Source organism: Erpetoichthys calabaricus, chromosome 14 (genome assembly GCF_900747795.2).
Source record: "Erpetoichthys calabaricus chromosome 14, fErpCal1.3, whole genome shotgun sequence".
NCBI classification, from domain to species: domain Eukaryota; kingdom Metazoa; phylum Chordata; class Cladistia; order Polypteriformes; family Polypteridae; genus Erpetoichthys; species Erpetoichthys calabaricus.
Window position 1 is genome coordinate 92490148 of NC_041407.2, and position 71032 is coordinate 92561179.

The 71032-nt window shown below is 43.0% G+C and overlaps 5 protein-coding genes across 7 annotated transcripts in view; 1 reads left to right on the forward strand and 4 right to left on the reverse strand.

Moving 5' to 3' along the window:
* Positions 1-14599: 14599 nt before the first annotated feature.
* Positions 14600-27983, forward strand: pgap3 (post-GPI attachment to proteins phospholipase 3). Its single transcript, XM_028818982.2, has 8 exons — positions 14600-15004; positions 23187-23284; positions 23371-23523; positions 23858-23920; positions 24013-24074; positions 26287-26423; positions 26539-26743; positions 26830-27983. Exons 1-8 carry the CDS (start codon positions 14797-14799, stop codon positions 26891-26893), a joined length of 990 nt encoding a protein of 329 aa, XP_028674815.1. The 5' UTR covers positions 14600-14796; the 3' UTR covers positions 26894-27983.
* A 10330-nt stretch (positions 27984-38313) lies between these two features.
* Positions 38314-39776, reverse strand: LOC114665009 (phenylethanolamine N-methyltransferase). Its single transcript, XM_028819363.2, has 3 exons — positions 39286-39776; positions 39001-39208; positions 38314-38799 (listed from the first exon to the last, which is right to left on the reverse strand). The coding sequence occupies exons 1-3, from the start codon at positions 39455-39457 to the stop codon at positions 38364-38366; spliced, it is 816 nt and encodes a 271-aa protein (XP_028675196.2). The 5' UTR covers positions 39458-39776; the 3' UTR covers positions 38314-38363.
* Positions 39777-49888: 10112 nt separating this feature from the next.
* Positions 49889-53730, reverse strand: tcap (titin-cap (telethonin)). Its single transcript, XM_028819354.2, has 2 exons — positions 53514-53730; positions 49889-50977 (listed from the first exon to the last, which is right to left on the reverse strand). The coding sequence occupies exons 1-2, from the start codon at positions 53669-53671 to the stop codon at positions 50608-50610; spliced, it is 528 nt and encodes a 175-aa protein (XP_028675187.1). The 5' UTR covers positions 53672-53730; the 3' UTR covers positions 49889-50607.
* Positions 53731-55396: 1666 nt separating this feature from the next.
* mreg (melanoregulin) lies at positions 55397-65426 on the reverse strand. Its single transcript, XM_028818455.2, has 5 exons — positions 64946-65426; positions 57156-57315; positions 56814-56904; positions 56568-56731; positions 55397-55782 (listed from the first exon to the last, which is right to left on the reverse strand). The coding sequence occupies exons 1-5, from the start codon at positions 65140-65142 to the stop codon at positions 55555-55557; spliced, it is 840 nt and encodes a 279-aa protein (XP_028674288.1). The 5' UTR covers positions 65143-65426; the 3' UTR covers positions 55397-55554.
* Positions 65427-70224: 4798 nt separating this feature from the next.
* Positions 70225-71032, reverse strand: part of stard3 (StAR-related lipid transfer (START) domain containing 3) — a 12977-nt gene continuing 12169 nt past the window's right edge. For all 3 annotated transcript variants that reach the window (XM_028818748.2, XM_028818749.2, XM_028818750.2), the window contains exon 17: positions 70225-71032. This exon is cut by the window's right edge and continues 400 nt beyond it. The gene's annotated coding sequence lies outside the window, so the exon portion shown is untranslated.

Consider the following 71032-nt stretch of genomic DNA (forward strand, 5'->3'; position numbering starts at 1 on the left):
GCCCATGGCTCCGATGATAGTTAAAAAATGGCAAAATGGCAAGGGAAGCATGTGAAATGCTTGAGGAGGTATGGTGTCATAAAGTCCCAAAAATCCATCAATTAACAGTATAGATGACAGTGTAGGTCAAGGGGCTTAGACATCCTGAACCTGGCCCTGTGTTCCATACATGCTCTTTGAAGGGAAATGCCTGTAGATACTGATGTGGTGCATGTTGGGTTTTAAGACTAAATCACTTCTATAGTTATTCCTGCTTAGAGAATCCTTGCATTTAGGGTCCTTCAAAGGGCAACCTAAATGAAGACTACTGATTTGGGGACAACTTAAGATTGCTCCCACCATGCACAGAATCCCACTTGGTCCGAAATCAACAAACTAGGAGAGAACCTGTGACAACAGGGGCTTGTGATGAGATGTCACCTGCAAGGAAAATACCATAATAAGAAGCAGGGTAGTGGTTTAGAATAACATGTCACAGTGAAGTGGGATTAGCAGAATGAGAATGTGACAGGTAGGTCTAAATAAGGGGTAAATACCAGATGAAAGAGAAGACTTAAACAGAGAAGAAAGAGTTACCACATGATAGGAATTGAATTAAAAGAAGAGAGGTGAGAATTTTTGCTCGCATGGTCACTCTTTAACACATGCTGCTTCAAAGCTGTATTTCTCGTTTAGGTTGGGTTAGGACTGAAAAGTGATGGACTTGTACACTGTTAGTGCAGAACATTTGTCTTTGCACATGACACTGCTTTTGAAGTGCCAACAAATCTGTGAAAGTAGCATTCAGTTGCCAAAACAATGTGTGGATCATCAGGCTCAATTCATGTCTACCTCCCTACTCTCCCATTTTCCACGATAACAAACTTAATTGGTGCTTCTTCTTGACCACGCTTCCCTTCTGACGTGCTCTATTTTTCATTTTTACACCTTGCTAAATAATCAGTGATGCGTCGTAAACCTGAAGACCCGCACTCACCAGAGAGTTGGTGTCCTTGGTGCTGGTACATCTAATGGCACACTGTTTGAAGCAGCAGTCATTGGACTGGGAACCCGTGCAGTGCAGGCAGCCTACAGCACAGTGCAGGTGAATGACGGAAAAGAGGGATCAAGAGCACATCTTCCATATCAGACTGGGAGAGAGCTAGGCTGAGATCACCACCAGGAAAAGGAGTGAGAACAAAAGAAAAGTAAAGGGTTGCACTGTTGCACTTACCTACAAGAGCAACTTGAATCATATCCAGACTATATGTCTACATATAGATCTTGGAGTAATCTGATGTACAAAGGGACAAGTACACAGATTTGCAGGCCACCTCTGCCCAAGCAATTTGTCAATAAGAACCCTGAAGTTATTTTTATTTTTAACTTCTTTTAGTCTTGTCACATTACATAACATGAAGAGAATAAATAATGACAAATATACACCGGAGCACAGACAGGAAAACATAGACTCAAATACAGAAGGACAGACCCCGATACAATACAGTAGTTCGATCAGCAGACTTAATGATATGGCAATACTGCTTGGCTTTAGCCCATGAGAAATTCATACTATTTCTCTGTAAGCCCTCAATTTCTCACACTGCACCTGAATATTGGACAAAAACTTACTGCTTTTATCCAGTGTGACATTCCCTGTGATTGTATCTAGGTAGCGGAGGTGAGCATTCTCAGAGATTTTCTCAGTTTTCAGTAGAATTTCTAAGGAATTTCTCAAGACAGACAGACAGACTAGAACACAGTTGTTTAGACCCAGGTTCAACACAAACATTGTGATACTATCTTTTACAGGTGCACTCGTTAGAAAAGGCCAGCAGTCCTCCATTCCATTACCATATACAGTAAATTCACAAATAATGGGAGTTCATCCGATAAAAAAAATCATGCTGTGTCTGCAAGAAGCTCAAATTCCAGTATTCATGAAGATATGTGATCTACAGAATGCCTTGGATTGCATTGGAACATCTCACAGCCCATGTAAAACACCTTCAAGATGATGTGTGCTGGTTGGAAGGCGTGGTTAGCTTCATATTAGTACCAGAACACACTGGGAGATGAGAAGGAGGAAAAGAAAATATACAGGGATACCTTGGAATCCGACTTAATCCATTCCAGAACCCTGTTCGAGTTCCAAATTGTTTAAGTTCCAAGACAATTTTTTCCCTTTAAAATAATAGAAACTGGATTAATCCGTTTCTGGGTCCCACAAACTCAAATTTTCAAAATGATTTTAACAGTAAATACACTGGATTTTAAGGTAAAATATTAACAAATAATAATAATTGAATAAAATGTAAATTAATACAATTAAAAAAATAAAAACCTGTATTTACCTTAAAAAGAATGATGATGGCGCATGTAGAAGCAGGAGGAGGAGGAGGAGAGAGATTATTGCTTGGAAGGCTTTCCTCTTACTCTTATTTTCCTCACTACACTTTTTAGGACCCATGGCGAATACACTAAGTTATTATATAAAAAAATAACACAAAACAGGCACAAAAGTATACAATTAGCAGTGAATATAGCAACGAAAATCACACAAGATGCTTTCACTACAGCTTCCGACAACGAACTGAACGACAAGGTGTATGGGTGGCGCGAGCGCTGGGGAAGCATAAGCACAAACACACACGAGCAATGTGCTGGGCATTCATATTCCAAAGCAGCGTTCGGATTCCGGGGCAAAATTTGCTAGAATTTTTCATTCAGATCCCAAGTTTTTCGAGTTCTGGGGCATTCAGATTCTGGGGGCAATACTGTATTATGAAAGAGGTGCATATGATATCATTTATCTTGATTTTCAGAAGGATTTTGATGAAGTCCCACATGAGAGTTTGGTGATCACATTAAACCAACTCGGAATCCAGGGCAGTGGGTGCAAAATTGGCTCAAATACAGGAAGCAAAGGGTTATGATGAGAGAAACATTTCTAGAATTAGGTGATGGATCAGTGCTGAGGCCACAGGTCTTTGAATTATATGTAAATCATCTGGATAGGAATATAAATAAGAAGCTGGTTATATCTGTAGCTGAAACTTAACAAAGTGAAAGGTCAGAAAATGTAGAATCAGCTTAATTGTTACTGAGGAATCTGCAGAGCATTCAAGCTTAAGCAAATTTAATGCAGATGAAATTTAACGTAAGTAAATGTAAAGTATTACACATAGGAAGTATAAAGTTAAATTTGAATACACAATCAGAGGCATGAAATTTGAAAGTACCACTTATAAGAAGAACGTGGGAGTCATAGTGGATTCATCACTATCTACATCCAGACAATGGACACAAGTGATCAAATTGGGTAAATTAGAATGTTAAGTTATAGAGCATGATGTGTGGAGTACAAGTCAAAGGAGGTTATCCTGAAAATAAGTAATGGTGATACCTTACCTGGAGTACTGTGTACAGTTTTTGATCTCCATATTAGAAAAAACATGTAGCAGCGCAAGAAATTTCAGAGAAGTGTGACTAGTCAAGTCAAGCAGCTTAACAGTTATACCATCCATACACAGCCCTGTAGCATACAGTGGCATGAAATAATAGATACATGGATAGATAGTCTATAGTGACATAATATTAAAGTAAAAATAAAATAAATTGGATAACATGTTTAAAGTGACACATTATGAAAAAAGGTTATACAGTGAGCAGTGAGATATGGGATGTAGTGTATAGCTAATAATAGCTTCGCTCGCCCACCCCCGGGTTTCGTTTACCAGATACAATTAAATGAGATTGTTATTTTCATGGGAATTGTTACATATGCATTATTTTTTACTTTAAAACTTTTGTAAAAACAATACTTGTCCTTTATTTCCGGCCCCGGGCGTGGTTACATCTCTTTCTCACCGGACGTATAACGCTGCTCACGTTGCGAAGGGGGTGCGGCTTAACGCACGCTAAGGAGATGCCTTCAGATCATCTGCTGTCTTTCTGCTGCTTGTCTTGCTGCCTGATCATTTCAAAGCCTGTATAGCAGCTGTCCTTTTGCCACTTCGCGTCTCTGCCACTCGCATTGTGAAGGGAGGGGACAGGAATGGGAGGGTTAGGGTGGCTGAACACACGCTAAGGAGAAGCGGTCGGATCATCTGCTGGCTTTCTACTGCTGGTGAGCTGCGTGTTTTGCTTGTTGCTTGTCGTTGTTTTAAGAGCTGGGAGCAAGTTAAAGTGTCTCTCAACTTCAAATTGTCTTCCGAGAAGATCAAGTCTCATTTCCCTAGTCTCCCTCACCAAGATTTTTTTTTTATAATAGAGAGATAGCTTATAAGCAGAGAAGGAACATCATCAGGCTCAGAACTCAACCACCCCCTGCCCCGATTGGGAAGAGTTAAAGAGTCTAAAAGCTTTGGGGACAAAAGATCTTTTGTATCTGTCCATATTGCAGTTCTGTGATAGCAGCCTACCACTAAACAAACTCCTCTGCTTAATTATGGTGATGTTTAGTGTGTTATATTTATTGTCCATAATAGATAACAGCTTCCATAGCGTCCTCCTCTCTGCCACTGTCATTAGAGAGTCCACAAGAGTAGAGAGTATACACAAACACTGGAAAAGTCCAAGTCAAGTAAAGGACTATGCTATAAATAAATGTGTAGATTACAGTAAAGAAAGAAAGAAAGAAAGAAAGAAAGAAAGAAAGAAAGAAAGAAAGAAAGAAAGAAAGAAAACAGTAGTAACAATGTTACAATTGTACTGCATATTAATAACTACTAGGAGCACATCTGAATGTAATGGGGCAGCACAGAGGTCAGAGTCTGGACAGACAAGGGGTAGAAGCTATTGCCAAACCTGACAGAACTGGTTTGGATGCTACAGAACCTTTTGCCCGAGGGAGGTGGGACAAAGAAACAGTGGGAAGGGTGGGAGCAGCCCTGCACAATGTTGTAGGCTTTGTGGATACAACACTTAATAAAGATGTCTTTAATGAAGGGCAAAGAAATCCCAATTATATTTTCTGCTGTGCATTATCTGTTGTAGGACCTTGAAGACAGAGACACTGCAGTTCACAAACCAGTTGGTGATTAAGCTGTTCACTCTTGATTGTACCCCAGTAGAATATGGTGAGAATGGGGGTAGGTAGTCTTGCCTTCCTCAGCCACTAAAAGGAAGTGGAGACGTTGCTGTGCCTTCTTGGCTCTCGAGTTGGCATTAATTGATCAAGTGAGGTCAGTTGCCAGGTGCACACCAAGGAATTTGGTGCTCTTGATCAATTCCACCGCAGAGTATACTGTGGATATACAGTGGGGTGTGGGCAACATGGACCTTCCTGAATTTCACAATCATCTATTTGTCATGTCCACTTTAACAGACAGGTTGTTACAGTTACACCTTTCTGCCAATCGTTGTGTCTCTGTTCTGTAACATTGCTAATGTGACCTGCTACTACTGCTTTGTCAGAAAACTTAATGATGGTTTTAGAGCTGTTTGAAGCCGTATAGTACAGACTAGGCTGAACTTTTACAGTTTAAGCAAATAAAGGTTAAAATATAACATTACTGAGATGTTAAAAATTATTAAATCAATTAATACAGTGGATTCCAACTGTTACTTTAAAATAAACTTTTCAACAAGAACACAGAGACACAAACGGAAATTTGCTAAGGGAAAATTTTGCATAAATGTTGTAAAATTTTTCTTCACACAAAGAGCTACAGACACATGGAATAAATTAACAAGTAGTGGGTTAGAGAGTAAGACTTTCAAGTCTCAACTTGAAGTTATTTTAGAGAATCTAGGTGGAACATTTGTTCTATAAAGTAAATTGAGTTCTACTAAGAAAAGTCAGCCCAGCTTTCCACTACTTTTCTATTCTACATTCACTTCACTTGTGACCTCTCACCATAGAAGAAATGCATGGTCACTGTTGATTTGATACTTGGTCAGTGCAAAAAGCAATTTTAAATATGTTCTTGTTTTTTCATGAAAATAAAAGGCAAACTAAACATAGTAAGCAAGTATTGCATTTATTAAATACAATTTGACCCCGCAAATACCACTTCTGGCTGACAGGGTTATTGTGAGGTGAAAGGTCAAGATTATATGACAACTCGACTAATCAGGTATGTTTTACTACAAATTTTCCCACTGGGAGCTATCAGTTCAAAGGTCATTCATGTAAAAGCTACTCCAAGAAACTATTATTTGCTGTCTATCCCATAGTATGTGAACAGAGTACTGTATTACTGCTACAGAGTTCAAGACAACTCAGCAGCCCCGATCCCACATTTTACCTAATGTCAGCCCAGTTACAACAGGTTGAAGGCCTAACAGGGGGAGGGGGAGGTTTTAATTTAAATAAAGAAACGCTATCAATTTGTCATTCCTTGTTGTGCAGCATTTGAGGGTCCTTAGGACATTTTTGATATTCCTGTATATTTTGTTGTTAACACATTTCCTTTAGTTTGAGAAACTGAGCAGCTTTCACAGCATACATTCTCAGAATACCCACTTTCACATCTGTATGTTTTGGAATAAGCTTCCAGCTAAATAAATGCATTTTAAAATATAAATGGCAGCTTAGAAAATGTAAAATGCTCCACGTTATCCTTCTAGTGCAACAGCCACAATGATGAGCCATGCAGATTGTTGGGACCGCTTTTTCGTAATGATTTTTTTTAAGTCCATCACCTCATATTAATTAGTATGGAGATGCTGTTTCTGCCTCTCATCCACTCATTTTGCTTTTTAGCATTTTTGTTTTCTCAGATGTAGCTCTGAACTTCAATACATATTTAAAAATAAAGACTGTACTTTTTATTGTTATTTTAGCCACCTCTCAGCTCTGAAGTCAACATTCCAGGAGGGCTTCCCTAAGCTTCTACAACACTGAAAATGTTCAACACCAGATGCCAGTGCCATGAGCCTGAAATCATGACCTTGAGGTCCATGCTTCAGGCCCACTAGGAATAGAGCCTGTGATTCTGCTGTGTTTGACAAGGTTCTCTGTTACAACATGTGGTTTAAGCCAACAAGAAATTAAAAAGTGCGGAGCATGTGAGCAGCTGGGAATACTGAGACTCAGACAGGCCAGGACCCTCAGCAAGGAAAAGTCTGTCATTGCGTATTCATTTAATTTGTTTTTGTCTGCATTACAAAGCCATCTCCATTTACTCAAAGGCATTCTCACAAACAGATATGGCATTGAGGTTTTCAGTGCTCAAAGAGGTTTGTTAATAGTCATATGAGCCCACTGTCCTGCAACATTGTTATAAGATACCAGTATACATCGGGTTGGGCCGCATTCTGTCCTTTACAGTCTGCTCTCCAACAATGTATTAATGTAAATGAGATCAGCCTGCTGTGCTATAAACTACATAGTCCTAAAAATAAAACAGGATATTCTCAAACTTATGGAATCCATTTCAACTGGGAGGTTGAGCAGAGTGTTGGAACTAGAACAGTCCTCAACAGCATTGGGTACAAGGCAGGAAACAGCCACAGAGATGGTGCCAGGCCATCAAAAAACCCTCCCAACACCATCACATTCACACTCAAACTCACACATGAAGGTTATAATAAGCAGTGGTATGAGGAGTCTGTAGTGTCTTTGATCACAATGACCACACTCAAATGCCATCTGGGACACTGTCTACAGTACAGTCAAAACAATCTATGATAGTGTTCCAAAGGTGTGATGAGTCCCATCATGACAATGGGTTCATATTCTTATAAATGGGCTACACTTGTACGACATCAGTGTAAACAGGATCACCACCCAGTCTTATACTATCTACATTTAAACATTGTGTTGACGTAAGCAGCATTTCTAAATTGACCCAGCATGAGTGTGCTCATAAGTGGGTCTTGCGGTGGGCTGGCACCCTGCTCAGGTCTGCTTCCTGCCGGAATGGGATCCAGTCTCCTGTGACCCCAAATTGAATGAATTAGGCCTGAAAATGTTATTTTATATTATGTTACAATCCTCTTACTGCCCTGCTGTAATAGTACTTTGAATGGACCTTTGGTTTGGTATGAACCCTCCACACCCTCTTTACAATGGAGAATACCTCATGGGTGTCCCCAAATCAGCTGACTTTAGGGGTATAATAGAACACTTTGTTTAATTCTATTTTTTTTTTTTTGCTTTCTATTAAATATCATTGATTTTTTTTTTTTTTGTAAGGACATATCAATGAATTTTGGCTGTTCATTTTGGGTAAGATAACTTTCCTAAAATGTTTCCTTTCATGGATTAGCAGAGGCAGGCAAGCACCATTTAATATTTTGCTATAGCTGTTGCGTATTTTGAAGTCTCACTGACTGCACTCAACTGTTTCAATAAAGACCCTGTGGCACACTGTGAGTTCCTTACGAAGTGAGTGCCACAGTTGAAGTCTTGCTCTCTCCTTAAACACACACACACACACACACACACACACACACACACACACACACACACACACACACACAAACACACTCACTCACTGTTCTTCTCTCTAATCCCCAGCTGACCGTGCAGCACACAATGAGTGATAAACTTAACTGCACTCAGTGCCACGTTTTCGGGATGACTGTACATTGTATCCTAGCAACACTGGGAGCAGTGGGCCGGTAGGCCCGGCTGGCAGAAACAAGCATGATGACCATTTTCTTTAACTATGGTTCACAGCAGAATTTCTATGAGGATACTCCTCTCTAGTAATTTCATTCACCCAATGCAAACCAACTGACATGTGTCCAGCTCACATTTTAGAAAACATCAAGCAGACGACCTGCTACCCCCACAAGTCTCTGAGTGGGACACAGCTCTGACGCCAATTGCATTCCAGCACAAGGCCACTGAATCGAGTGCCAAAAGTTTTGTCTTTGCACACAGCTCCAAGATATGTCAGCGGGAATCCCGCAATGAGAACACATCAGAAAGAAAACAAAAATGGAGCAGCATTCTTTCTTTCTTGCTATCAAAACAACACGTACTCCTTGTGGGGCCTTGGCACAGAAATCAAAGCATCTGCCTCTGTAGATTGGAGCCACGCCTTCCTAGTAAACTCTGTACCTTGCCCACAGTCTGCCTCTTTCTACGCACTTGAATAGCATTTGACACAGGCCAAGAGCATTCATAAATGCCACCATCCAATTACAACGAGAAGCACAGGCACCACTTGGACTTGAAATCCACATCACGTCTGTATGCCAGTGAGCACCATTGTGGCACATTAAACTGTTACCTGAAATGCCATTTTGCCCTTACCACCTGCATCTGGTGGGGGGGGAGAGGCTTCTATTCAAGGAAAGAAAAAAAACAGGAAATTTAATTTACGAATAAATTAATTAATGCAAATAATTCACTAATTGTCCATCTGTCCACCACTGAAGCCACGTGCAGTAATCCAGTTCAGAGTCACTGGTGGTTATGATGGAAGTTAAGAACCCATTCTGAATGGGATGCCAGTCTACTGCAATGCACTCTCACTTATATGCGGACAGTGTATAATGTCCAGTTAACTTAATATGTATCGTTTGACATATGTGTAAAAAAATACTGGCAGTCCAGAAGGAAATCACATATAGGCATACAGGCATGAGAAGAACATGCAAACTCTGTGCAGGGAATTGATAAGTAAAGAATTGGATCCCAGGGCACTGGAACATGAGCTGGCAGAATTATCCATCCATCCATCCTCTTCCGCTTACCCGAGGTCGGGTCGCGGGGGCAGCACTTCCTTCTCCCGACCGCCAAGGTCCCCGCCTTCGGCCACCACCCAACTCACACTGCACCCGACCTCCTTGGCCCCTCTCATAGGTGGTGAGCCCATGGGAAGGGGGACCCACGTTGCCTCTTCGGGCTGTGCCCGGCCGAGCACCATGGGTGCAGGCCTGGCCACCAGGCGCTCGCCATTGAGCCCCACCTCCAGGCCTGGCTCCAGAGGGGGGCCCCGGTGACCCGCGTCCGGGCAAGGGAAAACGCCGTCCAAAGTTTTCATTCATCATAGGAGGTTTGAACCGCTCTTCGTCTCATCCCTCACCTAGGACCAGTTTTCCTTGGGTGACCCTACCAGGGGCATAAAGCCCCGGACAACAGAGCTCCTAGGATCATTGGGACACGCAAACCCTTCCACCACGATAAGGTGGTGGTTAAAGGAGGGGGCCGGCAGAATTAACTGTTGTGTAAACCCAGAAGTAAATAACAGTATAACTGATTTATATTCATTTCTTGTTTTGGTGATGACTTCATTTGCTGCAGTGCATTTTTATAGAAAAGATCCCCTCACTGCCCTTTACAGCTAAAGTGCAAATCAAATTATTATCAGCAGCCATGTGATTTACTTGGACACACTATCCGAAAAAAGATTACATTTCATAAAGTGTCTTTCTATGCTAAACCACACAAAATCTTTCACAGATGTAACAACGGTTTACTTTTTCCGAGTTAATCCTCACTCAGTATCACACAGTGATCAGCGACAACCATTAAATTGGTTGTTTTCTGGCAGGGGCTGTTAGGTTCAGATCTGGAAGGCTGCAGTGGCCACAACTTTTTGTTCAACCCAATTTATAAATTAGAAGCCAGTTATGGGTGCTGAATGAAATATTACATTGGCCTTGTGAAATAGTCTGGCACTCTATCCAGGTCTGGTTCTTGCCTTGCACCCAATACCATCAGGATAGGTTTAGGCCCTTTGCTCCATGGGTCAATTTAGGGGGGATATCAGAATGTTATATTGTGTTATAAATCAAGACAAGTATTTTCTGTATTTGCCATTCTAATAATACTGGTTAAAGATCAATTTTTTGTAATGGCCTGGCATGTCAGTCAAGATGGGATTCTATCTTGAACATCCATATTACACCAAATAAACTTTACTTTAAATGATTTCTTTTTATAATGACACTATCCTGTAATATTTCATAAATAAAGAACTGTTTGCAGCTGTTTTCATATTTGTACATATGGAGTCATATCAGGTTAATCGATTTACTCAAGGCCATACAGGATATCAGTGATGAAGACTAAATCAACAACCATGTATTTTATAAGTCAGTCTCTTAGACACAAGGCCACATTTCATGTCTAGAAGCAGATAGGCAGGAAACAAAAAATTGACAGGAGAAAAGACAATCATTTATCATGTCTGTAGTATAAACATGCAACTAACTATGAACTGGAATTTCCCAGTACCTTGAAAACTACCATGAATTTTATGTACCCATGGACACTGATGTCTGTGTTGACTGAGGCTCATCATGGAGACTAAACAACTGATAATATCTTATAATAATACTTATTCTGATCTGTTAAACAAATTGTATAGTTGTAATAGATAGATAGATAGATAGATAGATAGATAGATAGATAGATAGATAGATAGATAGATAGATAGATAGATAGATAGACGTATTTAAAGGCATTGTACTATAGATAGTACTTATGGACCCCAAAAGGAAATTCACATGCTCTGGCTAAACATTAAAACATACAAAAAAATGAATAAATAAATTATTACAAAAGTGCAAGACTCAGAACTATACACACAATATAATAATCTAAAATAAAAATTTCTGTTATAATAATTGGCTTGGGTAAATATAGGCAAAATTGGGTCACTGCTTTTTGCAGATGATGTTGTCCTGTTTGCTTCATCAGGCCGTGATCTTCAGCTCTCTCTGGATCGGTTCGCAGCCGAGTGTGAAGCGGCTGGGATGAGAATCAGCACCTCCAAATCCGAGACCATGGTCCTCAGCCGGAAAAGGGTGGAGTGCCCTCTCAGGGTTGGTAGCGAGATCCTGCCCCAAGTGGAGGAGTTCAAGTATCTCGGGGTCTTGTTCACGAGTGAGGGAAGAATGGAGCGTGAGATCGACAGGCGGATCGGTGCGGCATCCGCAGTAATGCGGGCATTGCATCGGTCTGTCGTGGTGAAAAAGGAGCTGAGCCGCAAGGCGAAGCTCTCAATTTACCAGTCGATCTATGTTCCTACCCTCACCTATGGTCATGAGCTATGGGTAGTGACCGAAAGAACGAGATCGCGAATACAAGCGGCTGAAATGAGTTTCCTCCGCAGGGTGTCTGGGCTTTCCCTTAAAGATAGGGTGAGAAGCTCAGTCATCCGGGAGGGGCTCAGAGTAGAGCCGCTGCTCCTCCGCATCGAGAGGAGTCAGATGAGGTGGCTCGGGCATCTGATCAGGATGCCTCCTGGACGCCTCCCTGGTGAGGTGTTCCGGGCACGTCCAACCGGGAGGAGGCCCCGGGGAAGACCCAGGACACGCTGGAGGGACTATGCCTCTCGACTGGCCTGGGAACGCCTTGGGATTCTCCCGGAAGAGCTAGAAGAAGTGGCCGGGGAGAGGGAAGTCTGGGCATCTCTGCTCAAGCTGCTGCCCCCGCGACCCGACCTCGGATAAGCGGGAGACAATGGATGGATGGATGGAAATATAGGCAAAATGGAAGGAGGGTTATAAAGTCTGAAATAAAACTTCCCAGTTAAGATGGTGATTAAATGCTCTCATGGAAAACATGTCATGTAAAGGGTTGATGAGTTAGTCAAGACAGTCTCTATTTTACTTCCATCTTTATTTCTGCCATAGCACGAACTGAGGCCCCAGTCAATGCAACTGGTCATCCCATTCGGGTTATTCAAGCATTTAACATCTCCATGAGCTGGAGTTACCCACACAGCAGACCACAGAGTAGAATGGCATACTGGTCACAATAGAATGTTAGATCATCCCCATTAGCTTGTCATTCTCATAAATCACCTGAGTGTCCTTAGAAAGAAGAACCTGCTCTTGGCGTTTTTGAAGAGCATGTTTGTGTTGTCCACTCAGATCAGTATACTAATGAGATGGTCTATTAGGTATTATAATTCAGCCCCACATCTAAGTACCGTATTAGGATGGCTGATTTCAGAGGCTTCCAAGAACTCCCTTTTGTCTTTATAACGCTCACTTCCATGTACTTGCCACTGCATCACATGACAACGTCCTCTACCATCACCTTCTATTGTCAATGCAGTATACAATGGAGGATTTGCCTCCATTGAACTCCTGTAGATGATATAAGTTAGATTTGTACTTAAAATTGGTGGTGTAGAGAGTGGAAAACAAAAAGAGACAGGACTGTTTGCTATAGGGTTTCCTCTGTTGTTGACCACAATCTCCAAACACTGTCATGGAGCCTCTTAAACTTGTCTCCTGTTTGTTTTTATAGTCAATAACCAACAATACTGTTGAGGGGATCTTTTCACACCACCCTTTAGTATTTATTTAAGGGGCCCTCCAGCTCTAATTTTAGTGCATTTCTCTTTTCTGTAATAGTCTGAACTTAAGACAGAGTCACTTCTATAATGCAACTGGCTGTCTTGGCATTTAACATCTCCTGAGCTGGTGTTACCCCTCCAGCAGACCATGGACTAGAACAGCACACATTTCCTGCTATAGACTATTAGAACATCCTCACCCCGTTCTCACTCTTATATATTAGCTGAGCGTCCTCAGTAAGAATAATCTGCTCTCAGCTTTTTTTAAAATTATGTTTGTGTTGTCCACTCAATTCAGTCTATTATTGAGATGGACACCTACATATTTATAAGTTAGCACCACCACCATTTATTATGATGGCTGATCTCAGAGGCTCCCGAAAACTACTTTTCATCTTTATAATTCTCAGTGCCAAGTGCTTGGCCCTACATTGTGTAACAATGTGCTCTACCAACACCTTCCATTGTCAAACGTCAGGCCCCATTTCAGTCTGTTCACATCAAATTGATTTTTAAAACGACATGCAAGGCCTCATATGCTATTTTCTGCTCTTCCAATTAAAGAGGAACAGTGTAATAGACAAATATTAGCAGGTTTTCATGATTACTTGGTAGATAAACGAGAACATCAGTGGAATATAAAGCAGAGCTCCTCCATTTCCTTATTTCTAATCTTTTCTCATTTATGAGTTGTTTTCATGTATCTTATGTTTGTATTAAGAGGATTAAAGTGGTGCAAATACATAGTTCAGCTCATAAATGTGTGTTAAAGTTCTACATTTTATATCTGCTGGGTTTCTTGGGATGTAAAGTTAAAGTGTTTATCTATCTTCGATACATCAAGCATTATTTACCTGGCAAGGTTAGTGAAATGATGAACCTTCAAGTCCTTCCCGGATGCATCACGCGAATCCCCCTTCTGGTCTTTCATTATTTAACTTGGGCAGTTCAATTGACAAATATTTTGAATGAATTATAATATCTCTGAATATGTGGATTGTGGACAATAAGGACAATTTGCCCCGCAGCAGAATACGGAGGCTCTGAAGCATCAGGGCAGTGAAAGTACCCTACTTTCTCGTCATCCGCGCATATGACATCGGCACCCTCCATTGAGGTTTATAAGAGTCAGCAGCAGAACATTATTTTTCTTCGCCTCAAACGTTCCTGAAACACTCTTAGTCCTTCTTATTCCATATGTTTTGTTAGAACTTCCCACGTATGCAGTTTTTCTCTTACAGGAGCACATTTCCCAACCGCACAGCGTAGAGTCAACCCACACAGAGGCCGCCAATACACGCGAGTTTGAAAGGGCGCCTGAACTGCGCGCGTAGGCAGCTCCGCGAGATTGCAGCGCCCCCTAATGGGCGAAATACACTACGACAGATCGCGCGCCAACTAGGAACTGAGTCTCGGCGCTGCCATCCAGGGGAAAGCTTTCATTGACACATAGGAAGTGTAGTCGCTGCTACTGCCGCCTCCTCACCAGCTCTTCGGATTCTGCGACCAGGCAGGCGGCTGGACTTCAATGTAGTGCCCTGGACGGCGCGCCTCATGGGCTGATCGCCCATAACGTGCCTTTTTTTCCCCGTGCCCCCGTAGGATGGAGCTAGTGCTTCTTCGCGGGAGGGCGGCCCCCGCCCTGCTGTCCACTCTCCTGGCCAGCTTTCTGTTAGTCCCGGTCTCAGCGTCCCAGGGCGACAAGGAGCCTTTCTATCGGGACTGTTTTAAACACTGCATGCGGACCAACTGTTCCGGGACACGTTTGGTGGGCTTTCAGAGCGCGCAGCCTCTGTACATGTCATTGACAGGTGAGCTGTGTTTGGCCTTTTGAATGTCGTGGGCAGGTAAACGCCACAAGTGGTTTATGGGTTAATAAAAGGTGAGGTGTGTTGGCATGACATGGGCAGGTAAGCACCGATCTGGGGTTTTGTTCGATAAGAGACATGTTGTGCGTGTGTTGTCCCCACCAGGCTAAATTCTGTAGGCTTCCACCTTTGTATGTATGAATGTTGTGATACAGAGAGTTTCCGGGTTGGCATTTTAGCATGTTCTGTATGATGGTGTCGTCAGAATGGCATGTAGATTGTGCCAATCAATGTTCTCTCAGAATACTGTATTGATCTGTATTATACAGGTCAGGAATGTCAAACTAAAGCTTGGGTGGGCCACTGTGGCTGAAGGTTTTCATTCCATTTTATTTATTAATTAGTAGCTAGTTACATTTACATTTACTTGCTTGGCAGACACTTTTTGCCAAAGTGACATACAGAACAAGTCATTGTGTAAACATCAGTGTGGGGGACTGTTTGGGAACAAGTGTTATTAGACAAGGGTACAAAATTGATCACCACACGTGGAGAGCTGTGAACAAACCTAACAGCTAATATCAGTCATACAGAAATTCACTAAACAAGAGAGATGTCAAAACCTGCTTAAACACATTAAAGAAGTCAGAATTTCAAATGAGAGTTGGGCAGCTCATTTTGCCAGCTAGGCACTATATATGAAAAGAGTCTGGATTGAGGTTTGATGTCATGCAGAGGTGGCATCACCAAAAGCCATTCACTAGAAGACCTGAGTGACCGAGAGACGAAGGACCTCACATGTTCCTCCATATATACAGATGCTGACCCATTGCTTACTCTGCAAGCAAGCATCAATGATTTGAAGTTACTATGTGTCACAATAGGGAGCCAATGTAGTGATCTGAAAAGAGGAGAGACATGTGCTGGACTTGGCTGCTTGAACACTAGATGTACCTATATATTTTGAATCATCTGCAGCAGCTTGGTGACACATAACAGGTACTCCTGCCAACAGAGAGTAGTCTAGACATGACGAGACCAAAGCAAGGACCAGGAGGTGTGCTGCATACTCTGTCAGATACGATCTGATCTTGCGAATGTTAGATAAAGCAGTGGTTCTCAACCTTTTTGCCATTGGGACCCAGTTTTATATATTTTTTGTTCAGTGATGACCCTTTATTAGCAGTAATTTTAATAAGAATTAGCCCACATTTTGAATAGCACAAATTAACAAATCGCAGTGAATTCATATTCAGCATTTAAATACAGTGTACATAAGAGATGAAATATGCATAGTACTCACCCAAAATTAACTTGAAACACAAATGTCTAATACTGAATCAAATTTAGTGCCCTTTTGTCTTTTTAATTGGGAACCTGGGCTTGTCTGATTTTTCACAAATTTGTCAAAATCAGGGGTAACCAAAAAGAGTTCAGAGAGAAAGATATTTTAGTTTACAGGCGGCTGACCAGTTTTGAATTTCGGTGCACTAGGCAGGACGAGCTGTGCTGCCATTGTGTGACTTTTCTCAGATTTAGCAGTTTGATGTGTAATGAGACGATACCTCAAACAAACAGGCTTGAATGTTTCTTTTTCTTTGAATGCCTCAAGTTTTTTATTTTTTCATTTAAAAAATTTGAACAATTTACTTCTCTAAGTAGCATGCTTTGTGTTCAAATGTCCTGTCTGATTCAGGTTTTTCGGGTGAATGTTGTGAGGTTGATGTGGATTTGGAACAGTCTGGAGTAGGTGATGCTTCTGGACATTTGAGGAACTTGTCCATGTTTGTTGGCTTCCCAATGAAGCACATGTGCAGTGTGTAACAGTTTGTCAACTGCTTGTTACTGAATTTATGTCAGTCGTTTGAGTTCCTGACTATGCAGGAGCAAAATGTCATTTTGACTGAGTGCAAAACTGAACTCTTCAATCAGTAGCCCCCTAAAACATTAAAGCTATGGCCGATTTAATTTTTTTTTAAATTTAAGATGGTGATAATAATAATAATAATAATACATTTTATTTATATAGTGCCTTTCCCATACTCAAGGCACTTCACAGAGTTTAATATAGAACGGCAGGGTATACAGTATATAGCATTGTACAAACCAGATAAATAAATAAAGAAGATTAAGACAATAAATTCAGAGAAAAAAAGCCTAACAGACAACATAATTGATGGTCTAGCACACACACACAGGTTACATGAGAATCTTGACATGAAGGTAAACTGAGAGAAGGGTAATAAAGTCAAGTAGAGCTAAAAGCCTTCCTGAATAGATGAGTTTTGAGTTGTTTTTTAAAAGAATTCATGGAGTCATCAGACCTGATTGATTTTGGTAGGTCATTCCAAAGTCTGGGCGCTATAATGCTGAAGGCCCTGTCACCCATGGAGTGTAGATTAGTGTGGGGCACAACAAGATTGCCAGAATTGGAGGACCTTAGTGGGCGGACAGGCACATAGTGATGGAGAAGGTCACTGATGTAGTTTGGCGCAAGGTCGTTTAAGGCTTTGTAGGTTATTAGTAGGATTTTATATTCGATTCTGTGGGTGCTTGACCCACATTTGAATCTGCAAGACCCAGACACAGTTGGAACTTGGTCAGTGAAGGACATCCGGTCATTGATCACCACCCAAACATACATACACACTCGGTGGATGTTAGTGATAATGAGCTGAGCTGAAAAGAGTTGAGATGCTGAATTGTCAGGTGAGCTTGCATAACAAGAAGGTCTGTCTTTGCCAGGTTGAGCTGGAGATGGTGCTACAGGTTAAAAAATCAGTCAGGCATGCAGAGATTCTAGCTGTTACCATGTGGTCCTCTGGAGGGAATGCCAAGTACAGCTGCATATCATATAGGCTCTGTTGTTGGCATGGAGCTGGACAGTTTGACATATGTGGCAGAGCGACGGGCGCTAAGCAGGCTCCTATCAATTACGGAGAATCCACTGCATCCACTAAACAGTGTCATCTCCAGACAGAAGAGCAGCTTCAGCGACAGACTGCTGTCACTGTCCTGTTCCACTGACAGACTGAGAAGATCATTCCTCCACCAAACTATGCGACTCTTCAATTCCACCCTGTCTGTTTTTACCTGCATTATTATCAGTCTTTAATTTAATATTGTTTTTTGTATCAGTATGCTGTTGCTGGAGTTTGTGAATTTCCCCTTGGGATTAATAAAGTATCTATCTATCTATATCTTCAGCATAGCAGTAATAAGAGAAACCATGTCACAGGATGATAGGGCCAGGTGAAGATAAGAGGTGTACATAGAAAGAAGAGGAGGGGGCCCAGCACCAGTCTTTGGTACTTGCTTGGTGTATACTTGACTAAGATCTGCCTTAAAAGTAGAACTCAAACCAGCTGAATGCAGTCTTGGTAACGCCAAGGTCAGAGAGTGTGTCAAGGAGGATATGTTGGTTGAATGTGAGAGGTAGAGAGGAGAGATCTATCTAGCATGATGAAGACAAGATGACATGTTGGTAGCTCTAGCCTGCCATAATGTGGCTACCACTGTAAGCATAGCTGTCTTGGTGGAATGGCTTTTCTTGAAGCCTGACTGGTTGGGATCAAGCAGTCTGTTGTTAATGCTTCTATTTGAATAACCTTCTTTTGCTTTAGTTTCAATTCCTTCTTAAGATTTTGAACCTGTAATGTTAAACACACTTACATTTATGATCATTCCGCACTATGCACTAATTACAATTATAGTGTAGTAGAAAGAGGAGAAATATAAACACACTAGCCGACGCCCGCCGTAGCATACGATAGTGTAAGAATAGGAACGGAAAACAGTGAGAAAGGAATTCAGAAATCAAGAAGAAATAAATACTTCTTGAAAGACGCAGTGTGCACGTAGAATATTCCGGCCAAGTAGGATTACATGTGAAAATGATAAATAAATCAGACTTTCCGAATTTACGTACTATGGCCATGGCATCCTGGTAGTTTTGTTGCATTTATCTTGGACTTCCTGGAACTGTGGACGGTAATATGATCATTTTGCCTACACTTACGTTGTTATTTTCAGCATTTGCTTGTCTGTATTCAAGCATTGTGTTGTTCCACGTGCAGATCTTTTTGATGTAATCTGAGAAAGTTGAGACGTGCGCCCTCTGTTTTAACATACGCATCTACGACGTACTATTGGAATAGTTTGCCGCTGAAGTGCAAAATACTAAATGTATTCCTCATTGCTAATCTGTACACGTAAAACTGGCATTGAATAAGCCTTATTCGCTTGACGGTTCTTTTATCAGGAACATGTTGTAAATCTTTGTGCCAGCCAATGTCTCCATAAGGGAATAAAAGTGGGTAAACCATAGGATTGCAATTCATATTGAGCGTGGAAATCTGTTTAGAGGAGTTGCGTATGGGATAGGTGCAAATGTCCCTTTCGGCAGGCGTTTCGCCTTCTTCTCCGACGAAAATTGCTGCAATGTCGGGGCATTGTATCATCGTAAACACTGCTGTTGGATTGGACTGAGCGATTTCATGCATGTGTTTGTATGATTTAGCGAAGGGGTTGATGGTTCTGAGCATGGAATCTAGCTGGAGAAGTACATTTTCGCTGCATGCAGAGTTTGCTTTATTTTGTAAGCGTACTTCAGTAGCTTGCGCTGTGTCAAAAACATACAACAGTCCATATCCTGGAGAGGTAGAAGTGTTAGCGTATAGTGGAGAGATTTGGTGATAAATTTGCTTGTGTATTTTAAACAGTATGGTCTGTGGGCAGGAGGTTGAGTTATCTGTGCACCCATGGAAGCAAACGCAAGAGAGGAGTTGTATTCTCGAATGTGTTCACGATAATGTTTAGCTTCTGATGTTTGCTGTGTAAGAAGCTGTTGTAAAGACACAGGTGGCTCCCGCAAAGGTGGTAAAGCTACTTTACCGTTGTGGCAGCACCTCGAGTACTTGTTGGATGTATTACGCTCAGCAGGCCAGTATAGTGCATGACATAGAAGACGACAAATAGGAATCGAGAAATGCCGTGTCGGCTGCGTGTGGGCGGAACCGGTTTTGAAGTGGAAGCAGGACGAACCAGAAGAGAAATATATATAAGAGATGGTAGGGAAACCTTACACAATACTATTACATGTGGTGTCTGCATATTTATTGGTAAGTGCCTCTAAGCTGTGCGTGTTGACATGTTTTATGTGTGTGCACCACCAAGTGTGATGTTCTGTGTATTTTGTGTATGGTTATTAGATAGATAGATAGATAGATAGATACTTTATTAATCCCAATGGGAAATTCACATTCTTCAGCAGCAGCATACTGATACAATAAATAATATTAAATTAATAATACAGGTGAAAAAAAACAGACAATAACTATGTATAATGTTAAATATTAACGTTTACCCCCCCTGGTGGAATTAAATAAAAATAGAAAAAGTATTAGGTCTGCTTGTAGAAAGTTTGTGTGTGTCACTAGGTTTCTATATTAAGTAGTGTGCTTGTCCACGCTCCTTGATCTGTGTTGTGTGTTACTAGAATTATACAAAGGGTATACAGTAATCCCTCGCTATATCGCGCTTCGACTTTCGCGGCTTCACTCTATCGCGGATTTTATATGTAAGCATATTTAAATATACATCACAGATTTTTTGCTGGTTCGCGGATTTCTGCGGACAATGGGTCTTTTAATTTCTGGTACATGCTTCCTCAGTTGGTTTGCCCAGTTGATTTCATACAAGGGACGCTATTGGCAGATGGCTGAGAAGCTTCCCAACCAGAGCGCGTATTACGTATTAAATAAAACTCCTCAACTATATTTTGAGCACGGGGACTGTTCGCACCCCTAGAGGATACGGCCGCTCCTCAAAAAACGCTGAAAGATTACCTTCACATTGCTCTCTTCCTTGCTGAGCTTACATGTGGCTGCTTTGTCAAGCGATATGCTTCCCGCACTGTGCTTCGCATACTTAAAAGATCAAACAGCACGTATTGATTTTTGATTGTTTGCTTTTCTCTCTCTCTCTCGCTCTGACATTCTCTGCTCCTGACGGAGGGGGTGTGAGCAGGGGGGCTGTTCGCACCCCTAGATGATACGGACGCTCGTCTAAAAATGTTGAAAGACTACCTTTACATTGTACATCCTTGCAGCTGCTTTGTCCGGCGGTGCTTCGCATACTTAAAAGCCCAAACAGCCCTATTGATTTTTGTTTGCTTTTTTCTCTCTCTCTCTCTGACATTCTCTGCTCCTGACGCGCACTCCTTTGAAGAGGAAGATATGTTTGCATTCTTTTAATTATGAGACGGAATTGTCATCTCTGTCTTGTCTTGGAGCACAGTTTAAACTTTTGAAAAAGAGACAAATGTTTGTTTGCAGTGTTTGAATAAAGTTCTTGTCTCTCTACAACCGCCTGTGTTTCTGTGCAAATCTGTGACCCAAGCATGACAATATAAAAATAACCATATAAACATATGGTTTCTACTTCGCGGATTTTCACCTTGCGTTCCAGAACCCCCCGTGATCAAGGAGGGATTACTGTAGTGAAATCCTTATTTGCATGTTCAACAAACATGCAGCACATCTCCACTCTCAGGTACCATGATAAACAAGGTCAGGTCAGGTTAGGGAGCACGTACTGGTACAGCGTGTTTCTGTACTCAAACACATGATGCAAATGCTCGGGATTCCAGTTGGCAACCACCTAGGCAGACACGTGTTCCTGTCCCACCTTTAGAAATGACCTGCCACAGCCAGGGGTTACATAGGCGTCCCATTGGCCAAGTCCAACTGCTCGGATCCTCAACAATGAGAATCCTGCGAGCTGGATCACGCTTGGGGAATCACACAACATGGCCGTAGTGCTGTAACTGATGCTTCCTCACAATGAAGGTAATGTACCTCATTTGGGACTCCGTAAGCAACCACTCTTTCGACACAAAGTCAAACCAGTGGTACCCAAGAATTCTCCAAAGACGCACGGTACCAAAGGTTCTTCATCTCAGGACCCTTCGTCCATGTCTCACAACCGAATAGCAAGACAGGAAGCAACAGGACTTTAAACACTTGGACCTTCATCCTTTTGCAGAGATACTGGGAGTGCCACATACTCCTTTTCAGCGACCTCATTGACCCCCCATGCTCTCCCAGTCCGTCTACTGACTTCATATGAAAAGTCACCAGAGACATGAATGTTGCTGCCGAGGTAAGTAAACCTCTCGACGTGCTCGACATTCTCTCCACAGACAGAAACACTGCTGATGGCTGTGCCCAACAGATCATTAACGGCCCAGATAGACAAGAATTGATTAAAATACATAACTTTATTTTAATCATTAGAAAATATAAATCTGCTTACCTGATTAGTTCTTACTCCTTTTTATATGCCACTTGCTTGGTTATACCCCAACAAAGCAGAGGATTCCTCACTTCATCATACATTATAAAGTCTTCAATGGCTCACCCTCCTCATTTATTGTGTTCATGTATGTGTGTATGTGCTCCCATGTTGTGTCTGTACGTTTCCTGTGCTCAGCATATTTTTTTCTATGTTTTTACATGGTCCCATGACTGAATGTTGACATCCTGTGTGTGTATATCACCAGGTGTGTGTGTTGACCATGGCTGTGTGCGTGCCCATGTCTGGTCAATACATTGTTCTGTGGTTTGTGGGTCTGTGTGTGGTCACTGATATGTGTTATGCATGTGTGCTGTAAGATTTGCATGTAAACATGCATTTTTCTCCTTGTTATATAAGCATGTTCAACTATCCGTATATATAAACAATAAGGTGTGTAGCATGTGCCTTCAAGAGTGCATATTCTTGTTTGCCTGTTAGAACGTTTGCTTGTTGTATGTGTTTGTATGCATTCCATGATTTGAGTGTAAACATGTCGCATGTATATACATGTGATATAGGGTTTGTACATGCATGTGTGTTTTCCTTCAGGTCCATATGCCTTTTGTGGTCTTGTCTATTTCTTGAACTATCTGTTTGTAAGCAGACTATCTGAATGTGTAAGTGCGTGTGTCCCAGTCTGCATGCTGTGCACATGTTATTAGGTCTGCTTGTTATGTATTTGCCTGTTTGCCTGCTCCCAGCTCTGTAAGTAGATATCTTCTGTGCATGCTTTCAAGTCTGCTAAAAGTCATGTTATTCTCTGAGCTTGACATGTTGCTACATCTCTGCTTGTCACCCCATGCTGACTCACACTCTGGTTGCCTTTTAGGCTGGAGCTGCAGTGATGAATGCCGGTATCTGTGCATGTGGGTTACAGTGGGTCTGTATGTTGCGGAGGGTTATCCAGTGCCTCAGTTCCACGGGAAGGTGAGTATCTGGGCTCCCTCTTTCAGCATGAGGTGTAATTACCGGATGCTAACCAGATGGGCCACTTTGTCTTTTGTTTTGTGCAGTGGCCCTTCACCAGGTTCCTGTGCTTTGAAGAGCCCGCCTCAGCTGTAGCCTCCCTCCTGAACGGGCTGGCCTGCCTGCTGATGCTGATTCGATATCGGAGCATCGTGCCAAAGCAGTCACCAATGTACCAGACCTGCTGCGCATTCTCCATGGTGAGCTAAGGGGCTGGGTGGTATGCTGTTAAGGTTTAGAAGAACAATGTATCCTGAACTCTGGGCCTGACGGCACAGTCCCAGCAGGCAGCCTACTGCAGAGCTGTGTAATCATCAGACAATAAAGGCCTGTGGAAGCAATTGTAAAGCTCACACACTGATAAATCATGAACATGGACACACTTCAACATGAAAGTAGAGGTATCAGCCTAACAGAACAAAACATTAAGGTGTCCTGCAGTTTTTCAACTGTTCCCTCCTGGTGGTAAAGACCTTTATGTAGCAGATCCTGAGCCAGCAGCCTCATACTGATCTACAGCTCTTTTTCATTCAGGTGTCTCTGAATGCCTGGTTTTGGTCCACCGTGTTTCACACTCGAGATACGTTCGTGACAGAGGTGAGCCGGAATTGGGAGGGTGACTAGACGGACATTCCTGAGATTGGATGGATCTTGGCTAATCTGCCTTTTCTGCCTCTTCTTGTTCCTAGAAGATGGATTACTTCTGCGCGTCAGCTGTCATTTTGTATTCCATCTACCTGTGCTGTGTGAGGTGGGTGAAGCTTTTTTATGTAGAGGTCTCAAGGTGGGGGGGTGATTCTTTCTTTCTTTCTTTCTTTCTTTCTTTCTTTCTTTCTTTCTTTCTTTCTTTCTTTCTTTCTTATGAAGATTGTAGTCTGTATGAGGTTTTAGTGTTTTCCATCCTTTTTTCCTTTAGCCTAAGCATATACAGAATGTTGTTATTAGGACCCGAGCAAATTCACTGATTCCTGACCCCGAGAAAGCACTGTGCCTCCCTCTTTAAGATTCAGCTCTAAAACTCTTATAATTGGAGGGTATTTCTGTCAGTCAAAATGCATAAATGCCTCTTTATTTTGAGTACCAAAGAATTACAGGCCCCTCCGACACGGGTTTTGTGAAGTCATTATCTCAGTCATCTGCTTAGACATAATCGGCACAAAGATAATTAAAAACGGTTTTAAAGTGTGAGTCACACTCTTTTGAAATCCTAACCTTGATAATCTTGTTTGCTGTGTGAAATGCCTAGAGGTGGCACATTCTGTGTGTGGCACTATAAAATAAAGATTGGTTGATCTTTCAGAATTCAGTAAAATATATCTTACTGCTTCAAAAATTATGGGTTCTACGCTTTGCCTTCTGTGTTAACTATTGATCTCTGCTGCTTTTATTTTGCCCAATTCCAGCAGTGACCAACATATTGTGTAGGACACTATATAAAGTTAAAAGAAGCAGTGAAACTTAATGGGGTCTGTTGACAAGTAGGGAAGTTTAATGTCTCCATATGAAGAAGTGATTTTGAATGGGCATAACAGTTCATGCTTTTACTGGCACACTTTACAAGATCTACTGCAGTCTTTTGACTTTGTTCAGTGGACTATGTATTTTATTGATCATCAGCATTGGTATTTATGCTGTACTTCACAAATTAATTTTGTTGATCAATGTAATTGATGTTTTTGTCTGTCCAGTAGCTATCTTATAGATAGATAGATAGATAGATAGATAGATAGATAGATAGATACTTTATTAATCCCAGGGGGAAATTCATATTATAGTAGGTATACCATAGCATACTATCTGTAAATTTTATGTTTTATATATATACATATACAGTAGACATCGGTATTAAGGAAATCTATTATTTTTGCATGTATTTTTCATTCATGAATTTTTATTTATTTTTGACTCGATAACCTCCATAGTCCTATGCTTATTTGTTCAAACATATGCTTCCCTAGGATGTACACAAGGCATTTTCAATTGAAATTGGCAGGTTGAATTTACTGGAATTCTTGTCTATGCTTTCCACACACATGACCTTCATCTAGCAATTTATGGGTAAATTCCTGAGATAGTCTGCTTGTGTAAAAAGGGTAAATGTTGGAGGAGGGCCTCCATTATCAGTATTCAAGTCTCTGAGGGTCTGTTGCCATTCATGTGCCATATAGTGAACAGTGGATATTTGGAAATACATGTCTGGCTTGTCGGCAGAGTGTTTGTTAGCAGCACTCCTCTATCACAAGTGTGCTCTGAACCACCACACCTTGTGCAATGTGGGGGCACTAGTGTACAAAGTAAGGCATGTACAGTACAGAGGACAATGCACTAGATTTGCTTTCTGCAGCAAACCTTGTCAATGTGGTTTTATGAGCTGTCTTCATTCATTCATTCATTCATTCCAGTGTTGCTATGGTGTATCCACTGAATGCCATAATTGAAAATGGGAAACCAGTTGTTGTTGTGTTTGCCAGCCATGGCTGTAAATAAAGCATGCAAGCTACTAAAGCTACATTATAGAGACATTTAAAAAAAATCCAAAACTTCCAACTGGATTATCCATGCACTGTATTCACTCCAAAGCATAACCTCCATCTCATTATAGGGTTATAGTGTCTAACAGATCTCCATTCATACATTAACTTTTTCCATTAGAGGGTCTCATAGAGCTGAAAACCTTCCTGGGTTAAACTGCACCAAACGGAAGCCAGCTTATCACTGGGCATACACAAACCAACACTCATACAAACCGTACCAATTTAGAATCATCAGTCAAGCTAACCCGCATGCCATGAGAAAACATGTAGAGACCAAACTTTATATGGACAGTAACCAGACTAGGCTTCAAGACCAGGTCCCTAGAGATAAACATTGTGCCAGAGCTGCAAAAAATCTATTTTAGCCGCGGAGTAGTGAATTACGGGTCCAGTCATTAAAGGTGGTAATATTTTTGTATCTCAATGCAGGACACTTGGACTTCAACGGCCCATTCTTTCCAGCTTCTTTGGACTTCTTCTCATCCTGCTTTTCGCATCTCATGTTTCCTACTTGACATTTGTTAGCTTCGACTATGGCTATAACATGTTTGCTAACAGCGCTATAGGTAGGTGGGATGCAAAAGACTCTATAGTGACCAATCTGTAAGGGCTGAGTACTCATTTATTACACCTTCATCAACCCCAATCTTTCTCTCTCTCTCTCTCTCTCTCTCTCTCCAGGTGTTATCAACCTCCTCTGGTGGCTAGGCTGGTGTACACGGAATCGGCGTACACTGCCGTATACTTGGAAGTGCACCATTGTTGTACTGCTGCTCCATGGATTGGCCCTGTTGGAGCTTCTCGATTTTCCACCTCTCCTGTGGGTCCTCGACGCTCATGCTGTCTGGCACATCAGTACCATTCCTATTCACTTCCTCTTCTACAGGTGAGCCTGTGCCCACTTTGATCCTGTGGCATTTTCTATTTATGGCTCTGTATCTTACCCGGCTCCGGTTTCAATTTTCCTTGCAGTTTCCTGATCGACGATAGCCTGTACCTCCTCAACACGCAGAAGCGGGGCCTGAAGTTGGACTAGGTACTCCAGTGAGCAACATGAAGACTTACCTTGATGACCCATTGGAGCTTCTGACTGACGTGCCACGTAGGACTGATTTTCTGACCTTATTAAATCATTTTTCCTTGTGCTACATTCACTCAGTCTTGCCTTGACTGTCAGGTAGCACACTCCTTGTCGGGTGACTACAAACTCCCTGGTGCTGACAGAACCCGATGGAGAGTGCTGACAGGTCAATGGTAAAGTGCCCTGTGTTGGATCGATGTGCCTTAGAGCAGCTGCCAGCACCCGGGAGAGGGGTCCCTTCTTGTTGTGATCATTTCCTCATTTTCCTTATTTTGCTGCTTTTCTCCAATAATTTTTTTTTATTATAATTTAATTTGATTTCCTCATTTCAAGTGCATCAGTCACCTCAGCTGCCTTCACCCAGTTCTTTGCTATGTTGCCAATTCAAATCAATAATGTGGATTTTTAAGGCTCTTTGTGACCCCAACAACTTCCCAAGCCAACTTTCAGGCCAATTCTATCTAAACCCTGTTCCTGCTAGGTGGCATCTTCCTGTTGTTATTCCCAGCAGTTTCTCTGTGTTTCCCTTTGCAGTCTCCTCTTATGGACATTTCTTGTTTGGGACTGTGAGGGTACCTTTGTTTTTCAGCCTTTCTTGGACTGATGTGGAAAATGGCTAGGAGTCCTTTGAGTGTTTCTGGGTCATGTGTCTCTTTGCCTTTCCCTCGGTGCACCTTTGTGGTGTAGAATTCAGTTCTGCATTACTTCTAAGCACTTGCACCCTTTTCACAAGGATGTGTTGTTTTTTGTGTTATTCATTCAAGAAGGTAAAAGAGTTGTCCTGTAGTCTGCAAATTCTGGAGACATGCAGCCCCATTCTAAACATTTTGCCTTCTAGCGTAGAAATGACAAACAAGTCTCTTGTGTAAAACATGGACTGAGAAAGTGTGAGGTGGACGGCCTTCACTCCACAGGACGCCAGTTGAACCTAGAGTCCCATTTGTCTTTGTAGAGTGATGGCCAGAGGTGTGGAGAGGGGTTAATCTCAGCCATGGTGAGGGTGTGTTCTGAAATGATTCCACAATAAATGAATTGTATCTCCTAATGTGCCTTTTTTGTTATTTTGGGTAGCTGAATGACCCGCTTTAAAGGTGTCCAGGCTTTTACAAATGAGTGATTCGGAGACACTGTCTCCGACAAACACCCAAATCACTGAGCCAGGGTGAAAGCTTCTGGATGGCAGGAAGAGCCAACAAACACCAAATCATCAAATCCATCAACATGAAAGGCTGCCAGAGGCAGAAAGCTTTCTACAGACAAGTGGAAAGGTCTGGATTTGATTTCTGGCCACTGCAGATAAACAGTTCCCATAAGTCGCTCAATAGAGAGACGCCACTAATTTAATCAAACTTAAAAATGGGGCTGTCCAACATGCCTGGAAGTAATGATAAGGGTGGGCCCAACTGGCGGCGACCAGATAAATGACATTGGGAGATAAACAAGAGAAACACCTGTGCGCTTTAGGTATTCCATTAAAACAGAAAAGACAACTTGGTTTTTTTTTGTTTCTTTTCTCACATCCGCACATAAATTATATTAATGGTGACTTATAAGTGCGGTGCGTTATAAAAAGTCCAAATTAATTTGTTAGTTTAAAAATGTGTTCAGTTTTCTTCACCTGTATTATCCAATATGGGGTCATCCAACACTAATACATTCACAGAATGAATCTGAGAATATTCCTCCATGTTGTGAATCTGCATTTTCTATTACCAAGTCACAGAGAGATGCAGTCTTTTGAATGCGTGGTAGGAACCAGCCAACCATGGCTAGAATGCCAGTCCATTTCAGGCCACACTCGCTTACTCGCCCACACTGGGCAAATCAAGAGGTGTCAGTCCCCCTAAATGTATTTTTGGACTATGGAAGGGAAACCAAATGAATACGGAGAGAACATGCAAACTTCGACCAGATGATGTCTCATGCCAAAAATAGAACTGGGCCTTAGGGCTCTGGGGCAGAAATGCAACCTCCTGTGCCACTTTCAAAAATAAGCTTGTGGCTAAAATCAATTTGTCACTATCCGTGTAAGAGGTGATACATGCTTCAGACCCCAACAGCGGGCATCCTAGTACAAACACTGTCCTACAAATAGCTATATCGTGTGCTATGGGGCTCTAAGAGTGACAAGGAGTAGTGGCGTACCACATTTGTTTGGTTCTCTCCATGAAAAATGGGTTGTACAACATGAGTTATTGTATTTGGGTATAGTGTTCAAGACGTTGCCAAGTTTGCATGTATGTCAAATTGCGGCCAGCAGTGGTGTACATCACAGTCGACTGCTAATTGCTGCCAGAACTACAGTTGAAAGATGCTGCTCACAGATAGGGACCGTCACCGTGTTTCCCCCATTGTGACAGCAAACCACTTTGCCACCAGGCAAGAGTTGCTGTCAACAGTCAGTGCAGGCCCACAACAAGCCATTTCTAAACAAACATTCAAAAGGAAACTGCATGCCACGGGTATCTGGAGCAGAGTACCACTGGAGAGGCCCTTGCTGACAGCTATTCACAAAGCTGCACAGTTACAGGGGGTGCGGAGCCACAAACACTGGGTGGCTGATGCCTGGAAATGTGTTGTCTGGTCGGATGAGTTGTGTTTCTGCCTGTACTTGAATGATGCGAGGCAACTGGTATGTTGTAAACTACATGAAGCCTTCCATAAGGTGCTGCTCAAACAGGAGGTGGCTCAATTATGAGGAAAAGGGCCTTTGGTTGAGATGAGGCCGCACTTGAACCAGGAAGGCTACATTAGGCTTCTGGACAGACATGTGTTATCTTATGTGGGCACAAAGAACATTCTGAAGCATTCCCACATCTCGACAGGTCCACAAATTCCCCAGATTCAAATCCCACAGAAAATCTGAGGGAATATTTGGAGCAATGAGTAAAATGCCAGTGGAGCTATCTGACCAATATGGCTGAGCTGTGGGATTTGTTGCTGGAAGAGGGAATTAAAATTGATGTTACCTACATCCGCAGACTTGCGGTGTCCATGTCAGACAGAATTGCAGCTGTTCGTCTGTCTCACAGAGGAGTTAGTAGAGCTATTAAATAAGAATTAGTCTATGTGGTGACTCATTTTTGTGTGGAGAGCTTCGATATATTATGAAAAGAGATAAAAAAAGGAGTGTGAAATATTGTTAAAAGTTTGGCATTAGGTGTGTGCCAACTATGGTTCAAAGGGAGCAGATGTCCATTGTTAACGTTTAATTCAAGTGGGGGTTTACATGTGGGTGGGCTGCTTTATTTCTCAGATTCTTTCTCGTTTAATTGAAATGAATGTCGTCTATTAAGTGCAGGCCACATTGCTAGAGGCACATGCAATTGTGATTCCACCATGATTGTGAATAAACATTGAACTGGTGTCCTAGGGACATGTAATACATCTGTCATAGTTGTGAGGGTTAATGTGTATGAAAGTTGACATCCAGAATTTGTGATCTTTGCCTACATAATAATTCATTTGTCCTGACTGGAGGTAGTGATGTGGTCATCGTTAATACGGGGAAATCATCTGCTGGTGCTGCACATTTGGATATCAGCTATGGATCTGCACTTGCCATTAAGCAGGATGACTTGGGGTGCCGTAAAGTTTGCATAAGTTGGGTATCCAAGCAGCTTATTGATCTGTACAATTTCACTTCTGTGAATTTCAAAAGGTTTCACTTTCTCCGCCCAAAGAAATCTCACTATGGTGTGTTGTTCAACAACGGTGCAATTCCACAGCTGAGCATCCATGCACATTTGACCTTGGCCTCAACTAGACTAATGGCAGAGTTCTGTGCTGTGCGTGTTTGAACAACCCATCAGCCATTGCGAACGTGTTGTACTGCATTCACATCCATCTATTGTGGTTACAGCGTAGTTTTCCTATTTGCTTTTATTTACCTTTAAAGGGCAAAAGGCCATACTGTACTGTAGATGTGACAGAAGTGGGTATGTGCAAATGCAGGCAGTGAATGCCATCGAATCAGGCCTTGCTAAACTGCTGCTTTGGGCAGACAACATCCCAAATATGGTGTGCAGCAGACTGTAGCTGATGTCCCAGAGTGTCTCACACATACATTGTCTGTCAGAGATGATTCTGAGGATGTGACTGGGACAGTAAAGTGTTGATGTCTTGTATTCTCTGGAAATGGTAATCATGTACCGTCCTTTTGGAAAATGAGATCAGGCTGAAATGAAGTGACCACCTGCTTGAGCAGAGGGGACTGAGCATCATTGATGAAAGTCACTATGCTGTAACACCAACTGCTCTGGTATTGTGCCATTTAGGAGGGTCTGCATTGCTCTTTCACCTGTGTCCTCTCTGTATATGAATCTGGTGGTCCTCGGACTTCAGAGAAAAAACAAGACTTATTGCCAAAACTGGACCCAACTCTAATTCTGAAACTGCTTGCCACTCCAAGTGGTTAGTGGCTGATGTGATAATGGGCACAATGAATGTGAGTTTTTCGCTCATGGTACCAGGTGTAGGTAGCAGAATGTACTAATGAATGTGTTGTGATGGCATTTAGGGCAAGTGTCAGCATAAAGGATATGCATGATTACTCATCTGCAGAACTGGCCACACTTGTCACTTGCAGTCCAGGTACTGTACTACTACATAATAAAACGCTAAGGTCTATTTCTGCGTCCTGTCATTTCGAGCAATATGATTGGTCAGTTTGTCTTTGGTGTAGACTGATAGACAATAATGGCAAATTTATCAGTTTAAATTTAAACCGACCACACAGTAAGTGTGCAGAAAGTGAAGGAATCCGAGTACTTTCTGAATCTGCTGTCTATATGCATGAACCAAACTGAAAACATGTAGGGATTTATACAATACTAGCCATGCTAGTAACAGAATAATTTAAAAATATGTCCTATCTCTTGCTCTTTGTGCACCTATAGTGCCTTTCCTCAGTATCTGCGTGTGTTCGAACCTCTCTTGACCGGTGCTCCCTCTCAAAGCCTGCTCTTCAGACTACTGTTTATTTTGAGGTGCCTTTCTTGCCTCCTCAAGATCAAAAGAGGATTTGCGAGTGTTAGAGTCACGAGGAGAAATTACTTAGGAGGCATGCCGAGAGAGTTGCCTTCAAAGATGGGAAGTATAAAAGTGGAGAGGAGGCAAGAAAGGCACCTCAAAATAAACAGCAGAGTCTGAAGAGCAGGCTTTGAGAGGGAGCACCGGTCAAGAGAGGTTCGAACACACACAGATACTGAGGAAAGGCACTATAGGTGCACAAAGAGCAAGAGATAGGACATATTTTTAAATTATTCTGTTACTAGCATGGCTAGTATTGTATAAATCCCTACATGTTTTCAGTTTGGTTCATGCATATAGACAGCAGATTCAGAAAGTACTTAGATTCCTTCACTTTCTGCACACTTACTGTGTGGTCGGTTTAAATTTAAACTGATAAATTTGCCATTATTGTCTATCAGTCTACACCTCAATAGCTCAAAATGGCAAAGTGAAAAGATGTTTTCAGAAAGGTCTGCAAATTTATTAAAGAATACTGTATGTATTCAGTGTTTAATACTTTCCAAGGCCAAAAGAGTGAACAGCCTGATTGTTTCCAGGCTTCATCCCAGAGGTTTTGCCGCAGCAGGTCTCGTAGACTGCTGGGGCTCCCGCTTTCATTCGGGCATCACATGTGGCTGGACAGTATATCAATCAGGTGAGGCTGGTACACAACACAAAAATCATACAAAATCACGGGGTAAAATGTAATTAAAAATGCAGATCTATTAATACATCTATAGAGTTTCCTTTACTAACAAATACATGCTGAGAAATTATGAACGCAGAAATAACCCTCTTCTTATCTTTTATATTTCTCATCTTTCCCAAATCTCCACCTGAGTTACTTGGGATAGCTGAGCTGTCCAGGTATTAATGACACACATGCAGTCACAACCTCATTTCCCACTCATAGACTAATAAAGGGGGCAACTTTGAGGTATTACAGCATTATGCCTGTGATGTGGTCTAGTGGCCAAGGCACTGGACTGTGACCCACCAGATTACCACTTCAACATCCTCCATGATGGTTTCAAGAGGAATGTGGGATCACCTGTATTATACTTGGGATGGTGGTTACTATTGAAAAACCCTATAAAATAATATACATTTTTGCTAAACTCACCGTTATCCTGAGCAAGGTTGCATCCCATCAAGCATGGGGCACAAGGAAGGAACAATCTGTGGATAAGGTGGCAGTCCATCACAGGGTGAATGGGACCAATTTAGCAATGCCAGTCTACCTAGCCAGTATGTGTTTGGAATGTGTGAGGAAACCACAACACAGCCACACGAGCACTGGGAGAACATCAAAATCCACATAAGGAAGACACGGAAGGTGAACCCTTGTTTTGAGGCAGTGGCCCTACCACCATGCCACCCATTCTAATACTATTAAAAGAAAACAGGTATAATTCACATAAAAGTATTAGTGTTACTGAACACAATGTATTCTATTAGCACTCATTTATTAAGAGCTATCAAGACACAGGACACATTCCAAGACTAAATCATACTAGGTTTATGCCATTCCTTCATACACTAATAATAATTCTAATTGCACTTGACAGGTTTAGGACACCATAGGCCTTCATGTGATAAGTGCTTCATGGTGTTGTGCAGGTTTTTTTAATGAACTGTCAAGTCCCAAGACCATGCAGGCTTAGAACAGGCACTGGTGGGCGTATGACGAACTGCTCTGGGGTTGATTGTTGTGCTTGGCTGATGATCGCCCACCTCCGTGCAAATGCAGGTGGATCAGCCAGGTGCCGAATTCACACCTCAGAGGACGTGGAGGGTCCTATCTGCACCTGATCGGGTGGTATAAAAAAGCCTGCACACCAGACAGATGGGAGGAGAAGGAAAAAAAGGAAAGGAAAGAAAAAGAAACAGAAGAGAGTGGGAGGTTAAAGATAGATAGATAGATAGATAGATAGATAGATAGATAGATAGATAGATAGATAGATAGATAGATAGATAGATAGATACTTTATTAATCCCAAGGGGAAATTCACATACTTGAGCAGCAACATACTGATAAAGAAAATATTAACTTAAAGAGTGATAACAATGCAGGTATACAGACAGACAATAACTTTGTATAATTTTAACGTTTACCCCCCGGGTGGAATTGAAGAGTCGCATAGTGTGGGGGAGGAACAATCTCCTCAGTCTGTCAGTGGAGCAGGACATTGACAGCAGTCTGTCGCTGAAGCTGCTCCTGTGTCTGGAGATGATACTGTTCAGTGGATGCAGTGGATTCTCCATAATTGACAGGAGCCTGGTGAGCGCCCGTCGCTCTGCCACAGATGTCAAACTGTCCAGCTCCGTGCCTACAATAGAGCCTGCCTTCCTCACCAGTTTGTCCAGCCGTGAGGAGTCCCTCTTCTTTATGCTGCTTCCCCAGCACACCACTGCGTAGAAGAGGGCGCTCGCCACAACCGTCTGATAGAACATCTGCAGCATCTTATTGCAGATGTTGAAGGACGCCAGCCTTCTAAGGAAGTATAATCGGCTCTGTCCTTTCTTACACAGAGCATCAGTATTGGCAGTCCAGTCCAATTTATCATCCAGCTGCACTCCCAGGTATTTATAGGTTTGCACCTTCTGCACACAGTCACCTCTGATGATCACGAGGTCCATGAGGGGCCTGGTCCTCCTAAAATCCACCACCAGCTCCTTGGTTTTGCTGGTGTTCAGTTGTAGGTGGTTTGAGTCGCACCATTTAACAAAGTCCTTGATTAGGTTCCTATACTCCTCCTCCTGCCCACTCCTGATGCAGCTACAATAGCAGTGTCGTCAGCGAACTTTTGCACGTGGCAGGACTCCGAGTTGTATTGGAAGTCTGATGTATATAGGCTGAACAGGACCGGAGAAAGTACAGTCCCCTGCGGCGCTCCTGTGTTGCTGACCACAATGTCAGACCTGCAGTTCCCAAGACGCACATACTGAGGTCTGTTTGTAAGATAGTCCACGATCCATGCCAGCAGGTATGAATCTACTCCCATCTCTGTCAGCTTGTCCCTAAGGAGCATAGGTTGGATGGTGTTGAAGGCGCTAGAGAAGTCTAGAAACATAATTCTTACAGCACCACTGCCTCTGCCCAAGTGGGAGAGGGATCGGTGTAGCATGTAGATGATGGCATCCTCCGCTCCCACCATCTCCTGGTATGCGAACTGCAGAGGGTCGAGGGCGTGGCAGACCTGTGGCCTTAGGTGGTGAAGCAGCAGCTACTCCATGGTCTTCATCACATGTGACGTCAGAGCGACAGGCCAGAAGTCGTTCAACTCACTAGGACGTGATATCTTTGGGACGGGGGTGATGCAAGATGTTTTCCAAAGCCTCGGGACTCTCCCCTGTTCCAGGCTCAGGTTGAAGATGCCCTGTAGAGGACTCCCCAGCTCCAACGCACAGGCCTTCAGCAGTCGTGGCAATACTCCATCTGGACCCACTGCTTTGCTGGCACAAAGTCTCCTCAGCTCTCTGCTCACCTGCGCTGCTGTAATTGTGGGTTGGGGGAAACTCTCTCCTATGCTGGTATCAGCAGAAGGATGGTTGGAGGGTGCAGTACTCTGAGGTGAGAGTGGGTTAGGGTGGTCAAAAGTATAAAGGAGAAAAGTATATAGTGGCGGCAGGATCAGGAGATGCTAGCGTGCGAGGTGACAATGGCAGGCAGCTGGAAGAAGAGCCCTTGGAAGGAGTGTAGAGCTGACACTCGATGGGTCTGGCAAAGTGCCATTCTAACTAATCATTTTGGGGTAGCTGAAGTGGCTTGAAGTAAGCTCTTATGTAAGGCTGAAGAGTGGCAGCGAAAAGTGGAGGAGGCTCGGTACAGCACCCTGCTGGGAGCTCGGGGGACAGCAGGGGCCCAAGCCTGTTGGCTGTGCATGTCGGTTGTGCGTCTCCTTCGCTGCTAAGTCCCGTGCGAGGTGCTTGTGTGTTTTTTTTTGTTTTTTTTTTAGACAAGATTCATGCCTGTGATTTTAACTTTGTTTTAATGGAGTATTTATGGGCGGCACGGTGGCGCAGTGGGTAGCGCTGCTGCCTCGCAGTTGGGGGACCTGGGTTTGCTTCCCGGGTCCTCCCTGCGTGGAGTTTGCATGTTCTCCCCATGTCTGCGTGGGTTTCCTCTGGGCGCTCCAGCTTTCTCCCACAGTCCAAAGACATGCAGATTGGGTGGATTGGCGATTCTAAATTGGCCCTAGTGTGTGCTTGGTGTGTGGTTGTGTTTGTGTGCGTCCTGCGGTGGGTTGGCACCCTGCCCGGGATTGGTTCCTGCCCTGTGTTGGCTGGGATTGGCTCCAGCAGACCCCTGTGTTTGGATTCAGCAGGTTAGATAATGGATGGAGTATTCATTGAACTGATTTTACCATCCATGGTCACTATGTTTTTATTGATTATTTATTGAAGATTCAATGCACTGCACTATTCGAACATTGTTTAATTTTTTGATTGTTTTTAAAAAAAGCACTTGACACTTTTTGCACCTACTCCTTGCTACATGTATGTGTACTCATTTGCCCGGCTCTTCTTGGTTCATGACTATCGACAGTTCAGATTCAAAAGGCCCCCAAACGGAACAGAGAACATGGAGTTGACCCAGGCCATCCAATGGCTGCTGGACAGCTCTGTAAATTCAGTGGTACCATAAAACCCTGTGGATGAAGTTAGCTTTAACAGGAGCAATGTCAGTCAGTCAGTCACTGTCCAACCCGCTATATCCTAACACAGGGTCACGGGGGTCTGCTGGAGCCAATCCCAGCCAACACAGGGCGCAAGGCAGGAACAAATCCAGGGCAGGGCGCCAGCCCACCACAGAGGAACAATGTGACACAAGTTATTTATTTATTTTTTGACTCAAGCATTCTTAGACCTGCTTTACCCAATGTACAGTAGAGTCCCTATGGGCAGAACGTATCCCCACACCATTGGGCACAAGATTCCATATGAGAAAAAGAATCATCAGTTAGCTTAACCCATAAATCTTTTGTGATGAGGGAGGAAATCCTGTAGAGGCCTGGAGAATGTGCAGACTCCACACAGTCAACAACCAGCAGCAGGATTTGAGCCCGGGACCCTGCACCTGTGAGGCAACGGCACCTGCCAACGCACCAACTTTACACTTTGTGCTGGATTTTTTTAAATTGCTTCTAACCCTTAAGTGACTTGGCAATGCTTGCTGTGCACCACTCAAGTGTGGAAGACCTAATTTGTTTCAGATACCCGTAGCAGTGATTACTGAAGACCCAAACATTTTTCAGTTCCCATGGTGTGCTCATGACAGTCATTTCATCTGCTTGCATCCATGTTGTAGAAATACAGAAACCCGAGTCATTTTAAATATAAAATTAAGCACATTTCAGTCCACAGTGTGCATGCTGGCAGTAGTTATTTCGGAAATTTCTACACAACTGTTAAGATATGTACACCCAACAAGATGCCCATTAATAATCACTTAGCACACCCACATACCTGACAGCCCCAAGTGCTCCCTCCCACAGTATAGAATGCCTGTTGGGTTTCCCAGACCACTCTTGTGCCTTAACAGTCATTGTTTGAACCCACAACACCACCACCTGCTTGATCCACGTCCACAGAAGACCACATTAATTCATAGTAACTTTCTAACAATGCTTGTTTATGATTCCCAACTTCCTCCACATAGAAGGTCTACAGTGCTTCACACCAACCAACACAAAAGAATTCATTCATTTGGCTTTGATTGGACGTACCTTTATTTTCTGTCACATTTACCAATACAAGATAACACACACAAGTAAGAGCCTAACTGTACATTGTACTCTGACAATAATAACCTCACAAACCTCTAACAGTTTTTACAAAGCACTGTAATGGACTGGGGAAGGTGTATACCACTGGTGGTCTGTAGATGGCAGTAGTAGGCAAGCAAAAAAAAAAAACAGGTTGGCATCTGGAATTAGGCATGTCAGCTGAAGGAGAAAGGAGAACTGGGGAATGAGTTATATCAAGTGCAGAGGAACAAAGAAGGGTCACCTGTGCTTTGTTTTCCATAGGGGAGCTCTTACATTATGGGATGATGCCCTCCTACTTCGCCCTATTAAAAGAAGAATGCCCTCTTAGTGGATCAGGACACAGTGCTAATAACAAATTGGACTGCTCCTACTGGTAGATAGTAGTCCCTGCTACTATGCAATGCATAACATGATGGTAAATCTTTGATAATGAAAGATCAATCCACTGTGTTTATCTGCTTCATATTTAAACAGCCCTGGCACTGGAAATGGCATTCAAATGGTTTAATTAATAAACACCAAACAGTCAGACTGTGCCTGTGCACTGAAGAATGTCTTTTCTCTCTAAAGGTGAAGAAGGTACAGGCCTTCACTTGCCTGTCGAGTAACAGGTCAAACATCCCAATTTGGTGCTCCCCTTCCTACTTCTTCTTTGCCTTCACAAAGAAAATCCCAGCCACGTCATCCACTCCCACTTTCATATCTTGTGGCAGAGTGTAGCACTGAAAAGTACAAATCTCATAGCCGCAGCTCTTCAGGGTGGCACTCACAAACTCCTGATCCACGGGCACCACGGGGATATGGACCCCATCGGCCACTTGATAGTAGGATTCATCCAGGGCCCCGATCATCAAGAAGTGCCCATTAGGTTTCAGTAAGGTGCCAAGATTGGTAAGCGCTTTCTGGAAGCTGGTACGGTCAGGACTTACTGCTTCCAGACAAAAAGAAGACACCAAGCAATCTGCCAGCTCGGGCAGGCTGTAGGGATGAAGAGGGTTCGGACTGTGAACGTCGATGGGTATCACATCATGGATGGCCGTGCGCAGCCGCTTTGCCTTCTCTGGCCAGCTGCAGCTCCTGAGGAGAAGGACAGGAGAATTGGTTAAACTTTATTTCAGGCTAAAAAAAAATCACCTGCTGGAATGAACCCAACTACTTATAGGTGACCATTGAGTAACTGCGAGATGGTGGTCAGAGTCTCTATATGTGCTTATTGAACAGCCGGACACCACCACTCCCCCCATCTCACTGACTGCACTCATATTTCTTGGTTCTTACCCTTTGCCTTCCAGCTCACAAGCATGTTGGAGAAAGGCTGTCCAGTCAAATGTGTCTGGCTCTCCATGTAACCAGCGCCTGATCTCCTGTCTGTTGACCTCTAAGAAGTCGGTCATGATGATGTTAGAGAAATGCTCACAGGCACTTAATAATTGATAGATGGTAGGTCCAGAGCCAATATCAATCAGGGTGCGCCCATGAACATCACCTATAGCATGAAAGACAATAACTGGATCAGTCAAGTTTAAACATAGCAGGCTTTGTGCTTGAGTGTAAGGTACTCACCTTCTTGGAAGGCACGGTGAAGGCAGCTCAGCTTCCACGGCACGATGCTGTCAGTCCGTGTGAAGTCAGCACGAGGAGGAATATAGTTGTACCGCAGGTAAGACCGAGGATCAAACTGCTTGTAGTACTCCTTCATGGCGGCCACGCTGACCTCTTTGTCTGCTCTCTCCATCTCTGGTACGTCTCCTCGCCCACTGCTCTGTGCTTTCTCTGATCAATACTGGTATTTATGCTCTTGTTCGATTGGCTGGAGGGGGTGCAAATCCAGGCCTGGCTAAACTTTTATCTCTCTTTGGTGATAAAAATCTTGCTCTCCCCTGAAGGCTTTGAAGCAAAGTGATACAATTTCCCTTTTCTGTAAGCTGAGTGGCGCCGTTGTGATCTCATATGGCTTTGAGCACTTGTCCAATTGACTCTTAATGGAAGACCCCAGTTGAGATAAATGGTTCTGATTGGTTTACAAAGCCTGCAGACTGATCTCTTAACTAACAAGAGCCACTGTGTAGAGAGCTCTGAAGAAAAAAAAAAGTGAACATTTGGGGAATGCCCACCTTAAAGAAATGGAAGCATCAATAGCGCAGCATTGTGGCATTGGATTGGAACTTTATGTAACTGCATGAACCCGGGTTCAACAACATCACCCTCCTCCCCACCCCCAGTCTTTCAATATACAGGAACGATGGAATCTGAACCAAATTCATGTGATTCTGTACAGATGGATTTGTTTTACTTTTAAAGGTGCTATATTAAAAGAGATTTGTAGGTTTATGAAGAAACATGGCATGCGCCACCCTTTAGTACCTGCTCTTTGCTTGTTAAGCACTGTTAAAATCGTATATTGTATGTATTTTAAATGAACGTAACATGGGCTGCACCCAGCATGTTTTTGGATCCCGGCACTTTCACATACCCCTACCTCCTGAGCACAGTCTCCTTCTTTTAGAATCCCGCCAGCGACTCGGAAACGCTTTGATTGTATCTCCCTCTTAATGCCATTAGAACTGCCTTCTCATCCACTTACCTCCGTCTTCCTCAGCTTATTGCCCAGACTAATCCAGTTTGTCCAGCACAATTAAAACCAGAGCGGAGCGCTAACGCAGTTACTGATTGTGCCGCCCCGTTCAGCCATTGATCTGCCCTACAGACTGTGACGTGGACTTCAAGGCGTGAAGGATGACCAGGGCCCAGCCAAGAGGTAGCAGTGTCCTGTTGGACCGCCAGCAATACCAATACATGAATTTTTTCCCCGAAACGATATCATTGTTTATTCTTTTACTTTTCCCGGCGAAATGTGAAGCTCAAAGTGCGTTGGGCAAAGCAGTCAGCGGAGGTCCGAGTAGCTGTGCTATGACCACGTGACCAGCCGACTGGACGAATCAGCGCGCGCAAAAAGGAGAACTGGCGAGTGTCGGAGATTTGGTGGCATCGCAAGAACTGGCGGTACGAGGAGAACTTGCAAACTGCTTTTGTTAAGTTTTTAAAATATATGTAAGTTAAGAAAATGGGAAACACTTTAGGACATGACATACCAAGGGCGGAGTGCTGGGTGGGTTCGGAAAGGTCAGGAGCGCGACTCGTTTGCGTTTCATAGGCAGCGTTCATAGCAAGCATTAAACTTCGAGGACCGGGGAAGGAGCCCCCATCGGTGTCGGGTGCGCGGAACCCATAAACTTTCTTAAACGTCTCCCCACCGTGCCTCGAGCACGTGCCTCTTAACTTTCTTAAACGGCGCCAATTTTGTTTGGATTGACTGTCTCTGCCCACACGTTATGATCATCACGCGCATGTTAATAATAAATAAGGTACAGGGACTGAAGTGTGGATCCAAAAATTTACATCGGCTCAACTTCACCATCCTTTTTTGTTCATAATGTTGTACCATTAAATGAAAAAAACACGACTAATTGATGAGTGCAACATTGCAGTTTCTGAACACTTAGGTGATGCAAATCAATTAAACGTTTTAAAACCTGACTATGCCACTTTGTGGCAAACATGCGATGTGTAAGTGAGAGGTCACATATTAACCCCAAATAAAAACACCGGAAGAAGGGTTTTGACGTCATTTGGTGCGTCTTCTCTCCTTGTTGTCTACCACAGAGATGTCCACGTGTATGTCGGTATTATGGGACTCCTAAGAACTGCCTTTCGGGTGGTGTCATTAGCCACAAGTGCAGTATTCAAGGCTTGCTCAAAACATTTTTTTAATCTGTTTTGCTTATTTTTACTAGGTTTACGTTTTATTCTGCTGCCCATGCTCTCTTTCTCTTGGGTGGGGGTTGATTTGTTTTCAATTCTATTCTTGTAAAATTGATCTATTTGTATGGAATGTTGTGTGATTTTAATACAATCAATTAAAAAAAAACAACATTTTTTCAATGTCAGGTATAGTTTTCAGCAAAACAGCGCCTTTTACTTATGTTTCTCTCAATTTGTTTTTCGTCATGTTTCTTTTTGCAGCACTATTAGGCTCTTTTTTTGAATGATTATCCACGTGGACTTTTTCATTCTTGCATCATGGTAACCCATAAAATGGATAATCTCCCATTAGACGCCCGTTCTGGTCGCGACTTGTCCATTTCAATCAAACATGACTCATAAAGGATTTTTATTTGGGTCTGATTGGATAGGTTTATAATCCTGAGGATCGAAGTGTGTGTATAGAGCCACAGTATAATTGCAGACAGCAGTACCTATGAGGTAATGCCCCGACATCATGAAACGCCCACAACGTCAGTCACGTAACACCCGTCATATTAGACTACAGTTAACATTAGGGCCCCGTTGCACTATGGTTAGGGTTGTGGGAGGATTATCTGACTCAATCGGCATTTTGTGGCTGACGTTGTAGGCATTACCTGACCTATGCCATAGGCATTTAAGATGCGGTTAGGCCCTTCATGTATATAGCGGCCTGATGTGACTTTCTGAACTGTAGGTGAAAAGTCGGACTTTTGCTGTTATTAGTGATGACACAAATAGCACATACAGGTCTACACAAGGAGACTTAAAGCAAACACTATGCACCCGACAACAGGAAACAGTCTGAATAATGATATGAATAAGAGATTTCAGTTTTTGATCTTTAATAAATTCGAAAACCTTTTTGAAAAAGAAATTAAACAAGTATTCATTTACCGTAGCAAAGAGTCTGAATAATGATACGTATGAGAGATTTTCGTTTTTTGATTTTTAATACATTTGAAAACCTTTCTGATGAAAAAATCATTTTGGGTAAATGAGTGTGGGTTGATTGATTAAAATGGCAACTATATCTATTCGAAATGAATCTTTCTCAACACAATGAACAGAATGTGAAGTGGTATGAATACTTTCTGCATCCTCTGTTTTGTGCTTCATATATCTCTGTGTAAATAGCAAATGCTTTGTCGTATGGAGCAGGAAGTCATAAACAACGATATAGTTTATGCTTTGAGTAATCGTATTTGCCTGCCTATATGAGGGACAACCGCATGACGATTTATGCTGACGTTTAAAAAAACAGTTTAATATGCCGTAAAATGTCTTAAGTAACATATTTTCTCGTTACAAAAGCGATTCATTTAAAAAAAGAAATTCCTTTTTGATCCAAAAGAGACAGTAACGCCTTTGTCCGAAATCAAAGACGCGTTTTTATTTATAACCAGCTGTAAACTACGCCAATAATGCGTGTGGAATTTATTTTTAGCTTTGTGCTGTAAATATCTGAAGTGCTTTTATCAGTATGGTAGGATTTTTTTAATTGTTCCTGGAATCCGCAAAACACTGTATGTCAATAGTCCGATTAGGCTGATAAAACGCTTTAATTACAGTTGTTTTTCCAATTAGTTTAAGCGTTTAGAAACAAATCGATAAAAGGTAATTGCCTTTCGTTTTAGAGTGCTCTTATTTTCTTACAAGGCGTAGTTCAGCTTACTTACATACATTTGAAACCCGGCTCGGCCACACTTAGTGGGGTTTGCATTGATTACCCAATCGATTAAAGGCGATTCCAGGGCGGCCCCACTTTGTGACTAGTATCTCGTCCAGGGTCGGTTCCTGTTTTACACCCGGTGCTTCAAGGATAGGCTGTACCAATTTGACTAAAGGAGCACTAAAAGTGTGTGTAATTTACTACGTGTTTCTGTCGTATAGTCCCAGTTAGGAAGAATACATTTGAAGTTTCTTTTGTGTAGTGTTCACGGTCATATCCCGAACATTCCGCTCATATCGCACGTAATTAAAAATCTGTTTATGCTTATGGACTTCGCAGACCCTCAGCCGTGATAGTTCGCTAACTTTTCAGGGAGCAGACGAGGCATACAAGTATTTGCATTGTTTTAGAATTATATATTTAGATAATAGCCAGAGGTGAAATTATCAAATTGTTTGTAATGTAGTAATGAAATGACATAAAGTTCACACGTTTCAAACTTTGCGAAAAAGTATTTAAGTTTTGTTAATAATATTGAAATGACAGAAAACGCTCTTTTCTAATTTGAGGCCAAATAAACACGTCCTTGTTCTGGGATTAGGTTGTCTTTTTCGACAGACTTACAGGTGAAGAGAATTGGCCATGGTAAATGAGCAACTGGTTTGTGTGTGTGTGATGTGTGTGATGTGTGTGTGTGTGTTTTCACCCAGCGACGGGCGGGCGTCCTGTCCAGAGCAGGAGCTTAGCCAGGAATACATTTTAGGGTGGGCCTGTGCAAAAATGGGTGTTCTAGCTCTTTTGGTAGGATATATAAGGGCACTTTTACAAAAAAAAAAAAACAAACATGTATTCATGTGGTACATTCACATAAATGAATTATTAGGAACATGTCAAAGTTGAGCAAAAATGATCAAGGCAATCAAACGTTGTTGTGCCACGGCGGACACACACACACACAAAATCACTCCCGACCAGTAATGTAAAGTTTTATGCCAGACACAGGCGTCGAACTGGTCGATGATTTCGTTACGATCTCGACCTTCAGTAAGATCGTGATCAAATGATAGTCGAGTTGCTGAGACGAACTGATGACACCGAGGATCTCAAACGCGTCTTGATCTGATTTACGGATGAAAAAAATTCTGTCAACACTGCAAATTGTACTTTGGAAGGGTGAGCAGTACTCGCAATAAATCATTAACATTATGAAAAATGTCCATAGGGCAGTTGTCAAGAAACGCCAAAAGAGATGACAATTTTTGCTCTCCTGTTTCCACTTTTCTGTTAACTTGTTGGACAAACTCGGTGTATTCTGCACCCTGGTATTTATTCAATACAGATAAATGAGGCTTTTTGAAAAACCTTGATATTCCCATTTGTTTTGCCCTGTCAAAAATAATCACTCAAAATAAGAAACTATGTTTTGGTGTTAGTCGAAAGTACCCAATTAAGCAACTTGCGGTTCTGTTAACTGTGTAATGACTACTACCAATCGCATACACCGTAACACCCGTCCCATTCTTTATTTATTGAAAATTCAGCAAAACGATGGGATTTGACATGCAACTTCAAAACTGAAGGAAAGGTAAAATATCAAATACCCAATCAATTACTTAATTTAATGGAAAATTTCAAATACAATGAACTGACTGGCTGTGCCTATGGCCAGTTAATCCCAGGCCCATCCTTCCTTATGCCTCTGGTCCAGGGATTGTTCTTCCATTGTACCCAATGCTTGCTGGTTTAGGCTTTGCCCTGCATTAAAAAATAAATAAGTAACATGTTGAATGTAGCAACAAGGTGTGTAGCTATAACCCCCTTACACCATGGGGGCATTGTGCAGCAATCTCTACCTGTTGGGGAGGGTCAAAATAAAGCCTTATTAATCAAAAAATAAAGGTAGGGCAGTCAAGTTGCATTTGTTTGAATTGACATAATTGTAAGATGCAAATTAAAAACACAGTGAAACAGTTCAATTTAATATAATTTATACTAGAATTATAATTGTTGACTGCATTAATTTTACCGCGACAAATAGTAGGCAGGCAGTGTGGTGCAGTGGTTAATGCTTTGGACTTCAACCATTGAGGTTGTGGGTTCTGATCCTGCCACTGACTCTGTGTGACCCTGAGCAAGTCACTTCACCTGCCTGTCTTCTGTCTGGAAAAAGAAATGTAACCAATTACAGGGGGTCCTCGGGTTACAACGTCTCGACATACAACGTTTCACGTTTACAACACTCACATAGTTCCCATAAAAACATAAAAAAATTGAGACATGAGAAGGAATAAAGGTGAGGATTTTTTTACACTCATTTTTTTCTGTTTCAACAGTACAGTGTACAGTACAGTATATTTATGTCCTTTTCCTTTTTCTGTGGCTTAGTTGTGTTATTATGTTCTAGATTATGATTTTGCAAATGTGTTAGGATAGGTAAGTGAATTAGGGTAGGGTGTGTTTCCGACGTACACCAAAATTCGGGTTACATCACTGTTGTAGGAACGGAACTGTGTCGTAACCCGAGGACCTCCTGTATATCTCACACGTTTTAAGTTGCTTTGGATAAAGGTGTTGGCCAGATATGTACATGTACTACACTAGTCTACTCTTCTGTCTTTTTATTGATGATCTTTTTATTGGCACCTCTGCTTTTAAAAGTGAGGAGAAAAAATAACCACGCGAGGGAAAATAAAGAAAGTTCTATACATATGGTAACCAGCCTGGAGGAGAGCCAACACAGACAAAGCAAGAAAGTGCAAAGTGAATGAGGCTGGAATTAATTGGGTGGGCCAGTATTTCAATTCATTGCCGATCAATCGAAGGTCTTGGGAGCATGGGTTTGGGGTCCCTTTGGAGTTTAAAGCAGCTCGATTAATTGACAATAGAGCAAAGGTCCAATTGGGGGTGGGTGTTGTTGGGGTCCCTCTTGGAGTTTCGGTTTCAAGCAGCTTTCAGCAGGAGGGGGTCACCATGGACTTTTGAGCAGCTTGATTAATCGATGATAGATCAAAGTTCCTTGGAGTTACACAGATTATATAGATGGATTTAGCTTCAGGGTCCAAAATACAGGAGAAGGTGCACAGACCATCGGTTTAGTAACACCAACAGCGGGACATCACGAGCTCTTTTCAAAATGGCTTTCAGCATTCACTCAACATTGACCACAACATCTAATTATTTAAGCAGATGCAGAATAATATCTCATGATGATTTGGGTGGGCCAGACCTCTGAAGCCCCCACTCCCAGTCTCTCCCAGTTTGAGGTAGCAGTGCTGTCCTCTGTGCCACCCTTTCCAGTTTTGTCTTTTTGAGCCCGTTCAGCTTTGGCACCCTTTCTGTTTTTCTAGTCTGCACAGCCAGTTCTGGACACTTGAAACTTTTCAGCCTTTTTTTGCTGCTTGTAACATTTTTGGCTTTTTTCGGTTTTCTCCTTTTTTCGTTTTCTCTTGGAGGCACATTCTGCTCTTAACGCATATTTCAGCCCTTTTCCCTTATTCCAGGAATCGCTTTGCTGTTTTTGAGCTTTTTTTCGTGTACTCTGAACCCTTTCTATGTCGTTTTTTTTTTGCCCCATTTGCACATTTCTTTCATTTTTATTGGTTTTGTGTCTTTTTTTTTCTTTTTTTTTGCTCACTGTAAGCAGAGTTTGCTTTTCATTTTTCGGGAGGTTGTTAAAACCATTTTTCTTCTATTTTTGTTGTTTTGACGCACATTCTGGTGGTCAGCCATGCTGATGTGCTTCCAGCAAGCGGACAGTCAGTCCAGCAGATGTCATTTTATATTGAGACATTTGGCCTTCAGATCCCTTTGGCAGACACTGTGGCCTTGTGGTTGAGGGTTTGGACTGTAAAGCGTAAAATGGAGACGTGAGAAGATATTTGAAGGAACAGGTGCTCCTGACATACTGTGAATTCAAGCCATATTCATTCAGACCATTTCACTTTCTGCACACTTTATATTGTAGATTTAATTTTAAATGGATAAAGTTGCCATGTTTGCACCCCCATCAGTCTACACATACAACCCATAATGAGAAAGTGAAAACATGTTTTCAGAAAGATTTACAAATGTATTAAACATCCATCCATCCATTACCCAACCCGCTATATCCCAACTACAGGGTCATGGGGGGGTCTGCTGGAGCCAATCCCAGCCAACACAGGGCGCAAGGCAGGAAACAAACCCCGGGCAGAGCGCCAGCCCACCGCAGGGCACACACACACACACACACACACACCAAGCACTTTTTGTTGATCTTTATGTTTTCTGTTTTCTTTTCCAGTTTTTCTGCACCACCACCACCACCTGAACAAAGTCCTGTGTAGCCGTCTGTGATGTTTGACTGAAAGCGAATACTCCAACCTGCCATAAGACCCACTGTGTCAAATCTTCTAAGATGAAGCCTAAAACAATAAATAAAGAACTTCTTACGAACATTTATATTACATAGAATGACCAGTGGGTCCTAGGTGGTCTTTTGGCCTTGAACCCCTACAAATTTTGTTCTTTAACAGGAGCTTTTTTTTTAATGATTCTGTCCACCTCAGCCCACTGACCTTATCATTGGACTTGCATTTAGACACTTAAAAAAATGTCTATATTGAAGGTCTATAATCCATCCATCCATTTTCCAACCCACTATATCCTAACACAGCGTCACGGGGGTCTGCTGGAGCCAATCCCAGCCAACACAAGGTGCAAAGCAGGAACAAATCCCGGGCAGGGAGCCAGCCCACCGCAGGGCAAACACACACCGGGACAATTTAGTATCACCAATGCACCTAACCTGCATGTCTTTGGACTGTGGGAGGAAACCCACGCAGACACGGGGAGAACATGCAAACTCCACGCAGGGAGGACCTGGGAAGCGAATCCGGGTCTCCTTACTGTGAGGCAGCAGCACTACCCACTGTGCCACCCGTATTAAACATTAAAAACTGAAATCTCTCATTCATATGAGAATTCAGACCCTTTGCTGTGCCTTTTGTTTTCACTCCTTATGTGTGATGAGGTTATGGGCAGCAATGGAGACTTGTGATTGGCTGATATTCAAGCCTTTAGCTTTTTTTCAGCAAATGCTCTTAAAAGGGAACTCACCAGCCGATAGGGTGAGCTGCAGCACCCTTAGCATGTGACTGTGTGACTGTGTGACCCTGATCGAGCTGCTTTGGTCACACTATCAGCGTCACTGTTCTGTAATGTACCTGTGTGGTGCCTTGAACACTATGGAGAGGTTTGTCCATTTCTGGGATGCTGGATATCATTATGCTGCTGTAAAATTCACTATGCATACAGTCAGTCAGTCAGGGTCACGGGGGTCTGCTGGAGCCAATCCCAGCCAACACAGGGCGCAAGGCAGGAACAAATCCCAGGCAGGCCATCCCACCGCAGGACACACACAAACACACACACACACTAGGGATAATTTAGGATCGCCAATGCACCTAACCTGCATGTCTTTGGACTGTGGGAGGAAACCCATGCAGACACGGGGAGAACATGCAAACTCCAGGCAGGGAGAACCCCGGGAAGCGAACCCGGGTCACTGTACTGCGAGGCAGCAGCGCTACCACTGCGCCACCGTGCCACCCAGCCAAAGCAGCAGTTAAGAAATTCAAGCAACAGATAAGCACAGAGGTGTAAGGGTTCTGCCTCACAACTCCTGGGATCTGGGTTCAGTTCCTAGCCTGATCATTCTCTGTCTGTCTGTATCCTTGTGCGTTGTTCTCCCACACTCTTGTTTGGTGAGTGTGCCCTATGATGAACGGATAGACGATAAAGACAAACATAAGAGCAATCAATGGATATCAAGAGAAAAAGAGGAAGGCTGGGAGAGAAAGTTGTAGTAAGTGAAGCTGCTCCTGCTTTCCAGATATTTATTCAGACAGCTGACGGGATCCTTGAACAAGTGTTTAAATAAACATACCGGATTGTGCCCTGATCTTCTACTCAGAAACATCTCCGTCCAAAAATGCAGAAGAAGTAAATGAAATGATTTGTTCTATATGGAGTTGAGCTCCTGCTGATTGATCTGTTGATTTATTAATCATTTCCAATTGAGTTGGTCCTTTTGCTAGGAGCAGTTCTCCTCTCCCCCCCTACTGTTTCCATCTTGTTTTGAGTGCTAGTTATTATAAGAAGTGTCTGTGAAAGGCACTATATTGGCTGAGACTAACAGTCAAGTGAGATTTTATGTTGGGCCACAAGCAGCCTGGTAATATATAACAGACAATACAAACAGGAGTCACCTAGCGAATATTTTGGCATAAACAGTCTAAGGGGGACTGGGTAGGGAGGGGTCTGCACTGCTGATGGGCCAGTTAAAGTGGCTGATAACCTCTGAGCCTGTGGGTGACTCTGCTTGCATGCAATGCGCTGTTGGCATGTGCTTGTCTTGCCAGTGGGTGAACTTGACAGTCTCCTTGGACGCAATGTATTTTTGTGTCACGTTGGCCTTTGCTTGGTAAACAGGTCTAATGATACTTCCCTGGAGACAGGAGACACAAGCCCGCCTGCCCGTGCCCCCTTCCGCTGCCTTGGCAGGCTGCTTTCATTTTTCCATTGAGCCTCTAGTGCGGAATGACATGTTTAATCTGCCATCATTAACCGCCCGTCACGCGGCCACTGCCAGCTGATGCCAGCAATGTTGCGAGGCTGTAGGTGCTTTCCATACATGAGGCTCTGCACAGGTTAGAGGAGTGAGGGACAACTTTATTAAGATGTCTACAAAGGCACACATCAAATAGGCACAGCATACAGCAAATGTCCTTCAGTTCTCAGCCATCCGCTCCATGTCCACTTCCACCCTTAGAGGCTCGCTCGCATCCCATTCAGCAGCTCGGAGCCCCAATTCAAATCCCCCTCATCCTCATCTTCATCTCTATCTTCTCACCCCTGACCACCATATACAGACTAATCAACCGAGCCCCGCTCCATGCATTCCAGCTGGCCAGCCAATGAACAGATAAGCCAAGCGAGTGGGGCTCTGCATATTTTTATCCACTAGAACGAGATGCCACCCTGCCAGTGCAGGCGTGTGGCTCCTTGGGGACACCAAGTGTCAATGCCACAGGCTTGCAGCTGTTGTTTATCTTGGCTGGGAGCCCTTCCACCTCACAGCCAACACCAAATGCCGTCCGTCCTTTTTGCAGCTCTCAGGGGGACTGATGGCGTCCCACCTCAGGAACACAGATACTGCAATGGAGCTTGTTTTCATAATCAAACAAGGCTAAACTGGGCAGGGCTTGGCAGCCCCAAGCATAAGGAGCAAATGGGCCACCTTTACCCTGCAGACAGAACGCAGCCTAACTATACATAAATTTAAATAGAGACCCCCATACCTCACCCCTAAACATCCAAACCCACCAACAAGGTAGCAGGAGTTCTTTTCCTGGGCCAGGAAGCCCCTTTCACCCTCTCTGGGCCTCCTGTGACATTGATCTACCCAGGGAGCGTGGCATCTTGGTGAAGTCCATTCTGGCCGGCTGAGTCACAGGTGGCAGGTCTCTGGTAATGTCGCTCATGGCTCTCTTATCTGGACAAGCACCATCAATGACCGGAATGAGGACCACCTCAGGCTCATGGCGTTTGGCACCCAAATCGGAGGGCTTGAAGAGTGGCATGGGTAGGACGTTGCGGTAGGGAAGCTGGTATTCACACACATTCCCGGCAGTCCCCAGTCTGAGCACTCCAGTGGGTGACCTCTGGAGCAGGCAGCCGACCTCGTACTGTCGTTGGAAGCTCTCACGGCGGGAAGTGTCCATCTGCTTCACTGAGCACCTGAAAGGCAACGAGAGACAAAGAGTGAGTCAGGGCACTTGGACTGTCAACTGGACATCCTGCACTAACATTTAATGGTGTCTGTGTGAAAATGGCAGAGGCAAAGCCCCAGTATGGGATCAGCCCTTGGAGGTCACTTTGTTCAGTTTGTGTTTCATTAAGCAGTCATATGTACTATGCTAATCAGCTATTATGAGACTAAACTAACAGAAGAGTGAGACAGAAAGAGCGAGAGTGAGAGCAGGGAAAGAAAAAACAGAGTAAAAGAAACTAAGAGGGGAGTATAAAAAGAGAAAGAAAAGATAACAGAAGAGTGAGACAGAGTGAGGTAGAAAGAAGGTATTAGAGTGAGACAAGAAACTAGAGACTGTGAAAAGAGTGAGACAGAGCAAGATAGAAGGAATCAGAGTGGGAATAGAGAAAAAAACAGCAGTGAGAGAACCAAAGAAGGAAGTAATAAAAGAACAAGAAAGGATAACAGAAGAGTGAGACAAAGTGAGACAAGACAAAGACACCATCAAAAGAGTGAGACAGAAAAGAATGGAAGGCATCAGAGTGAGAACGGAGAAAAAAACAGCAGTGAAATTAACTAAGAGAGGAGTAAGAAGAAAGAGTGAGACAGAGTGAGGCAGAAAATATTAGAGTAGGTCAAGAAAACAGAGACTACTAGAAGAGTAAGACAATGCAAGATGGAATTTATCAGAGAAACTAAGAAAGGAGTACGAAAATATTAAGAGAGAATAACAGGAGAGTGAGACAGAGTGAGTTAGATGGAAGGTATTAGAGTGAGACAAGATACAACAGACTACCAGAAGAGTGGGACAGTGTTAGATGAAAGGTCTTGGAGTGAGACAAGAGAAGGAAAAAGAGAGTGAAAAAAACTATGTAGGCAGTAAGAAAATAGAATAGAGAGATAGAGTGAGATAGAAGGTATTACAGTGACAGAAGAGGTAGAAAAAAAGCAAAGTAAGACAATAAGAGGAGAATAAAGAAAGAAAGAAAGAAAGAAAGTGTTAGAGGGAAACAAACAATGTTAGACTTCCAGAAGAGGGAGACAATTCAAGATGGAAGGAAATATACTGAAAAGTACAGCCAAATAAAAAGCACAGTGAGGCAGAGTGATAGAAACTAACAGGAGGAAAATGAAAGGAGAAAGAAAGAATAACAGAAAAGTGAAACATAGAGTGTTAGCTGGAGAGCAAAGGAAGATAAAAGAAAAAAGTGAGAGAAAATAACACTATCAGAGTGAGAGCAGGAGAAGAAAGAAGTGAAAGAGTGAGATAATGGAAGATGAGAGGTATCACAGTGGGAGCAGAGATAAAAAAGAAAATAAGAGAAATTAACAGAAGAGTAAGAAAGTGAAAGAAAGAGTAACAGAAGAGTGAGACAGAGTGTGAGAAAATATCAGAAAAGTAAAAAACAAGGAAGACAGAATTACTGAAGAATAAAAAAGAACGAGATAAAGGTATCAGAGTGAGACAAGAAGCTAGAGACTGTCAGAAGAGTGATGCACTACATCACCATCTTGGGTGATATCAGAATGAGAACAGAGAAGAGAAAAAAGAGATGAGATGAGACGTGGAGGGTGCAGGGCTACAAAAAAAGTGAAGGGTGCACAGCTAAAGATTATTTCTACCTTACGAAAACTGAAATAGAAAATAACCTTCTTTTGATTTTTAAACATATGGTAGACAGTCTCAGAGTGAGAAGGATAAAAAGATAAAAAGACAGAATAACTGAAGAGTGGGACAGAGTGTTAAAATGAGACTTCACACATTTGTCCTGAGGTCACTTCTTGGTTCACTCTCCCATTTTTGTTTGTATTATCTGTAATAACCCTGCATCCCTTTTGTATTTTATGTATTATCCCTTCTTTCTTTATTGCCCTTTCTTTCTCTGTTTTTACTCTGACACCCCTTCTTGTATTCTCATTTGTTTCTCACTCTTTATAAGTGTTTGGCGGGGCCTCCTATCTTTCACACTTCCTCACTCTCATGTCAGTTCTTTCTGTCACTTTCTGTTGTCACGCTAAATGCCTTAACCCCACTTGGACTCACTTCTTTTCAAACTTTCTTACATATCACTCTGACTCACTCTTTTGTACGTCTTCCTCTCACTCTCGCATTGGTCTTTCCCTACCGTTAATTCTTCCTGTTTCCCTGTTCTCAGTCAAAGTACACTCCTATGCTACATTCTGTTTCATGTCAGTCCTTAGGATAAGAGTGGAAGATGACATTGAAAATGAAAGAAATCAACAGATGAGTAAGAAAACAGAAATTCAGAATAGTTTCTCTCCATCCCCACTCTGTGTCACTCTTTTGTTTCTCTCCCATGGTCTCACTTTCCTTGAAATACTCTCTATCTCTCTGTTTTACCAGTCTGTGTGTCTTTTGCTTTATCTCACGCTCTCTGTAATTCTGTTTGTAGTCTCACTCTTTTATTTTACCCTCTTTCTCAATCACTCCATTTTATTTTTTTTCTCACGCTCATTTGCTACACTCCCTTGGGTCACACTCTTTATGTTCTTAGGTCTCACCTGTCTTCAGGTCGGGTGCTGAGTACCATGTCCTGCCACTCCATGGAGTAGCTCTCCTTCATGCTGGGGTTCAGTTCAGACACCGCGCACCCCAGCTCAGCAGAGGTCACCCTGCCAGCACGCTTAGTGACCACCGATCGTCCAAACATCTTGGCCATGCTTTTGTCCGTTAGTGATGTGCCTGCTTCAGTTTAGGCTCTGTCTTTCCCTGGCACTGCTTCATGCAGCTTTTTATAATCGGCAGCTGCTTCTATTTTGAGCCGGTGTTGTAATTCTCTAAATCCCCACTAAGGAGTCACTGACATTTGAGACCCAAGAATAGGCGAGAACACAAGAGCTGTGCCACCCCACTGACTGGAACAGAGAGCAGGGTTACTCTAGTAGCTGGAGCAGGGTGTCATATCACCCCAGGATTGGCTACATGGGTGATGAGTCACCCCAGTGACTGAAAGAAGGTGTTGCGTGTACCAGGAGTGACTAAAACTGAGGAATTGTCTCCCTTAATTAACTGGAACAGAGTAACACATCACCCCAGTGACTGCTTCACAGTAGCTGAGCTACTCTAACTGGACCACAGGTGTCTCCCAGTGACAACAAATCAGTGTGGTTCAACCCCATTAGTTGCAAGAGGGAGACGTATCACACCAGCAATGGGCACAGGGTGTAAGGTCACCTCACTTCCTGAAATAGAGGTTTGTTTCATCTTAATAACACCAGCAGGAAAAGAAGTAACTGGAACAGAGTGTCCTGGCAGCTGACTTACTGCTCCGCACGAGGGCAGCCACTCTACTGACTGGACCATCAGAATTCCCAGTGACGACAACTGAGGGTACCACCCCATGGATTAGAGCAGGGAACAGAAACAAGTTGTCATTACACCCCAATGAGGTGAGCTACTCCATTGCAATGTCACTTCCACTGACTTAATCAAAGGAGGTGTGCCATGCCATTGACTGCGACACTGTTGTCCCCAAGTGACTAAAATTTGGTGTCACTTCACCTCAACAAGTGGCACTAGCTGTGATGTATCAAAAAAAAATAAAACTTCTTCATAGGAGGTTAGCTACTCCATTAACTGGAAAACGTGTCCCTCAGTGTCTAAAACTGGGTGTTATGTCACCTTAGTAACAGGGTGCCATGTCATTCCAGAGCCACCTTACTAACTGGAATGTAAAGTTCTGTCACCTCAGCAAAAATGTGTCGTGTCATCCCACTGACTTAAATATAGAAGGTGAGCCACACCACTGACTGGAACAAAAGTGTCTCCAAATGACTAAAGCTTGGTGTCATGTCACCTCATTGACTGCTAACTAAGAGTTAGTCATGTCACTCCTCTTACTGGATCTCCCCAAAGATTAGAACAGGAAGTCATTTCACTCGCCCCAAACACGCATGACCTTGCATGCTAAACACTCTGAGGATGCCCAGCTAGGCGCCATTGTGTCACTTTTACATGTACAGAAATGCAGAACCTCAAAGCAGACTGGAAAGGGAAGGCCATCCATTGTCCACTTGCTGCTTTCTGATTGTGTGGCGACAGAGCCCACCACCGTGCTTTGACCCCACTCCATCTGGAGAGGCACATTAAGGGTCTGCTGATGGACGAGTCGGGCTAATCGGTAAATGTCTGAGGGCACACAGCTGCTGCAGCTGAAATATTAATGGAGTCTGCACTTGCTTGAGTAAGCCTGCCTCCCTCTGCCAGTGTCAGGGCCCACCCCCAACCTCCCACATCTAAGCCTTACTGGGTGGCCTCCAGTATGAGTCACATCTTTACTGGATGGCTTACCCAAGTTATTATAAGCGCTTATGAGATGTAATGGAGCCTGTGGTTTTCCCTGCAGAGGCTGAGCTGTTGCTTTGGGGGCATGGCGGGTATACATTAAAAAAAAAAGAACAAATCTGCCAGAGTGCAAAGCGTTTATTGTTGGCTTACTCCGCCCCACCTCATACCCACATTATAAAATCCCCCAAGAAGTTGCTGTGGTGCTAAAGCCAGGATAAGATGGGCGTCAGTTCTATTGCCTGTCCGGTGTGCCCATCACTCCAGAGATTTGGACATGAACACGTCTTCATCAAGCTCTGCTGCCAGCTCCTCTGTGTCCTCGACGGACGTCGGTGTCAGCATCTGCTCCATTAGGATGGGTGCACTGCTTTCAGCGTCCACTTCCCTGTCTGCCAGCGCCGCCTCCTCCTCCTCCTCCATAGGGTAATAGCGTTTGGCCTTGTTGACAAAATCTTCTGCCACATCAAGAATGATTAGACGATCCTGAAAGGTCAGGGAGCAGAAGGTGAATAATTCTGACATGGGTGAGAATGGACCTGATGGACAAGGAAGGGAAGAGAAATGGCATAAGGAGCACATGCTGGAATGGTAGAGTGGACATATGGTAAGAGAGGCCCGGACACACACAGTTAGCAGGGGTTAGGGTTAGCAGGGTCTGGACGTATCTAGTGAGGAATCAACAGTTCTGGAGAGCAATCGGATGGCTTTTATCATGGTCAGAAGGCCAGGACGCACACATCAATGGAGGAAACAAAGAAAGGGGTGAGGGAGGAAGGACGAACAGGGGAAAGGCTTGGCCATTGTGGTCACACTAACACAAGGGCTTTAGAACATAGAACATAAGAAATTTGACAAACACGAGGAGACCATTCGGTCCATCAAGCCCATTTTGTTAGCTAACAGGTACGCTGTCTCAATATCTCGGTCAGATACGTTTTGATGGTTCTAGTGTTTAGAGACAGGGGTCAGAAGGGAGGTGGCCCCACAGAGTGTAGGCTCATTAATATTGTGAAACAAAATCAGATGACTGGTTAATGTTCCTATATTGAGTAAGTGATGCAGTTAATTAGATATGGACACATAGATCAAGAGGTCTTACATATTCAAGCAGAGCAGGACACATGGGGTTAAGGTTAAGGTTCAGCAGGCTTAGACGAACAGACTTGGGGTTCAGTTGGAGCAGTCACACTGGCTTAGGGGTTGGCAGGGCTGGACACACAGGTGCAGAGACTTCGGGGGGTCATCAGTAGAATCTCATTGATACTGACCAGAACAAACAGGTATCTCTCTGGAGGTGCATCCTTGGTGTCAAAGATGCTGGTCTCCTGGTGCAGTGTGTGCAGAAAGGCCCGTGCATTGGTGGGATGGCGCAGACTAGAGTAGGACGCATTGGAGGAGACGGTCAGGAGTGAGTCCGCCTCTGCCTGGAAGCCTGCCCAGAGGGAGGGACGGAGATGGTGGTTACACCGTGTTACTTTAACCCCTCCCCACCCCTTATTCAAAGCCCTACTTGCCCAGACTCTCAAGGATCATCTTCCACCTGCCTAGGACGTCGCGCCTCATCTGTCTCAAGGCATGGATGTCGAAGCTGAGCCGTCGGTAACCCTGGAGAGAAACAGACAAAGGGACAAACATGAAAACGTGCTGACAGGGTTCAGTGGCCTGTCCCAGCTGTCCTTAAAGCTTGACGCGCCTGCATCTCAGGGCTGTGTGGCAGCTCTCCAATTCTCTGTAGCCTGACAGCTTTCACATGGCATCAGCACCCAAAATAAGACATTGAATTCATCAAAGGCACCTCCTCCCCACCCAGCTGCCGGTCGGGCTAAGGCACCACATGAGGAGTCAAGGGCACGGACCTCAGAACCCCGCTTGGTCTTGGCCCGCCGATGCAGCAGGTTAAAGAGTTCACGGTCGTCATCTCGCTCCATGTGAGATTTATCCAAAGGCTCACTCCAGAGGTTGGTCTCTTCGGCACGCCGACGCTTTGCTGTGCGGTCAAAGTACAGCAGGGTCTCACTGTGGTAAAACAGAAGAAGAAAACAGAGTGGGTGTGAGACCATGGAGAACACATAGTTGTCGGTAGGCCATGTTGGCAGCAAGTCTCAGGCTTAGTCCTCGCTGTCACAGATACATTTGAAAGCACGTCGTTTTTTTATTTCGAGGTTGCCTTTGATCGACACTGAAATTCATTTTCAACCATCACACCAGAACACTTCGAGGCCATGGAGCTTTCTGGAAACACCGATGTGGGACGGTCATGTTATCAGGTTATTGTGTGATCCATCTGAAAATGACAGTTGTCATTTTTCAATTGTGTTTCTCTATATTGTCTATTTTGATCGTTAAACTGTACAATCTACAAAAAGTAAGTACCCCACATGGTAATAATTGATTTTTTCAACATATAGTTCGTGCTCATAAGTTTACATACCCTGGCAGAATTTGTGAAATATTGGCCATTGTTTGGAAAATAACGTATATACTCGTGTTTAAGTTCTCGCTCGGGGCTTGATTTTACCGTTTAATTTCCGGTATTTTAAAATAATCATATAAGTCGAATGTGTAAAACTCACGCTATCGGTCCAAGAGATTACGATATGCTAATGCCCACCAGAGAGAGCAACTATGGGGCACAAGGCCTTGTTTATCTATGTATTGTGCCTGTGTGACCACACGGTAATACCCGAACTATTCTGAAGCGACGTTTGCACTGTTTTGTGTTTTTTGTATCTCACACCCTCATACACCTTTATCATAAGAGCATCCTTTATCTATGATGGAGCGTTCGGTCAGAAGAAAATATGAACCTGGTTTGAAATTAAAAGTCGTTGAAGTGTCGAAAGAAATTGGTAACTGCGCTGCTGCAACAAAATTGGATGTGTCTGAGAAACTGGTGAGAGATCTGAGGAGGTGAGAAGATGTAAAAAAAAAAAAAATTTAAGTGTCGTATTTTTGAACGGGCGTATATATATTTTATGATTGTTTTTTTGGGGTTCAAGACCCAACTTATACGCGAGTATATATGGTATACGTAATCATGTGGAAAGCTTTCCTTTTAATTAGGGAGTGTGCAAAGGTGAAGCAATTTATTATCACATAATTGTGTGTGCGTACAATGATAAGTGAAATCACCCAAATGGGCCTGATCAAAAGTTGAGATGTACATTAAAGAACCATCAACAACAAATCAAATCAAATTAATAATATTTAGAACAATTACTATAAAAATAAAGTTGAATAAATCGGACTCTGCAGCAGCATGAATAAAAAGGTAAAGTACCGCTTCTGATTAGCGGAAATAGCTCAAACGTTGATAGAAATCTACGTTTTGTACCTAATACTTGTACGCAAAATTTGGTTGACCTAAGTGAAAGCGTCCTCAAGTTATCGTGTTTACATACACACAGACAGACACACGCATAATTCCAAAAATGGTATTTTTGGACTCTGGGAGGTCTAAAACATCGAGATTCTGAAATCAAATTTTTGGACGATTACAATACTTTCCCTACGAGAAAGTAAATCAGAGTCAGGGAGTTCTAAAACGTTGAATTTTTCAGGCTGAATTTTTAGACGATTACAATACTTTCCCTATACTTCGTACATGAAAAAGTAAAAATGAAAACTCGACTTAAGAAAAAGTAAGTGCACCCCATACATTTATCACCACCTCAGATCCATTAAATTAGAATCAGGTGTTCCAGATGAGGTGCCAATGATTAGAACCTCCTTAGGTGGGCCCTGCCTTATTTAAGCCACAGATATTGAGGGTCTGGTGTTCTCTTTGCTATTGAAAGGTGTGGTGTCATCATGATCAAAAGAGTTATCTGAGGTCCCTGGAAAGAAGGTTGTGGATGCCTACGATGTCTGACAAGGAATTTCTTGCCGTTGCTTAGGCTTCATAAGTTTTATTGTAGATCTGCCCCGGCGTAGTGGAGATGTTCTGATTTGGGGGTTGCTTTGTTGCTTCAGGTGCTCAAGCAGCTTGCAGTCATCAAGTCAACTCTGAATTCTTTATCACATCAAAGTAAACTTGAGGAAAATGTGAGGCCATTTATCTGAAAGTTGAAGTTGAATCAGAAATAGACCTTTCAAAGTGATCTGAAGCACACCAGCAAGTCTACCAAGGAATGGCTCAACAGGAGATAATGGAGGGTTATGGACTGGCCTAGTCAAAGCCCTGATATGAATCTCATTGAAATGGTGTGGGAGCAGCACATGCAAGAAAACCTACAAACCTTCCTGAGCAACTGCGCAGAGAGTGAATGCGTGTGTGAGGGAGATGATCGAGCACTTAAAGAGCATAACTTATGAGACCTGCTCCTCCGCCTACATTCAGTGGCCATGGCACGTGTGTGCTGTCCATCTCAGGAAGGTTTCTGGCTTGGAGTGGTTCTTGGAGTTGGACAAAGTGAGAGGAGATGGTTTTGCCTTTGACGCCAAGTGAGTGGTGTGAAGTGGCATCAGCAGCGAAAATGTGGCCACAGCTATTATATATTAATGTGTGTTTATATATTTTATGATTATTTTTGTAGCTTTTTTATCGATCTATCTCTTTATTATACAGTGCCTTTCATATCTATCTATCTATCTATCTATCTATCTATCTATCTATCTATCTATCTATCTAAGTTTGGGACCCCCCCTCTCAGCCTGTATAATAATTGACTCTACTTTCAACAAAAAAGATAACAGTGATATGTCTTTCATTTCCTAGGAACATCTGAGTACTGGGGTGTTTTCCAAACAAACATTTTTAGTGAAGCAGTATTTAGTTGTATGAAATTAAATCAAATGTGAAAAAATGTGGGTCCCCTTGTAATTTTGCTGATTTGAATGCCTGTCAGCTCAATGCTGATTACTTGCAACACCAAATTGGTTGGATGAGCTTGTTAAGCCTTGAACTTCATAGACAGGTGTGTCCAATCATGAGATATAAAGGTATGTAAGGTGGTCAATTGTAAGTTGTGCTTCCCTTTGACTCTCCTCTGAAGAGTGACAGCATGGGATCCTCAAAGCAACTCTCAGAAGATCTGAAAACAGATTGTTCAGTCTCATGGTTTAGGGGAAGGCTACAAAAAGCTATCATGGAGGTTTAAACTGTCAGTTTCAACTAGTGTGAGCTTGGTGTGTGGGCGTGTTTGTGTGTGTCCTGTGGTGGGTTGGCGCCCTGCCCGGGATTGGTTCCTGCCTTGTGCCCTGTGTTGGCTGGGATTGGCTCCAGCAGACCCCCGTGACCCTGTGTTCGGATTCAGCGGGTTGGAAGATGGATGGATGGAATGGAATCAGGAAATGGAAGGCCACAGGCACAGTTGCTGTTAAACCCAGCAGGTCTGGCAGGCCAAGAAAAATACAGGAGCGGCATATGCGCAGGATTGTGAGAATGGTTACAGACAACCCACAGATCACCTCCAAAGACCTGCAAGAACATCTTGCTGCAGATGGTGTATCTGTACATCGTTCTATAATTCAGCGCGATTTCCACAAAGAACATCTGTATGGCAGGGTGATGAGAAAGAAGCCCTTTCTGCACTCACGCCACAAACAGAGTCACTTGTTGTATGCAAATGCTCATTTAGACAAACCAGATTCATTTTGGAATGAAGTGCTTTGGACTGATGAGACAAAAATTGAGTTATTTGGTCATAACAAAAAGCGCTTTGCATGGCAGAAGAACACCGCATTCCAAGAAAAACACCTGCTACCTACTGTCAAATTTGGTGGAGGTTCCATCATGCTGTGGGGCTCTGTTGCTAGTTCAGGGACTGGGGCCCTTGTTAAAGTCCAGGGTCTGATGAATTCAACCCAATATCAACAAATTCCTCAGGATAACGTTCAAGCATCAGTCACAAACTTGAAGTTACGCAGGGGTTGGATATTCCAACAAGACAATGACCCAAACATAGTTCGAAATCTACAAAGGCATTCATGCAGAGGGAGAAGTACAATGCTCTGGAATGGCTGTCACAGTCCCCTGACTTGAATTTCATCGAAAACCTATGGGATGATTTGAAGCAGGCTGTCCATGCTCAGCAGTCATCAAATTTAACTGAACTGGAGAGATTTTGTATGAAGAATGGCCAAAAATACCTCCATCCAGAATCCAGACACTCATCAAAGGCTATAGGAGGTGTCTAGAGGCTGTTAGATTTGCAAAAGGAGGCTCAACTAAATATTGATATCATATCTCTTTTGGGGTGCCCAAATGTATACACCTGTCTAATTTTGTTATGATGCATATTGTATATTTTCTGTTAATCCAATAAACTTAATGTCACTGCTGAAATACTACTGTTTCCATAAGGCATGTCAAATATTAAAAGGAAGTTGTTACTTTGAAAGCTCAGCCAATGATAAACAAAAATCCAAATAATTAAGAGGGGTTCCCAAACTTTTCCATATGACTGTATCTATTATATAGTGCCTTTCATATCTGTCTATCATATTTTCCATTATGTCTATTAACATGTACTGTCATTTTAAATGTATCTTCGATCCTTGCTGCTTGTGGGAGGAGCCCCAGGAGGTGGTGCCACCCTGACGTCACCACTCCCAAAACCCCCCCTTTGGCTATTTCATTCAGTTGAGAAGGCTCAGCAGCAGGAGATCATTTCGTTTATTGTGAAGTTTCTGTGAGTATTGAACTTTTTGCTTAGATTTACTGTTTTGTTACGGATTCCGACAAATGGTTTGTGTATTGGGACTCTGAACACTTTATGGTGACATCAGCTGATCTGTCTCTGTGTGTCTCAGCCCCCACCTTCTCTGACAGCGTCACCACTACACTCCACTCCACTCCACCCAAATCTCATCCTCGTTGCCAAGTGAATTGCTGGGGTCTCAAACACGGAAGCATCTTAGTTTGAAGACTTGCACTGTGGTAACTGCTGGTGGTCAGTCGCAAACCTGCACCACCTGGCCCAGAAATGATCTCCTTGGAGCATGAGCTAAATGAGGGGGAGAAGTAAGGGTCTTCAATTCAGAACTTCACTTCTGTTTGCAGGGCCCCTTGTCTAATTTATGTGTCCATTTTAAGGGACAATATCACTCATTTTTTTGGTGTGCATGCCCATTTTTGTTTACTGGCAGAGGGCACTTCCTAGCAGAAATCCAAGATGCCCCAACAAATATCAGACTAATAATACGGTAAAAATAATAGAACTGGTTGTGTAGCAATCAAGTGACTGAGTAGGTCGCCTGTCCACTATAAACATGATATGCTATGTAAGCTCTTGCTTCTCAGGTGCTTGTGTGCCGCCACCTTTGAGGAGTGTCTGCTATGGTAGAACAGGGGTCTTCACTCATGGTCCTAGAGGGCTGCAGGCTTTTGTGCCAACTAGTTTTTTAATTAGAAACAGGCCTAGTAGATAATAAAACCTGGCCTTTCACTGCACACACCGGCCACTTTATTAGGTATACCTTGCTATTACTGGGTTGGACCCCTTTTGTCTTCAGAAATGTCGTAATTTTTCATTGCATAGATTCAACAAGGTGCAGGAGATGTTCCTCAGGCATTTTGGTTGATATTGACATTACAGCATCACACTGTTGCTGCACATCCATGATGCAAATCTCCCGTTCCACCAAAGGTGCTCCATTGGATAGAGATCTGGTGACTGTGGAGGCCATTTGAGTGCAGTGAACCCATCGTCATGTTCAAGAAATCAGTCTGAGTTGATCTGAGCTTTGTGACGTAGTGGGTTAGTAGCCATCAGAAGATGAGTACACTGTGGTCATAAAGTGATGGACATGGTCAGCAACAATACTCAAGTAGGCTGTGGCATTTAAACGATGCTCAATTGGTACTAAGGGGCCCAAATGGTGCCAAGAAAATATGCCCAAAGCCATTACACCATCACCACAGCCTGAACCATTGATACAAGGTTATCATGTTGTTGATGACAAATTCTGACTAAACCACCTGAATGTCACAGCAGAAATTGAGACTCATCAGACCAGGTAACATTTTTTTTTCAACCTTCTGTTGTCTAATTTTGCTGAGCCTGTGCGGTTTTGTAGTCTCAGTTGCCTCTTCTCAGCTGACAGGAGTGCCACCCGGTGTGGTCTCCTGCTGCTGTAGCCCACCTGCTTTAAGGTTTGACGTGTTGTGCGCTCAGAGATGCTCTTCTGCATACCTTGGTTGTAACGAGTGGTTGTTTGAGTTACTGCTGCCTTTCTATCAGCTTGACCCAGTCTGGCCATTCTCCTCTGACCTCTGGAATCAATAAGGCGTATTCAGCCAGAGAACTGACGCTCACTGATATTTTCTCTTTTTCAGACCATTCTCTGTAACTCTTAGAGAGGGTGGGCGTGAAAATCCCAGATGATCAGCAGTTTCTGAAATACTCAGACCAGCCCATCTGGCACCAACATCCATGCCACATTCTAAGTCACTTCAGTCACCTTTCTTCGCCATTCTGATGCTTGGTTTGAACTTCAGCAAGTTGCCGTGACGATGTCTACTTGCCGAAATGCGTTGAGTTGCTGCCATGTGATTGGCCGATTCATTTTTTGCATTAACAAACAGTTGAACACGTGTACCTAATAAAGTGGCCGGTGAGTGTGTATTGCTTGTTAATTCTTTCATTCATCCAAGATTAATTTTAATTACATTGTAGAGTTTCCTTTTCTGAGAAAATTATTTTTAAATGTTGTGCAGCAGTACAGATGTGCACTTCACGGCCCTTCCCTTTTCTCTCATGCATTTCTAAATATTTTATTAACACAGATACTTCAGGACGCAGTGGGTAGCGCTGCTGCCTCGCAGTTGGGAGATCTGGGGACCTGGGTTCGCTTCCCGGGTCCTCCCTGCGTGGAGTTTGCATGTTCTCCCCGTGTCTGCGTGGGTTTCCTCCCACAGTCCAAAGACATGCAGGTTAGGTGGATTGGCGATTCTAAATTGGCCCTAGTGTGTGCTTGGTGCGTGGGTGTGTTTGTGTGTGTCCTGCGGTGGGTTGGCACCCTGCCCGGGATTGGTTCCTGCCTTGTGCCCTGTGTTGGCTGGGATTGGCTCCAGCAGACCCCCGTGACCCTGTGTTCGGATTCAGCGGGTTGGAAAATGGATGGATGGAGATACTTCAGGATGCATATTGACCATTGAAAATGGAACCCAGTGAGCTGGAGAGCTGCTGCTTTCTTGGTTATTTGCATTTTGTTATTATTATTATTATTATTGAGAAAACAGGAATTAATCAAAACCTAAAATCAGCTCATTAAAAGTAAAACAGGCAATTGGGGTTTACAAATCGTAACAAGTTAACTAAAATGAAGCCCACAAAAACAAATCATTTTAGCAGCAAACGAACGGGTTCAAATGAAGAAAATGGTTGAAGTGAAAATCTGCAGCCACTGCGGTCCACCAGGACCATGAGTGAGGATCCTTGCTACACACTGTAGATAACATTTGTCTTGGATGAATGAAGGCACCAACAAGCCATATAGTTAAATGCCATTTTCATTGACAACTAGGACTCTGGTTGGAACAAAAACCTGTAGCCACTGTGGCCCTCCAAGAGCAATGACTGAAGACTCCTGTTGTGTCAGAAGACGAGTTTCTGCACCCCACCTGAAGGTCTCCCCTTTACATAACAAACCCCAAACTCTCCCAGTTGTCCTGTCCTCTGTTTTCACAGACGGCGTTCATTACCTGAGAATCGGCTTCTTCTCCTCGTCATCTGCACCTTCACAGCAAGAACAGCAGTAAGGAAAGGCAACGAGGCCTGCCCCCATTCCACTGACCGGGTTCAACTCGGAGCTCAAGTTTAGGTGTTTAAAAGCAGATATCCTGCCACTTGAATGGCGGCTGCAGTGAAGATAAAATGTTCTGGCGTGCCGGCCCGTCATGTGAAGTCTTGTTTGCCATTGCCTGCAGCCATTTCATGAGACTCAAATCCACAGTGCAACTGTGCTGAGGATTAATGGCTGCAGGCTAAATGGAAGGCATCCCCCATGGAACTGTGCAGGTAGAAGACCCTCGCAGAGTGCCAGACCACAGGTCCAGGCAAAGTCCCCCTACTTCTGACGACCCGAGTTCACCGACTTGAGGAAGCCCTGCCCTTTGTGGGGATGGCAGGGAAGGCCACGGATGCCACATCCACCTAGCCACAGAAAGCGATGACTCAAGAGCACGTGGGCCAACTCTTAGCCCGAATGTAGCCCGGGGGGACCTCTGTTGAATGCTGGATTGTATCAAGAAAGAGCCTTGTGGCAGATTCCCACTGAAAGCACAATGGCGACTTGTGTGTCATACACGCTGAAAACAACTGCCGTCGGCCAAAGTGCAAAAGCAGGGCCGGACAATAAATCTTCCTGTTAAGGCACAGGTCCTCTGTACTGTATGTACGGTGTCCACAGATGACCCCGCTCACCATCTGTGACGCCATAAACACCATTCCGCTCTGTAAACAAGGAGTCCTTCCAAGCTTAACAACTCTGGGACTGCCTGGAAGTGTCACCTGGGCCATGAGGGTCCTGACAACATGCAGCATTCTCCGAGGAGCAGCGTTTCACAGGGAATTATCAGGGGAAGAGATGGAATAATCACTACTGAGGCAGTCCGGGCTGTTCTGTCCAACTGAAGTAAGCAAACATTCCTGAGGTGTGAACAATATGAAGCACATTCTAGCGATCTCATCAACCTATTCCATCTTGAGTGGCAAATTATAAGCCGATGTGGTCTGTAATAATGGTACAGAATGTTAGGACAAGGGGCAATCACAACTATGAACAGTGTGGCTTTTCCTTAGGGGACAGTCATAAATCCTTCATGCACATTTGTACAGTGGGAGCTGCTGGAAAAGAAGGCAAAGGACATAGCTTGATGCATTTCTAAAAAGGTGACAGCCGACACCATTCTCTACAAGTTATTTGTATATTTAGGATGTGTAGGGGTCAGCCCTGTGTACAGGGGTCTATTAGGACGCTCTGCTGCATCATCTAGTGCAGTTGCCGGAACATCCATTTTCTGGACAAGGTTGTGCAGAGGTAAAGCTGCGTCAGGCAGCACTTGGTTGTGAGATGGGAACCAGCTCTGCATTTGGTCAACCAAACATGCCTGTCTTTAGGTAGTGGGTGGGAAATACTGCACCCGATGAAAATCAAAGCCAACATGTAAATTTTACATACAGTAGATCTTCACCATGGTACCTGCAACTAGAAATAGAGGCATTCTCATTCTATTACGACAGAGGTCTCCATTCCCTCAGGACAAAGCCAAAATGCATACCATGGAGAAGTTCTCATAGCACCCCTTCCACAATATCTAACTTGTCATTGAAGCTACCAGCACACCTGGTATCCTCATCGACTGGGATCTCCAGAAAGAGGATCTAAAAAAACAGCACAAGCCGTCAAAGCAGGGGACGTCAAGACATCCGCCTTAGTTATCCTATAGTCATAAATAATATGTAGTATATAAAAAAGTACTTTTTAAAAACCACGCTTATATGAAGTCATTAAGTGTACTAAAAAGTAAAAAAATAAGTCTCTCATACATCACTCATAAAAAAAAAGGTGGGCACTTTTGCTAAGATTATAAGAAGTGTTTTTTGAATGTTGATTGATGAAAAGTGCCCATGCTTTTATGTTACGAGTGATGTATGAGAGACTTATTTACTTTTTAGTACACTTATTGACTTCATATAAGCATGGTTTTTAAAAAGTACTTTTATATTTTATATATATATTATTTTCAACTTTTTAGTCTTGGGTTTGTTTTAGTATAATTTTGTAATCAATATTTTAACACTTCCTTTAATAGGTCTATCCGTTACTAGCGCCATCTATTGGTGAAATCTTTAACTATTCTTCATACAAAAATTTCATTTCTTAACATGGATTAATCAATCAATTAGTGAAACTTATTATTGATTCATTTATTGTCATCGGAAGTGAGTAAGTGTGCAAAATTTCAAGTCATTTGGACAATAGGAAGAAGGTTAAATATCGATTTACAAGATTTGTACCGGGCGGCACGGTGGCGAAGTGGGTAGCGCTGCTGCCTCGCAGTTGGGAGATCTGTGGACCTGGGTTCGCTTCCCGGGTCCTCCCTGCGTGGAGTTTGCATGTTCTCCCCGTGTCTGCGTGGGTTTCCTCCGGGCGCTCCGGTTTCCTCCCACAGTCCAAAGACATGCAGGTTAGGTGGATTGGTGATTCTAAATTGGCCCTGGTGTGTGGGTGTGTTTGTGTGTGTCCTGCGGTGGGTTGGCACCCTGCCCAGGATTGGTTCCTGCCTTGTGCCCTGTGTTGTCTGGGATTGGCTCCAGCAGACCCCCGTGACCCTGTGTTCGGATTCAGCGGGTTGGAAAATGGATGGATGGATGGAAGATTTGTACCAGACAACAAACAGGTGAAGTTAATATAAGCGTGGTAATAATAATAAAAAAATAATAATAACAACAACAGATGTTGAAGAGGACTTGGGTTGCCATGGACCTTTCTGAAATTACAACACCCTACTTGCATGGAAATAAACATTAAAAACTCTTTTAAGGTTGCTTTTTTTTTTTTTACCTCTCCAAAAAAAAAAAAAAGGGGGGGGGGGGGGTTATTTAGACCTGTAATTGGTTAATAGTGCTAGGGAGGACAATTCAAGCCAATACAGCATCACACCATTGAGAGATGGATTGCATTAAAAACAAAGCATGCAGTAAATTTGAACAGTTAAAAGGCCAGCACACACGGTGATAGCTGAACTTGAACGCCATTGAGAAGAGTGCCCAATTCTCTGTGCTCTGTACACTTAATTCTGGCAACGCTATCAGCATCTTCCACAGTAGTAGGTCTCCTAACCGGTCATAACGAGTCAGTATACTGGGACGAGGTGCACCCACAAAACTGATACAGCGCATTGCCGCACCCACCACATGACAAACCAACTCGGCATCCTCAGATTAGGACCCGAGTTCAGCCATGCAGCGGGTGATACCTCAGCACCATACCAGTTCAGATGGAGTGGAACAATGCGAGTATTTTTATGGTGGCTGGAGTGTCAATTCTGCGACCAACCCCCAAGTTTTTCCCTGCAGGCTGGATGCAGATTAACATCATACCAAGGATGAAGCAATTGCAGGTTAAGGGCCTTGCTCAAGGGGCCAATGGAGTAGAGTCATTTACGGGATTGAAACCGGCAACCTTCAGATTACCAGTGCAGATCCCTACCTCAGAGCCACCACCCCGCCCAAACACTCTGGTGGTAGTCAAAAAGTCCCAGCAGCGACTGCATTGTCCGAGACATCTCTGGAAAGTGGAAATAAAAAGAAGCTGCTGTTGACTTTCTACAGCTCAACCATCAAGAGTGTTTTAGCAAAATGCATTGCAACACGGTATGCTGGATGTCCAACAACAGACAGGAAAACTCTGCAGAGGGTTATATCCACGGCAGAGAAAATCATTGGCTGCTCTGTGCCCTTCCTGGATGGTATCTCCAGTGGCCAATTTCTCCACAGAGCCATAAAAATCATTAAAGACTCTTCCCATCTTGGCCACTCACTGTTCACACTACTGCCCTCTGGCAGGAGGGACAAAAGCATTAAAAGTAAAACAAAAAGATTTGCTGATAGTTTTTGACCTTGGGCCATTTCAATTTTAAATGTTAAGAACTTACAAAACTGTTATAATTTTTTTTCTCTCCATTGTACGGCTGCATTAAGATCTCAATCAGCGTAGTTTGCCGTGGCAATGCGTTGTAATCAGCGCCTGCTCCCAACCTCTCTCTGTCCAGTACATATGATTACTTTTGTCAGTAATAATTTCCTGTCCCTTATTTATTTATGTTTGGTATTTATTTGTCATAGGATATGTGTTTTTTTTATATTACTTGTTCATCATTGTTTGATGTATTGATACAATGACAATAAAGGCTTCCTTTCTTCCTTTATCGTCAGGCAGCTCCCTTGAGAGATACAAGCCAGCTTCCAAACACTTCAATAATTTCAAGGAGATGATTTGGACTGAATAAAACAAAGGAGTCTTGTAACTTATGAAATTTGACACAATTTTTGTTTTCACATGTATAGCACAAATGTCAAATAAATCTAAAAGACGACAGTAAACAAGAGTTGGACCGGATATTGACAGACAAAAGTAGATATGATGATCTCTGGCTGATTGCAAATGGGTCATGTTAAGGAGAGCAAGGCCAGACTTCCATGATGGCTGTGAACCTCTTCCTATAAATAAAGTGAACTCAACTGTACATTTCAAGAAAAGACCACAATCTGTTTACACAAAATTATCCATGTTTCACAATGGCATTCTTATCTTGCCTGAATCCTGCTTTTTTCATTTTATAAATTAACTATGGACATGTTCCGTTTCATACAAGTTAACGTCTCTATTAAGGCAATGTGGATGCACCACATGGCCTCTACAAAACTACACCCCAACATTATTTTAAATGAAAGGGTTAGACTCACACATCTAACCAGTTTTTTAATTGTTTCTTCTGACAAGAGCTGAAAGCTTTGCAGTAGCGGATGGCACTGGTTTAATGCTGTGGACTCGCCCTGAAAAACGTCAGTTTGCAAATTTGCACAACGGGCAGTTGTGAACCCACAACATCTGGCTCAGAAGCGGTCACCTTACAGCATGAGAACAGGAGAACTCCTTTAGTCTGCGGCACATAAACTGTTTCTGAACATTGTGTGCGGAACACTTCCTGGAGATGTCCGCCCCAACCTTTTCTGCATAATACTGGCACAACAACTGGACATGAAGAGGTGTAATAAAATAAAAACAAATCTACTTTTACAAATATCTCATCTTACAGATTTTGCATGTCTTATCACCTATGCCATGTCTGTGTACTGCATTTGTCACTGCAAACCTGAAATAACTGGCATGGCACATTTTGCGGTTTCATAGTTATAACCCAGTTTGACACAGATAAGTTAGGACAACATAAAAGACCAAGCAATCAGACTGACAGACAGAATTATCATTGTCATTATTAGCATTATCAGTATAAACAAAAACAAAGATTTCAAGAAGTCAGTATGCAAAACAGCAGCATAAAAAAAAATTTCCAAACACTCTCCATTTTGGTTTCTTTTTCTCAATATTAACAGCAGTGTGAGTGAGCATATGAAACTGTCACATCAGAAAAAACAAACAATTTCTGAATTAAACAAGCAAAGGTGTAAAACTGACCTGTCTCCCAAGGCAAGCATTCTCAAATCAGCTAGAAGAATTTATGAGATCAAGCACAATGCCAGCTCTGGTACTACACAGGTAGCAGCAAGCCTGCTTGCTGCACTTGATGGTCCCCACCCTGACCAATTTCATTTAAATTCAAACCAGTACAGAACATAGGCTGCATGATAATTAGCCTCTGGTTTAAACAGAATAACATTTCAGTATGTTGGAAGCACAACAAAAGGCCACCAAATATCATTGCCTTCATTTTTAAATATGAAGCACTGACCCCAAGAAGCAATGTATGCCAAGATGAACTTTGGGTCCACAAAATGCGATTGCCTGAACCGATAAGCCAAGTCTTTGCTTTGATAAAACCAGACTGTAGACAAGGATATGGGTGCAGAACTGGAAAGCAAGTCTGAGTCTTGGTTACCTCAAAAGTGAGTAAAATAAGTAAAGGGACCAGAAGGACGGGGAACAAAGCAAATGGCTAGAATTAAAAGAATCATCAATGACCATAATGCTAATCGACTATCTGATTTCTGGACAGCACTCATATCCACCAAAGAAAATAAATCTTCAGATACACTTGTCACAG

Excerpts from the sequence above, each read along its gene's own strand:
- pgap3 (XM_028818982.2), top strand. The coding sequence starts at position 14,797 with ATGGAGCTAGTGCTTCTTCGCGGGAGGGCGGCCCCCGCCCTGCTGTCC. Across the intron at positions 15,005-23,186 it reads TCTGTACATGTCATTGACAG|GCTGGAGCTGCAGTGATGAA; the intron begins GTGAGCTGTGTT and ends GTTGCCTTTTAG. Across the intron at positions 23,524-23,857 it reads CCTGCTGCGCATTCTCCATG|GTGTCTCTGAATGCCTGGTT; the intron begins GTGAGCTAAGGG and ends TTTTTCATTCAG.
- LOC114665009 (XM_028819363.2), bottom strand. The coding sequence starts at position 39,457 with ATGGAGAGAGCAGACAAAGAGGTCAGCGTGGCCGCCATGAAGGAGTAC. Across the intron at positions 39,209-39,285 it reads TCACCGTGCCTTCCAAGAAG|GTGATGTTCATGGGCGCACC; the intron begins GTGAGTACCTTA and ends TTCATGCTATAG. Across the intron at positions 38,800-39,000 it reads TGTGAGCTGGAAGGCAAAGG|GAGCTGCAGCTGGCCAGAGA; the intron begins GTAAGAACCAAG and ends CCTTCTCCTCAG.
- tcap (XM_028819354.2), bottom strand. The coding sequence starts at position 53,671 with ATGGCCAAGATGTTTGGACGATCGGTGGTCACTAAGCGTGCTGGCAGG. Across the intron at positions 50,978-53,513 it reads AGCACCCGACCTGAAGACAG|GTGCTCAGTGAAGCAGATGG; the intron begins GTGAGACCTAAG and ends GTTGCCTTTCAG.
- mreg (XM_028818455.2), bottom strand. The coding sequence starts at position 65,142 with ATGACGGGCCGGCACGCCAGAACATTTTATCTTCACTGCAGCCGCCAT. Across the intron at positions 57,316-64,945 it reads GAGAAGAAGCCGATTCTCAG|TGAGACCCTGCTGTACTTTG; the intron begins GTAATGAACGCC and ends GTTTTACCACAG. Across the intron at positions 55,783-56,567 it reads AGAGATACCTGTTTGTTCTG|GATCGTCTAATCATTCTTGA; the intron begins GTCAGTATCAAT and ends CTGACCTTTCAG.